The sequence below is a fragment of the Cornus florida genome, unplaced genomic scaffold (assembly GCF_030987335.1).
Source record: "Cornus florida cultivar Cherokee Brave unplaced genomic scaffold, ASM3098733v1 CherokeeBrave_3.0.0_Hap2_Chr11, whole genome shotgun sequence".
Lineage (NCBI taxonomy): Eukaryota > Viridiplantae > Streptophyta > Magnoliopsida > Cornales > Cornaceae > Cornus > Cornus florida.
Genome location: NW_026775581.1, coordinates 91,515,011 through 91,567,534, shown reverse-complemented (window position 1 = coordinate 91,567,534; position 52,524 = coordinate 91,515,011). Strand labels below are relative to the sequence as shown.

The following is a 52,524-nucleotide window of genomic DNA, read 5'->3' as shown; positions in this document are numbered from 1 at the left end:
GATACGCAGATACACCATAGACACCTCACAATATCTATCTAGTCCATACATATAAATATATCCACACTAAGGGACATTCACTAGTCTATAATAGGGGTCTCAACCTGAATAGAAGGCAACATGCGAATACGCACCCAAAGGTGGGCATGAGTACCTAGACCTAACAGGGTACACCTCAACCTATTATAACCAGCTACGCATCCACTGCATATACGCACCCTAACCAACGAGTCTGAGACTCAAGCTCAACTCGTGGTACCATAACCATATATATAAAGTCCGTCCAAATCTAGGGTAAGCAGTTCAACTATTTATTAAACTGACCTACAATAAACCAACTAGTTAGTCACTCCACTTATTCAGTTGATATGACTTAACTACCATCCGTTAATCCAGGAAGTCATCCAACTTGGTTACAGCTGATCTGACTTAGCCACAATTAGGATTCGATATCTTTCAATCCATTCCATTAATCCATTAGGTTAGGTTTATGCGTTTTGAGCTAAACCGTCCCTAGTAAGTCACCGTCCCATACCGGTACATACCATCCTCCATATCCATGTAAATTACAACATATATAACAGTTCAATAATTTACAAACCAAAAACTACCATCCAAACAATTGCAGAAAACTATTTAAAGCTTCAGTAATTTAAATCCAAGCATTTAACCATATAGTTGCAGTAAACAATTTAATAATTCAGCAACTAGCCTCCTAAGCATGCATAGATCAAAATTAATAATTAAATGACCTTATCATGCACTTGAATGCATTCTAAAACAAGTTTTATAAACACATTATGTTCCATCAAATTGCTGAGTTTTAATTCAACAATTTATTCAACTTTCATTTGTTAAGTGCCTTAATTTTTACACTGTTTGTCCCGACAACTTAGAATTAAACTTTACTCAATTTAGGGTCTTAATAACACTCAAAATTCATTCCTTGATCCCTCTGTAAAGTTCCAAATTCATTCAAACAGTCTCCATGCTCCAACAGTGAACATAGTATGTAGAAAATTAAAAAAATCGTAAAATAAATTAAAAATACCAAGGGAGCCTGCTCCAGAATTTGGAGCAGGCTCTTTTCCAGCCTAGAGCCAGCTCTAGGACTCCCTAGAGCCGGCTCCACTTTGTTGTGGGAGCCGGCTCCCACTTCCATGGAGCCGACTCTCACTTCCTCTGAGGGCCTTCGTCCCTGGTGCTTCGTTTCAGTCCGTCCGCTCCTTCTCTGATCAAATCCAACCACTCTGTTGGTCTCTAAAACTAATCTTAGGACTCGTAATTTAGTCTAGAAGCATTCCCCAAGATTGTTTACAATAGTTTTGCAAACAATTACAGAGTTTAATCAAGCCATTTAAACTAGCATAGTTGCAGGACAATACTGAAACTAAATTGCGACATCAGTTTTATCCCAACCCCTCTGTTCTTCCTCCAATTTTAAATTTGAAGTCTTAAATTACATCTAGTATCCAATCAGACCTCGGTTGATTTCAGTAAGATTCAAAATAAAAATTAAAACAGTGGGACGTTATGCCAAAACAGAGTCAAGAAAACATACGCGCTATAATTATTTTGTAAATAAATTTTGCACAGATAAAACGATCAAGCAAATCATATATCAAACATGCATGGTTCAGTTTAAGGCCAATTAATCTCCTAGAGACTGCCTAGGTGCACAGAACATAAGCCAAAGGGAAGGAGAAAGAGAAGAACTTGCCTGTACAGTTTTATAAACAGAACCTTGACGCCGTTGTTCTAAGCTTTCCGGCAACCACTGACTACCTTCTAGCCTCCTTTGGTTCTGATCTAATCCACCAAACACCTCCTTTGGTCCTCTCTGTTATTCTCCTTGACAGACCGTTACGACGCTCTGTTCTCTCAACTTCTCTCTTTACTGTATACGGGAATATGGTGAATAGGGTTTTAGAAACCCTCGGCAGACGTATACCCATATATTTATAGAGTTATACCCAAACCCTACATTAATTAGAGCCCTAACTAAATCCTAACCGGCCCATAGAACTTAATTAAATCCTGTGTCGGCTAAAGAAACTAAACCCTCAATTTTGAAAAATCGTTAATTAAAATACTTCCTAAATTACTTCCTAAATTAAAACCTTTAATAATCAATTAAATAAATAGAATGCAATTTAAACAAAGAAATAGATACCAATTAAATACACGTCACACAGGTAAACAATTAAATAAAATAATTAAACCAAATAATCATGTAAAAATACAATAAAAATAATAAATAAATGCCGAGACTATCCTTTTAAAATTAGGGGTATTACATAATCTTATTCAAGGGAGCATGTCAGTGGCGGAATACGAGAATAAGTTCACCTCACTCTCCCGTTTTGCTCCAGAAGTGGTGAGAGATGAAGCTAACAAGACTCGGAAGTTTGTCTCGGGTCTTAATGATCGAATAAGGCCGTTGATCACGGCACAGTTTATTAAGGTTTACTCTGAAGCAGTGGAAAGGGCTTTGATGCTGGAGGCTGATAATAGAGAGAATGATGCAAGAAGAGAGCAATTGAAGCAAAAGAGGGGTGCAGGGCCATCCTCAGAGGGATCTTCTTGGAAAAGGAATAGGGGCAGTCCATCTCAGTTTCAGGGGCAACAGTCTACAAGATCTGTTCCTACCACTCCTATGCCAGCTGGATCTAACAGAGGTGCAGTTGTTTGTTATCAGTGTCAGTAGCCCGGACATTACAAGTCCAGTTGTCCGATGAGATCGTCTTCAGTTTCGTTAGCTCCGAAGGCTTGTTATGGGTGTGGCCAGCAGGGTCACTTGATTCGTGATTGTCCGAGTCAAAGAGCAGGCACCATTAGTGGTAGAGGGTCACAGCAGAGGCCGTCACAATCGGCTACAGTTCAGTCAGGTTTCAGACCACCACCACCACAGCCTATTATGTCTTCACAGGGTTCACGATCAGTTAGGAGGGATACTCCTACTATGTCAGTGCAGCAGTCAGGTGTTCAGGTTGGTAGTCCTCAGGCACAGGTACCACAGGGGCGTGTTTTTGCACTGGCACAGACCGATGCATCTTCTGGACCGTCAGTTCTTCGAGGTATATTTCCAGTGTTTGGTTGTTGGGCCTGTGTTTTGTTTGACTCTGGTGCATCTCATTCTTTCATTTCATCATCATTTGCACTTGCATCGGGGTTAGAAGTTAGTTTCTTGGAACGGGCGTTGAGTGTTGATACGCCAGTTGGGGTTTCAGTGTCTTTGAGCCGAATTGTGCGGGAGTGTCCCATTGTGATAGTCGGGCGGACTTTCGTGTTTGACCTTATCCTCCTGGAGATGACTAGCTTTGATGTCATTCTCGGGATGGATTGGTTGGCTTCATTTCATGCCACGATCGACAGTTACAGAGGAAGAGTTACAGTTTGCACTCCCGAGGGAGACTGTTTCTTTTTCGTGGGAGATCGGAGTGGTTCCCACATTTCATCGTTTCATGGAGTTCGTGGATGGAGTCGTGGTGATTACTTCTTGGCTAGTCTTATAGCCGAAGAGGATGATGTTGTGGAAAAAGAGTATCCTGCAGTTGTTCGGGATTTTTTGGATGTGTTTCCAGAGGATTTGACAAAGTTGCCTCCACATCGAAAAGTGGAGTTCTCTATTGAATTGATGCCAGGTACCGCGCCGATTTTTATGGCACCGTATCGTATGGCACCAGTTGAATTGGAAGAATTAAAGAGGCAACTTGATGATTTGAGGATGAAAGGTTTCATCCGACCGAGTGTGTCACCGTGGGGCGCACCGGTCTTGTTTGCTAAGAAGAAAGATGGTTTGTTGAGGTTGTGCATTGATTATCGGAAGTTGAATCATGCCACCATCAAGAACAAGTATCCTTTGCCAAGGATAGATGATTTATTTGATCAGTTGAGGGGAGCCAGTTGTTTCTCGAAGATTGACTTGAGGTCTGGCTATTATCAGTTGCGGGTTAGGGATGAGGATATCCCGAAGACAGCATTTCGTACCCAGTATGGACACTATGAGTTCCTTGTTATGCCTTTTGGCTTGACTAATGCGCCAGCGGCATTCATGGACTTAATGAACCGCGTCTTTCATGATTACTTGGACCAGTTTGTGGTAGTTTTCGTGGATGACATTCTTGTGTACTCACGGACTCGGGAAGATCACGAGGTCCATTTGAGTATTGTTTTACAGATTTTGCGGGAGCACCGATTGTATGCCAAATACGAGAAATGTGAGTTTTGGCTACAGGAGGTGAAGTTTTTGGGGCATGTTGTTTCAGAAGGTGGAGTATCAGTTAATCCATCAAAGGTTGAAGCAGTTTTGACTTGGGAGCGACCCAAGAATGTGTTTGAGATCCGCAGTTTCCTTGGTTTAGCGGGTTACTATCGGAGATTTGTGAAGGATTTCTCCCGTTTGGCAGCTCCTATGACCCGTTTGACCCGGAAAGGGGTCAAGTTTGTCTGGAATGAGGCCTGTGATTCATCTTTTCAGGAGTTGAAGACGAGATTGACTACAGCTCCAGTGTTGGTGATACCTGAGCGTGGCTTGGGTTATGTGATCTATTGTGATGCTTCACGTGACGGGTTGGGATGTGTGTTGATGCAGGATGGTATTCACGAGTACAACTACCCTACTCATGACCTGGAGTTAGCGGCAGTTGTATTTGCCTTGAAGTGTTGGAGACATTACTTGTATGGTGAGAGATTCGAGGTATTTTCAGATCACAAAAGTCTCAAGTACCTTTTTTCCCAAAAGGACTTGAACAACAGACAGAGACGATGGGTTGAGTACTTGGAAGATTACAACTTTGATTTGCAGTATCATCCGGGCAAGGCAAATGTTGTAGCTGATGCCTTAAGCCGGAAATCTCGTGGAACTTTGGCCAGTTTAGCTATTTGGAAGTGGAAGATGCTTGAAAACCTGGCAGAGATGGGATTACAGTGTTTTGATGACGATGTTGACAGTGAGCCAGCATTCTTGTTCAGTCTTGTGACTCAGCCTACTCTTGTTGTACGAGTGATTGAGTCACAGAGACAGGACCCGGACTTAGATGCCATCCACGCTTTGATCTCTAGTGGTGAGACAGTGAAAGATTGGGCCTTGCATGCAGATGGGGGTCTACGGTTCAAGGGTTTGTTGGTGGTTCCCACAGTATGTCGTGAGGATGTCCTATGGGAGTTTCACACTTCCCATTTTGCAGTTCATCCAGGTGGTACTAAAATGTATTACAATTTGAGACGTCAGTATTGGTGGAGCGGGATGAAGAATGATGTTGCACAGTTTGTGGCTAGATGCCTTACTTGTCAGCAAGTGAAGGCCGAGCATCAGAGGCCAGCAGGTTTGTTGCAACCATTACCTGTAGCGCAATGGAAATGGGAGCATATTGCTATGGATTTTGTGACAGGTTTTCCAAGGTCAAGGAGGGGCAATGAGGCCGTATAGGTCATCATTGACAGATTGACCAAGACAGCTCACTTTTTGCCTATTAAGGCAACAGATGATGCAGAGAAGCTTGGTGTTCTTTATGTGAAGGAGATTGTAAGGTTACACGGAGTTCCTGTAACCATTGTGTCAGATAGGGATGCCAAGTTCACTTCGAAGTTCTGGGAAGGACTTCAAGCAGCGTTTGGTTCAGCGTTGCATCTTAGTACGGCATTCTATCCACAGACAGACAGTCAGTCGGAGCGTACTATCCAGATTTTGGAGGATATGCTTCGGGCATGTGTACTTGATTTAAGAGGTAGTTGGTAGGATCACCTTCCACTTATTGAGTTTGCCTACAACAACAGTTATCAGGCGAGTATCCAGATGGCTCCATTTGAGGCGTTGTATGGTAGACCTTGTAGGTTTCCTGTTTGTTGGACTGAGGTAGGTGAGACAGCCGCCTTAGGACCCGACATTGTACTCGAGACTACTGAGAAGATTAAGTTGATAAGACAGAGGTTACTTACATCTTAGAGCCGACAGAAGAGCTATGCGGATAAGCGGAGACGATCGTTATCCTTTGAGGTGGGCCACCACGTTTTTCTACGGGTTTCTCCATGGAAGGGATTGATGAGATTTGGGAAGAGTGGCAAGTTATCGCCACGATTTATTGGACCATTCGAGATTTTGGATCGGGTAGGAGAGGTTGCCTACAGACTTGCTTTACCACCACAGATGGACAGAGTTCACAATGTCTTTCATGTATCGATGTTACGAAAGTACGAGCCGGATCCATCTCACATTTTGAGTTGGGTTGATGTGGATATTGATGAGGATGTTTCCTACGAAGAAAGACCAGTTCAGATCCTTGACACTCAGCAGAGGGTGTTGAGGAACAAGACGATACCAATGGTGAAAGTCCTTTGGAGACACCACGGAGTCGAGGAGGCTACTTGGGAGCTTGAACAGGAGGTTCGGTCCAAGTACCCAGCGTTGTTTTCTTCCTCAGGTATGTCTTGATTTCGAGGACGAAATCTTTTTAAAGTTGGGGAGAATGTGATGTCTGTGTAAGTATATGTGTATTGTGTGATGTATATTGAGTAAAAGAAAAAGAGAAAACAAATTAAAATTTTGGTGGGACCCACCACCACACCCAAAAAGGGTTTGAGACCACAATTGGTCTCCATTTTTCTTCTCTCCCGCTGGCCCCTCCTTCTGTCTCTATTTCTTGATTGTTCTTTTTCTTTTTGAACTCAAACTTCATTCTTAGATTACTCCTCCACCTTTTGTCGGATTGAGGTGCCGTTTGAGGCAAAACGAAGCTCGTGTCAAGCTCTACACATCCATACAAGCAATTTTAGATTTTGTACCCCTTTGGATTTCGAATCTTGAGACCCATTTTCTAGGGTTTTGGTGCAATCTTGAGGTAGGGGCATCTTAATCCACTCTCTTCTTGTTCCATTGTGAGTTATGCTCTTTTGTTATGCTAGACATGCTAAATTTGAGAATTTATTTGCTTCAATGAGGTGTAAGTGATGTTTAAAAAAAATTCATGTCTTAGGGTTATGATTTGTCTATGTGAAAAACATGTATAGATGATGGCTTTGTGGTGTTTTTTGTGAATTATACCTCTTTTATGTGCTAACATGCTTTACTTGGGGATTAATTGTGTTAATGATTATTTTAATGTTGTCTAGAGAAATGTATGTTTATGCACATGTGATATATTATGTGAAAAGCTTGCCTATATGTTGAGTTTATGTCTACTATGTGTAAACTTGCTGAAAGTGATGTATGAGACCATGCTTAATTGTATTGTGCCAAAATTTCACATTGTTATGATATTGAGATTATATGTACATTCTTGGACATGTCATTGGGATGCATAAAATGAGAGAATTTGTCTTGAAATGAAAATAAGGAATTTTTGGGAGATGATAGTTTTTGTGAAATGGTTTTGATAAACCCGGTCGCTGCGGGGTTACCAACGGGCCGGAGATTAATATAGCTTAGAGGGGACTAGGGAGTCGCCCTAGTGTGGTTGAGCTAGCTGGGCTCCATAATGACGCCGCGGGATTACCAAGGGTGAGGGACACTAGCCAATCCTCCTCTCGTGTCGCGGCGGGGTTACCAAAGGGCGAGCTGTATTAACGTTTGAAAGTGATAGTTTTGAGAATGAAAATGGGGAGTGTCATTGACATGCATTGTATTTCATTGCATTGCATTGCATTGCATTGTTTATAATTAGAATTGAATTGTATGTTGTATTTGATCTCCTACGTTGTATGATCCCTATCTTCTATTGGCCTATGCTTTGCTTGAATTCACAAGGACACAAGATTTGTGTCTTAAGTGTCACCTACTGAGCATATAGCTCACCCTACTATTTATACATTTTTTTCAGGTCTTGGAAAAGAACCGGTGAACGACAACCCACCTCAAGCTTGAGCGATACTAGAAGCTCACTTCTGTGTCTTTTGTATATCTCCCATTATTTTTGCAAAGTACTAAAAGAGTGAAGGTGTCTATGTATATTTTGCAAAACTTTGTCATGTATTGTAATTAAGGCATTTGATGATATTTTGGATGTGAATTTGATAACATGTAAACCTTATTGATGAATGGGGAGAGTAATACTAGTTTGAAGTATTATTGAGGTTATTTGATTGTGTATTATCATCTACTATTGCCGTGAATTCGGAATTTGAGCCATGATAGGTTAAAAATGAATTTAAATAGGTTGTGATAGGCCTACTTTTAGTGGAGGTCATGCCGATTTTTTTTTGGTTTAAAAAGTATTAGTTTTGAGTCGTTACATCATGTTACTGGTGCCGTTGCATATGTCAAGGCTGCCCAGCCAGACTGGTCTCCTGCTGCCATTAAATTTGCCCTCATGACAACAGGTCAGAAATAAGAGTCGCTACTTCTGTTGATATCGGTACTGTTACTGGAAATGTTTATATGGAAACTATCAAATCCTGTTAATCAAAATCCAAGCAATAACCTTTTCTATTGATATCTAGAGCGACAAATTAAGAATACATTGTTCTTGACTGGTTTTCGCAACCGTCATATGTACAATGCTGCCATCAGATGAGGGAACATGTGGACCCTCATGCTAGTCTTGCCATCACTAGCACACATCTCCATTGACACTCCACTTGCGGAAGATAATCCCCTTCATTATAAGAACAAAACCAGCACACAGAAACTCTCATCTTTTACATCATATTAGTGATACTAGAACTGACTGTAATTGATTTGACTTATCTTTTTCTTTATTATCCGCTTATGTCATGGATCCGAGGAAGCACGCAGACCTTGAATTTGCTTATGGATCTGGTCACATAAACCCGGTTGCTGCAGTTGACCCTGGGCTAGTCTTTGATGCATCTGAAGCAGATTACGTTAACTTCCTCTGCAAGAAGGGCTACAACATAACCCTACTACGACTAGTCACGGGAGATGAGAGCAATTGTGATGGCATAGAGCTTGGAAGAGGATGGGATCTCAACTATCCATCATTCTCGCTCCACGTGGAAGATGGCCAGCAGATCATGGGTGTCTTTACCAGGACAGTGACCAATGTTGGCGCACCAAACTCTACTTATACAGCTAGCATGTACATACCTGCTACCATTAGTGTTACGGTGGAACCTTCCGTCCTGACGTTCTCTGCAGTTGGATAGAAGAAATCATTCAAAGTGAAGGTCAATGGGCCAACAATTGCACAGCAGCCAATCATGTCCGGTGCTATCACGTGGAAAGATGGAGTCCATGTGGTGAGAACTGCCCTTGTGGTTTTTACCGCTGCTCCCTATAATCTTGACAGCCACTCCATGCTTGAGAAGAAGTCATCTTTTGAAGGTTCTTCAGTAAATCACAAGAATGGGATCCTTGGGCACACGTAAACATCCAAGACTCACACACAACATATCAACCTTTTACTGCTTCTATTGCGTTAAAATTTCAAGGTCTTTAATGTATTTAACATAGCAATGTGACTAGGAATGGACCAAGTCACAACCGAGAAAAATGCAAGGGCGAGAAAGATGGCGTGTCAAGGTTACTGTCTCTTTGAGATCTTTTTTAAAATAATAAAACTGAATAATACCGCTCCCTCCTAAATTCCTATCGGAGGCAGGTGCTCTCTCATGCATGAAATTGTGTATGCGTGTGTCACCTCTTTCATGCATGAAATGAGCTTTACCTTATAAAACTCTATAAGTCATGGAGATAGCATGAAGACCTTGAATTCATTTGCATTTCTGCTCACACAAATCAGGTTGCCGCATTTGATCCTGGGCTAGTCTTTGATGCATTAGAGGCTAATCACATTGACATCCTCTATGTGCAGGGCTGTAACACATTCAAACTAAGACTCCTAGTGTCGCAGTGAAGCTTAACAAATAATATCCTATTATAGCATGAGGACTTTGTATAGCTAAATCAGGAGTTTCTACTCTGGCCGCATGGAATACACCTTTGCATACTTCATAAGGTCCCATATGTAACAAACTGTTCGCTGTCTAAGTCTACTAGCTCTATGATCAGCTAACCATCTGTGTCGGTCCTTGGGCCAACAGCAAACTCTTCAGGCTCTAATTTAAAAAGCATGCGGTTTACAATATAGCTGTTGAACAGCAATTATACATATTGCACTTCGGCAAATTAATTCTTCAAGAGACAAGGCCTACAGTCTAATTCTACGACTAAATTAGATTAACTGATTTCTAGTCAAACATTTCATCCTAGTCATTACATTGGCTCAAAAATATGTTCATTAATCACATGTACAGTTCATTGGTTCGACCATTCGAACCTGTGGCAATTGCAACAAAATAATTCCAAACAGACCAACTCATTAAGGGAAAACCGTAGATTCAAATTAATTTATTCATAAACAAGTTAATATGAACACAACAAACAAATACAGCAATATCACAATCATGCACGTTACCTGGAAAGAACGTACCCACGTGTAACTAGAATTAAGATTAAGAAATAGAAGCTCATTAAACAAAAATTCCATTAGAGACGGACAACATTTTTGGACTACATAGGATATTCAAATTATTTATTTGTAATCAAGTCAATATGAATACAACATTCAAATACAACAATATTGCAATCATGCATGTCATGTGGGAGGAACCAATATAGCAAAAATATCGCATCTACCCACATGAACTATAATGAAAATTAAGAAATAGCAGCTCATTTTAAAAATAAAAAAAAAAAAGAAGAAGAAAAAGAAAACAAAAAAAGAAAAATCAAACCTTTAAAGTTTCAAGCTACCGGGGTCTTCCAATTTGGCTTGAATACATATTATACCCAGTTTCAAGCTACAGGGGTCTTCCGATTTGGCTTGAATACATACTGTATGAGGGACTCCTTAATGGATAAGAGCTCGGGAAATTCCCGCTTCAGTTTGGTGGCATCAAGTTCATTGTTGCTCCTTGGAGCAATGATGACCTTTGCCTGCTCCTCAAGAGTAAAGTTCTTCCATGTGAAGTTGGGATCAATATAATCCCGGTACATCTCTAAAATCTCATTGTGGCTGACCACCCCAGGATTTGTGAAGTTCCATATCCCAGTGAGATTTCTCTTTGCCATCTCAATGGAAATGGGGAGGAGTTCATCCAATATAGTCATAGAGTTTGGTATGTCCACTACCTTCTCATATCGAGTTATCTTTGTGATGAAGTTACGGGGGTTGGATAAATCAGATGAGATTGGCATCCTGACACGCAATGTGCAGACATTTTCATAATTTTTGAGCAAATCTTCCACCTTTCAAAGATCAGTAAAAGGAACCGTCAGAACTATCAAGTACCATGAACAAAGAAAACAGTAACAGCAGCAACTGCAACAATATTCAATAGAAAACTCCAACTTTCAAGTGTTCCATCAGATTCTTTAACTTACAAGCACTGATATCAATAAAGAGAAAATACCATCAGAATTAACAACAAAGTGACTTCCACCTTTAATGTCCAAAAAATACATTCTTTATCCTACGGGCATTGAAATAGTTAGGCATCTTATTGCATATCAGCATATCATTAATTTCGAGTCGACAAGATATGGCAATGTTTTTCTTTTTCTTTTTTCAGAGACAAAGGTATTTGTCAGATGGCAATCTCATAGAATGAACTGAGATGATTACATATTTAGTACCATTTTTTTCATTCTATCCATCATGTACTGGATAAACAAACATTGCGAAAAGAGTAAACCCTGACCCCACCGCCTCACTTTTAGATACCATAACAGCTACCACAATGCTACAAAGACCTTGGTGATGTTGTGGATAAACATGACTCAGCTGCTACGCACTTGTCCCAGAAGACAACTCACCATTTTGATGCAAAGGCAGAAAGCATATTCATTTAGGAAAAAGAAATAATTTTTCACAGGAGTCCAACATTTAATTTATCTAAAAGTTAAACACTCCAAGGTTAAATCACAAACTTGAAAAAGTTTCCTAATTTGTTCCAAAACTAAGCATATAGGTGCTGATTTGGTCATAGGTTTACAGCCATGGTTCCAACAGTGTCTCCCTAACTCTCATAGATACTACGGTTACTACCTAGTCACTGGAATATCAAATTTTATTGTGTACCCAGATAGATATACAAGAGATAGATAAGAAGTAATTTGTTATGTACTCTAACGTCAACTCATTTTTTTGAACAATTAATAATCAAACAACCTTGCAAAGGAAAGTACAAAAAATTAATGAATATCCCCAGTTAAGGAAAGTTGTAGAGCCATAAACCTCTGAATAAATGAAGTCAAGGCAATTAGCTTAGTTAAGATGAGATAGTAGCCTGCTCAAAATTCTCACACTAAATAAGAAGCTTCAAAATAAAATTAAGCTCAGCCTGTATCCAAGTATCAATTCCAGCTACAAATGGCAATTTAACCCATTTAGAAAGGTACCTGCTCCTATTGAGATGGGTTTGGGTAATATTTAATTCGGATGGGAGCTGTTTCGCAGAGCCAAAAATCCATCTATCCAAACCCATCCATATTAGTCAAAATATTCAATAATTAATGAATCATCCTATTATTAGAATTCTTATCTTTTCATTCTTTTCGCATGGTCATTTAGATTTCGAATTAGAAAATTAACAGCTTCATGCATATAATTATTAAAAATCTGTTAATACTTAGATTTTTCAACAAAAAAAAAATCCCAAAATTTGTAGGATTAATTTGTTTTTTTTTATTTTTTTATTTTTCAAAAATGCGTAACGGTACAATCCATATCCACCCAACCAAGAGTAGTTGAGACGGGTTTGGGAAGGAGTTTTCCTTCATCAGCACAATTTCATACACATGAATCAAGATCACAGATCCAACACACACCACACCCAAAGCAGTTAAAACCAAAGCACAACACATCTAAACTCCGGAACTCTGCATTAACAAGAACAAGAAGCAAAAAACATAGATCTTTATTAACAATTAAACATCATAAATCATTCAAAATTGACCTCTAATGAGAATTAAGTATCAAAGCAGTTAAAACCAATCATAAAACATCTAAAATTCTGTACTCTGCATTAACAAGAACAACAAGCATTAACATAGATCTTTATTAAGCATTAAACATCATAATCATTCAAATGACCTCTAATGAGAATTATACATCAAAGCAGTTAAGACCAAATCATAACACATCTAAAATCCCGCCCGTACTCTGCATTAACAAATAAACATAGATCTTTATTAAGCATTAAACATCATAAATCATTGAAAATTGACAAAGCAGTTAAAACCAAATCATAACAATCCCGTACTCTGCATTAACACGAACAAGAAGCATAAACATAGATCTTTATTAAGAATTAAACATCATAATAAATGACTTAAAATTGATCCCTAATGAGAATTAAACATCCAACATTTACGATAATCTGAGATAGAGTGACTCACCATGGCCTTGGTCTTGGAATAGAAAGATCCGATGAAATTGGGTGTGTCCTCCTCCTTGAACCCGACGCCCGAACCGAGGAGATGATCCGAATCATACTCGAATATACAGCCAGTGGCATAGTTGATCAAGATCAAGCTTTTGTCTCTGCACACATCGGCTAGGGTTAGCGTTCCGGCCACATTGGTCCGTATGGTCTCGACCTTATGCGATTCGCACCAGTCGACGTTGGGACGGCCGGTGACCCCGGCGGCGTTGAAGACGTGGCTGGGCTTGACGGCGGCGAGGTCAGCTTCGAGTGAGGCGCGATTCTCGAGCCGGCCAGAGCCATAAGCGTAGTCGATGCCTTGGGATTCGCAGAGCTTGCCGAGATTGCCACCGATCCAGCCGGTCCGGCCGTAGATCAGGAACTTGAGAGGCTTGTCTGACTTTGCTGGGAAACCCATAGTAATCGAGAGAGAAAGCAGAGAGAGACTAACTGGTAGTGACTTTAGTGAGTGAGCAAGAAAGATTGGATCTGAATATGTTATATATGTACACAGAGAGAGGGGGAGAGAGTGTGTGTGAGAGAGCTTTTCCTGGTATGTGGGGAGGATGTAAGTTGGTTTAGGTGCTAGCGACAGTGATGTGTCGGTAATATATCAGCACAGATTTTAAATGAATGATAAGAAATGGCCACCATATATACACACCTTTCTTTTTTTTCTTTTTTTTTTTTTGTCAATTAATGGCGTAAAATTCTCTTCAATTTTTTTAAAAAAATAACATGTAAATTTCTTATAATTTAGGATGTGTTTTGTAATTAACTTTAATGGCCAATTTAGTAATTGCAAAGTTACACTCTTACACACTCCACAATCTACTTGTACTTTTGTTTGTAAATTAAGTATGTCATTTTATTTATTATATTTATTAAAAATATGATGTAAAAGAGTATAAAACAGATTGCAAATTTCACATCCCAATTAATGAAGAATGCCAGGAGGAATAAATTAAAGGGAAAATTACATATAAATGGAGTCAAAGTTCCATATTTACTTAGAAACTGAGTCAAAGTTCCATATTTCTCTAAAATGGATTGCTGAGGTGGTACATGATTTTTTACCGTTTAAAAAATGGTGGTGCCTAAAATGCCCTACCCTAACAAAAAAGTAGTACCTTCAGTTCAAAAAAATAATACCTTCAGTTCAAAAAAGTAATACCTTCGGAGAAAAAGTAGTACCTTCACGGGTGTTTAAAAAACATGGTACCTGGACGCCAAAAAGTAGTACCTTCAGTTCAAAAACGTAGTACCTTCGAAGAAAAAGTAGTACTTTCGCGGAAGGGTATTTTAGGCACCGCAATTTCTAAACAGTAAAAAACCATGTGCCACCTCAGCAATCCATTTTAGAGAAATATGAAACTTTGACTCAGCCTCTAAGTAAATATGGAACTTTAACTCCATTTATATGTAATTTTCCCTAAATTAAATACAAACCTTTTCGTACCATTAATAAAAGCGAATTGACTCATATCACAATCTCATAATTATAATTACAACTTCAATTTTAAATCTTTTGCTTGACAGTGCTTCACTAAATATTAATGATCATTCTTTAACATATTTGGATTTAAATTTTGAATCTCAATTCAAAAACAAATCGAATATATAGATTTTTTGAAAAATCCGTATTGGATTTAGATTTGTCATAAAACGATTTTGAATGAGATAGACTCGTATCAAATAATATTTATACCGCATAGATCTTATTTAAATTATATAAATTAAAATGGATCATTTGTACAATTCAGATTTAAATCCTGATATGGACCATAAAATTAAAAAGTAAATATTCACTTGAATCTGCTCCAAATTCAACCAATTTCAAGCTCAATAGACATGCCTAATATATTATTATTTGAAACTTTAAGATTACATATTAATTATTATTTAGTTGTTAAAGATTCAGATTTAAATCCTGATATGGACCATAAAATTAAAAAATGAATAGTCACTTGAATCTGCTCCAAATTCAACCCATTTCAAGCTCGAAAGACATGCTTAATATATTATTATTTGAAACTTTGGGATCAAATATTAATTATTACTTAATTGTTAAAAAAGATTAAGGTAATTGACATAACAGCTCAATCTAATACAATCATAGTTCCGGTCCGTTCATAACCCTTTTTCAATGGTCTGATACCATTACAGACCTCTATGAACCGATCGAATCGATCAGTTTACAATAATATTGGTCCGAGTCACTTATATCACGACTGCGAACGAATGCGAACCCATAATATGTAAATATTATAGTTTATGCATTCAAGTCGAGCTTGTAATATTAGCATTTTAGATATAACTCAAGCTTTCTTACATCCTCATGCTTGTAAGTTCAAGCTTCACTATAGCTCCAAAAGACGACTCCAAAACTTGGTCCGAGCTCCTCAACTGAAATTTTAATTTTGCGATTCAATCTCAGAAAACAGTTAAGGGGTAGAAGTAGACAAAGTTATAGAGATTCATTCCAGCTAGTGCTCCAAACACATGTTATGAACTGAACTCCAAATGAATTCATATGATTCACAGGAAGTCTGAACAAATAAAACTTTAACCAACTTCTACCCAAAAACAATTTAAAATAAAATCTTACCAACTAGAAACCGGACCGTGAAAAAGAAAATATACATGTAGCGTGACGGGTACATGAGACACTAGTTCAACCAGAATTTGAGCAGAAGTTTGTGATGATTGAATCTGTTGAATTTTTATGTATAAGAGAAGCCTGATAAGAGGAGGCAGGTGGCCACTAAGACAAAGGGGCGATCAAATGGTGAGATTAATTGGAATGCGGGTTGTATATGCACCAACAACGCTTCCACCCACATCTGGAAATGTTTCACAACCAGGAAGAGGCTTTACCTTGCCAGTTCGATCGACTTCAACTGGGTACTTGAGAAGGTGACCCTTCATTTCAGTAATTTCATCAGCAGCATATTGATTCCAGTTCAGCTCACTCAGCGATCTTACTCTACTCATACATTCGAGACTATCAGGTTGCTCAAAACATTCCTCTAGAAAACCAATGTGCTCTGCCCATAGTGACATTCTATACCCATAGATCTGCAATCAGATGCACACAGCAGCCAGTCACATATTTATATTCAAATCAATATAACAAATTGTCAAGACTGCTAAGACATAGTATATAAGATGCTGAAAAGCTTAAACACAAGTCAACTTTTTCAGAATGTGCCATAAGCATGACTCCGAAAACACGAGTCTTGAGTTGTGTGACTCAATATTACCCTCAAACATCGATTAATCTCAATAGTGACCACTCAAATATATCCCGCTAGGCCTCACCATAATATATTTGGTCAAATGGTGGAAAAAAGCAAATTTGTAGTTGAATTGCATGTCAATACATATTTAGACACATGCTTCCTACAAAAAGGCCTTCATATCTTTTAATCTCGACAATGCATACTGTTTTCAATGTTCATGAGAGCTAACAACATAAAAATGCAACTTTATTTGCAATTACATAGACCATGTCATGCTTTTGAACTTTTGCTAACCATCAATCCGTTTTTTTTTTTCCTAGTTGGTACTCACACACACTTGTCTCTTATGAGACTTAACCCCGGACGTCCCTTGATAACAAACGTTGAACCTGAAGTGATTTTATTTTATGATTGATACATCTAATATTGCATTCATGTGCCAGTAAAAACTCACTAATATTCAAAATAACTAAACAGAATTTCACCTGATCAAAGATTACCTGTCCATGGGGAGTAGAGCCTTTGCTCGCCCAAGTATTCCGAGGTTGATAGGCACCCATCGCAATTTCAGTGTCCCTGGTGCCTTCTAAGGAACGTTGATTGATGTTTGCAGACCCCAATATAACATACTCATCATCCACTATCATTCCTTTTGAATGGACATAAATCATGAAGCGTCGATTTTTCTTAGCAAGTTCCTGGATAGAACACACGATTAAAGATAATTGATTGGAAAATTGGGAATCATAACCATTTGGGGAGAACTGAAATGGTAGTTACAGGGGTAACAGAAATGTACTTGGGGAGTTTCTGAGGGAAAAGGATTTCCCTCATCTGTAGTGTCTGAGAAATGTACTTGGGGAGTTTCTGAGGGAATAGGACTTCCTTCATCTGAAGCGTCTTGAGCCTCACGATTGCCAAGGCAGAAGAAATTTAAATAGTCTTGAGGTTCATAATTGTTTTCAAGTCCTACCTCTCGTAAAGCCTTGTAAATTACTTCATACATCATTTGCATAGTATTATGCTGCATAAATTAACAATATCACCAGGTTCATGAAATAAGCAAAAAACCCATAAAAATTGCCATTTGTCCCAAAAGTTTTTGCAGACTTGACTTGCAACTATTCTGAATGACACATATAGCTTAAAAACTAGTTTCGATACCTTTATTATTACCTGAATTTTATTCAACCCAAAGATTGCTTGAATTATAGTGTTATATCATTTAATTCCCTTTCCCTTCCTCGAAATTGATGGTGCACTCCTTTTGATTAAAAAGAGCATTGAATTGTCTCTAATTAACCAATTTCGTCTCAACAGAATTATGGGTCATGCATATTTGATTGTTCCATTGTGTTTACATGAGCATATGGAGGTATGGGATACAAATCCATCATCTGTAAGTGTTAAGAGATTAGTTAATGATATATTAGGATTTCCCTTTGATCTGATTTTCTGGTTGATCCAATACATCATTAGCTAATCTCTTAACAATAAGGAATGGGGCCATTAGTATAGTGGGAGTCATTACCGGAATTGACATAAAATCATTTTATAGAAACATAAAATGACAGCATTTAAATCTCAACCATCACTTTTAATGATGGCTCCAATACTGATGTAGCTTAGGATCTTGTTTTACTTTTTAATTGTTTGATTAGTATTTTTATACTATATATATATATATATATATATATATTGTTTGACAAATCAATGAAGATGTATTTTTGCCTTATGATGTGTGGTGTGAACCATCAACATCATAACTTAGATGGTATATGGACACATAATACTTTAGAGTACAAGTCCCTATTGGATGTAGGGTCAAGGCACATAAATTAATCGATCTAAATGTTGCATTTTATTTTAAGTTATAGTACTTAAACAGAGGTACGCTCTCTCCATAAAAATTGTAGTAATACCTTCTAGGAGATTATCTACCAAGGCACATAAATTAATCAATCTAAATGTCGCATTTTATTCTAAGTTTTAGTACTTAAACAGCGATACTATCTCTATCTATCTATCTATACATATATATATATATATATTTCCATAAAATTTATGGTAATACCTTCTATGAGATTATCTATTTTAACACATTTGCGGATGGTTTCACCATTGTATTTTGAAAGAAGAGGGTGATCTCCATAAAAATTGTGGTAATACCTTCTAACACGTTTGCGGACAGTTTTGCCAGTGTATTTTGAAAAAAGAGGGTACAGGCCGGTTTTCTTTCTCCTTTCTTCTTATCCTTCTCTTTATTCTATTATTTGCCATTTCTTTCTTTTGCATACATGTTTCAGACTTGTACCTAATTTTTGTTTAACCAAAATATTGCTTTATTTGTGGCATTCTTTCATTTAATTTTGATAATATTGAAAATTTGATTTACAGAAATGATAGAATTAGAAATGATGACATTCAGGAAATGGTTGGAGTAGCACAAATTGGAGATAAAATGGGAGAAAATCAGTTAAAATGATTTGGACGGGTGCAAAGAAGACCTTTAAGTGCGCCGGTTAGAAAAAGTGACATAATTTACATTGAGGGTAATAGTAATACTAGGGGAAGAGGAAAAACAAAGTTAATGTCGGTAGAGTTAGTAAAGAAAGATATGATAGCATGTGAATTGACTGAAGCTAATGCCTTACATAGAGCGGAATGGAAACATGGGATTCATGTAGCCGACCAAAAGTAATTGGGAAAAAGGCTTGGTCGTTGTTGAACTCATTGGTGGTGGTGGTGAAATTTCTATGTACAGTTATGTGCTACCTTGAGTTGATTGTTAAGAATTTCATGTTTAAATGAATATTTACTATTTTGGCTTGCCAACAATTCAGCACTACTCCGTTGCAAAGTTAGTTTTATCTCTATCAAAGCATTGTGTGTGGGTAATTGTGTGTTCGTCTAGGAATTAACTGCTCAATTCACCTGCATAAAAATTCTCCAAGAAGGGTTAAGAAAACCTATACAAATCCGTGGTTGCATAAAAAATTCTCTGGTGACCTCATTCTCGATGATTACAAAAATGATATGTGAAAGATGATGGGGAAATTCAATTTTCTGGGGAATTCTAAATACTCCTTTAGCCATGCTTATGGGGATGATTAAACATAAACATTTGCAAAATCCTAAATTATTACAACATAAGAACTTGAGTTACATCTTTTTAAGATTAATTAATTATATAACTCTGTCATTATAACTGTGTAATTTGTTTTCACATAAAGCAATCTAAAAGGTAGTTAAAGTTTACCTGCCAAAAGAGAATTTGTTGAGTAACAAGACTTGTAGGAACACCCTCTGGCCACATTGGGATGACAATATATGCTGAAAACCTCTCATTTGCTCTAATTTTGTTAGCAATTTTGAGAGCAATTTCCATTGGAATTAAATTGTTTGCACCTGCATATTCAAACAAGTATTATAATCATCAATCAGATACACAGACTTCGAGAGAGAAAAACTTAGATTTTTAGGTCAGAACATGTAAAAAGAGGACAGGAAGGAGTTCCTCACCTAAGTCTTTGTAATCAGTCCAGTTATATGATGACCCAATGAAGTATTGGTTTTCAATATAAATGAAATGTTGGGCAGCACGAATTGCCTTTACATATGCTGTATGTATACTCATGTCTATCAGTACATTCTTCCCACATACTAGGTTCTGTTACAAATAAACAATGCACAGAGATATTAGCTAATTAACCATCTCATAGACAAAAACAATTTTACAAGCATAAAGAAAGTGGTAATAATAATTTTTTTTTTATTTACAAAAAACTAAAACTAAAAATGTTTTGCTCACCTTGTTTGTTGCCTCTTTTGGGTCTTCTGGAAGGCCCTTAACAGAGTTGGAATCAATTGAACGAAAAACCTATCATTGTGAGGAAATTAGTCAAGAAAAAATAGAGTAATAAAAGTAAGACGAGTATTGAATTAGAACATCTACTATAATAGATTTTTAAAAACTAACATACCTGGACATGCCAAGCCTCAGGATCATCCTCTCCCAGGAAGGGCACATCAGCCATTCCTATGATATCAGAAATTTTATCAATTCTAAGTAATGAATCATCATATGATACTTTCATTTTATTTATTCCATGAGGTTCTGAAGCCCTGAACCAACGTTCCTCAAAGTTGGTGAGGATATCATATGCTGCTGGACCATCAATTCGGCAGTGTAAATCATGCCACGCTTCTCTGGGACATCCAACAGCAGGCCCCTGTTCAAGTAGCAACACAAGTTTGACGAAAAGAAAAATGAACGAAAAATACTTTAATGCTCTTGGAATATCGATGAAATTGTATCACCGATTAAATGTTGACATGTAGTGACAGAACTCACCGAAATAAATGTGTTTTTACTTCTATGACAAAATATAATTGGTTTATGACATCGGTAATATGGTATCACTATCACTGGTGCATTGAAGTCTTTTTTGGAGTAAACGAATATTTTCACATCTACTGAATTGTCCTTTTTTTTTTTTTTTACACCCAGTTTTGCTCCTATGGAGACTTGAACCCTCAACCTTTTGAAAGGTAGGAAGGTGAGGAAGTACCATTAGGTTACAACCCTTGGTTACCAAAGTGGTTGAGGCATAAGATTTCATGTAGTTCTTTCTTGACTTTTTCGTATGCCAAAAACATTGGTAAACACCCAGCTTCCTTTAATCTCATGTGCAAAGGCTTAAATTACTGAATCTTTCAACTGCAGTCTCACAGGCACAGCGCATTAAAATACAATCAAATAGTACGTCTTTGTTATCAACGTAGATTTGATTCATAAAATTCTATGTGCTTGGTTTCATGCACGTGACAATCGAAACTCATATAAAATATAAAACCAACTATTTCTAACAAGTTATAATTAAAACAACATAACTAATTTTTTATTATATCATGTGCCATGAACCTCCCGCTCGCTTCTTATGTTTACTACGTCTTTGTTATCAACTTATATCGACCACTTAATTATCAAGATTGTTTGCTAAGTGATTGACCAGTAGTATATCGTTTCAAGTGTTGCCGGAATCAGAAATATTTTGGAGTATATATCATCAGTCCATTTCAAATGAAAATTATTTGCTTTATTTTTATGTGGAAGTTTGCACAGACATGTCTTGGATATGTTGTGTAATGTTTCCGATTTTTATCATTTTCCATTTTCTGGAATTTTCTGATTTTTCAAGGGTATTTTTGTCTTTTCTCGTTTTGCGTGCCGGATGTGTTCAGAGTGTTGGTTGGAGCATTTCCTTGAGTTCAAGACTCTTGGAAATGCATTGGTTGCCATTTCGGCATTTTTTTGTTTTTCGGGCAGGGAGGTCCCAGGTGGAACCTGCTACCGGAATTGTTGAGCACGGAGATTATTTTTTTTTCGGGTTCATTGCATTTCATACATCATTATTTTGTGCTCATTTACTTGGTGACATATTTAAATTAGTGGTTGTATTATGTTTAATGTAGATATATGTATATGTATTAATGGTAAAGAGTGATATTTTAATGTGGGACCCACTAGTTATTTCTTTAGCCACATATAATGACCATAAGTCATCAGATGGATCATTTTTCATCTCACCCACGCAGAAACTCTCTCACTCGTCCCAGCAGTTCTCTTTTTTTCTTTTTCTTTTTTTTTTTCTTTTTTTTTTTTTCCAACCATTAAGCTTAGATATCTCTTTATCCTTTGAGATTTCAACTTTGCCATAGAAAGCAAAGTTGACGAGCGTAGCGAGGGTTTCATATTGATCGGAGCAAAGCACCATTTGGAGCAACTTTGGATTTTGAATTTTGGGAGAATTTGGGCTGATTTGGGTTTTTCTTTAAATTGTGAGGTAAGGGTCTCTCTAACGCATCAAGTTTTGCCCTTTTATTGAGCAAATTATATTTCTTTTTAATTATATTTTGAGAACTGTAAACTTTGGTATGAAATTGTTATTCTATGACTAGGCTTAAGTGTTAAATGTGACTTGTTGCATATATATATATATATATATATATATATAGATTGTGGCAAAAGGCTTGTATGATTATGTTTATTTGGAGATTATGTTGATGAACAAATGATAATATGACAGTGGTGTGGATGATTATATGTTGAACATGTTGATATGTGGTTCTTGTAAGAAATTGTTTTGCTTAAATTAATTTAGTGGATAATATTATTGTTGTATTGAATTCTAAAAATATGCCATGATCCTAGATTCCTAATTGACTTTTATGGAATGTCTTGTTATATTTGCTGAAATGGAAATGTCATGTTAAAGTTTTCATTATTAAATTGATGAGCTTGATAGTTGAGAATATGAAAAGCATTGCATTGCATGTCATGGCATGAAAAGAGGATTTTGAAGAGAATTTGGGAGAAAAAAGGAAATTTTACAAAAGGAAAGTTTTATTTGAAAAGGGAAGTTTTTTTTTTAAAAAAAATGAAATGGATTTCGCAAGTCCAGGGCTAGCTTAACCTAGAGGGAGCGCAGTCCGTTGTAGGGCGTGAAAAAGTTGATACTAGGCCCTTTAACGGTTGCCGGATTTGGAACTAGGGATAACTATCAATCTCACCTTGGTAAAGTCAATTAGTGGGTTTTCAAAAGTGAAAGTTGGGTCGGTATAGACCAGATATGGGATGGGTGCATCACATTTCATATCATGCACATCATTTTGTAAAATTGTGTTATGTGTTAAGATTGTTGCCTATTAAGTGGTAAATGTTGTACAGACTTCCATTGTATGACCCCGGTTTCTTTTCTACCCCTTTTTATGTTACGTGGCTTAAAGGAGTCCAAAACTGACGTCTTAGGCGACTTCTACTAAGCCTTGTGCTCACCCCTTATTTTTTTAACATTTTTTAGGACACAGGAAGGAAGTGGCGGACGACGTTCCACCACAAGCTTAGTTTGAATTAGAAGACCATTTTGTTAGTTTTTTTTTTTTGCAAAGTTTTACGTTGTAATGATATAATTATGCTCTGTATAACTTTGTGTTTTGGAACCTTGTAATTATAATGATGAGCATGGAGTAACTTTTGTAAAATGTCTCAGCATATGTTAGGACTCTTGACCATGTTTTTGGGACTGTAATTATGATGCATTTGGATTAGATGGTAGGTGGCTGTTGCACCATGAAATGAACTATGTTGAGGTATAATGAATGGATGAATGGAATGTTGGAATGTGTTATATTGCAGTGCTTTGGGACAAGGTAGATAAATTTTCAGGCCATAAGTGAGGCCATTCATTTCATATGCATTAAGCAAGTTGTAGAAGGACTCCTTTCTGCAGAGGTCATGCCGAATTTTTGGGTCGTTACATGTTGCTCCACTAAGTTATCCCATAATTTGGTAAGTTCTCACATTAAAGGGTAGAAGTTCTATCTCTTCCTCTTCTAGAAAATATTTTATAAATTATACGAAGAAGCATGACACTTCAACGAAGGTGGGTTGGACATTGACACTTCAAAGACACTCCTAAACATGTGTCCAATGCTGCATGAACGTGCCCATAATTTAAAAATAAGTTTTATTATGTCGAACACTTAGTTGACACTTCCCAGCCACACTCAACACAAGTCTAATATAACACAAACACATGAAGAGCAACCAAATCCGACAATTCTAAAACAATATGAATACACCTTAAAATGTCCAACCTTTTTCTCTTTAAGAAAAATTAACATTATACAGATGGTTACCACAAGAATGCAATGAAAATTTTTCATAGAGGACAAAATATAATTGTAATGACAAAGTAGAAGATTAGTTGCACATAATATAATATTCTTTTACATGCATAGCTTTATTTTCTAAATTATGTAACTTTCTACATAGAAATTCAAATATATATATATATATATATATATATATATATATTTGAATTTCTATAACTGTGTAGGGATAAATAAAAAAAATTAAATTTATACATAGTCGTATGCCAGTATCCTACTTTTTAGGAATTAATGTGTCTAGCATATCCGTGTTATCTTGTGTCCATGTTGCATGTCCATGTTTGTGTTATTTAGGCCACTTTAAGTCTTACAAATATAGAAAGTAGCATTTCAGTGTGCTTCTCTAACATATTTGATTTCCTTAATGTGTTGTACGATATTCTGAAATCAATGTTATTGCCACTAATTAATATTGGGAATATTCTAGATGTGGCCAGACTGACCAGTATGGTTTATTAACCATGCTGACAATTAGTAATTAAGTAACATACTGCAGACACAATTGCATGTAGTGCACTCGTCTTCCATTTTTACACTGTACATGTGCCTAATGTCACACCCCGCTACCAAGAGGCTATGCCACGCAGGCGCCACGCAGACGCCCAGCAGACGATGACATGGAGCCTGCATGGACTAGAGCTTTCTAGACTTCCCTACACAAGTATGGAACTTTCTGGAATTCTCTAGATTAGTGTGGAGTTGTCAAGCCTTTTCTAGACTTGTCTAGAGTTGTATAGAATTCTCTAGAACTCTCTAGACTTGTCTTGTACATAGTAGATAGTTCTAGAGTTGTGTATATATTTCTGGAGGATTCTAGACACTAAATCTAGGCCACACATTTGTACACATCTAGAATGTTCTTGTAAGGCCAAAGGCCTATAAATAGGAGGTGAGAGTTCATTTGCTCCTCACCAAGCAACCAAGTTGTAATCTCTCCTCTCAAGCAATACAAGTTCTATACATTTCCAAACTCTCTTGCTCACTTGCCTAACCTCTTCCTGCACACCCAAGTAAGCCAAACACTTGTCTAGCTTTAGTCTTCACTAAGCTAGCACACTCGATAGGCTAACTTAGCGCTTCAAGGGGGCTTGAAAGTGTCTAAGGCCGCACGGTAGCTTGAAAAGGTTCAAGTCCGTGACACTAAGATCACTATTCTCAAAAGGCACTAGTCCGATATCAGTTAGGCAACGGGTATCAAAAAGTTATGTGCTAACTACCAGTTCTTTTAGGTTTTCATGGAGATACTCATTGCCCCCGCTCCAACGCACTTCAAATAGTATTACTACCACTAAGCTTGAGTTGGGCTGTCTAATTGTAATAGTTCTAATGACCCATCTCAGGCCTTTTCATTTACATTGTACATGATTATTCTTTATAATATTGCTTGAAAATCCACCAAAAAAAAAAAAGGTGGGGTTCTATTAAGTTAAACAGACCACAGACGTTGATATTAAATATTATGATGAAAACCAGTCCCACTTTTCCCCTAGGGTGCTTGAACCTTCAATCTCCTACTTTTAAAGGTGAGGAAGTACCACTAGGTTACAGCCATTTGTATTGACTATTTTTCAAAAAGCAATAATTATGCAACTAATATTATAGGCAATTATCAGGTAAGCAGAATGTAAATTTTCAAATATTTGCAAATCATTTGTACATACCACAGGGAGTATGTCCTCTGCGGGTCTCATAATTAGCATAATCATGCAATATACTGATGAAGCTTATTAGATACATCAGAACTAGAAAAAAAGAGAAGAATAACAATACCAACCAAAAAAAAAAAAAAGAAGAAGAGGAGAGAGAGAGAGAGAGAAATCGAAGAAAACTCAACAGTGGCAAAGAATTAATGTTGATAAAATGATTACCGTGAAATTAGGATTATGGCACTCATCTTTGTGCACAGTTTGTAATGTGCTTAAAATAGGGTGTTTTGGAGTATCATATCGACCCATGCATAGATCGAGACCCCCAACAAATGCGATGATCTTTCTCTTGCCATGACCTGCATCAGCATCGACAATCACAGTTTTCTGATGATGGCTGTAGATCGTTCCTACTACCTGATATCCAAAAAACGACTGGAAAGGCTCATAGCAGATACTAAATCTGGAAAAGTTATACCATCAAGGAATGTAAAGCTTTAGGGAAAACAAGATTAGTGCAGCTAACACGCTACCAATGTCCAAACAAGTTTTGTTTTAGTAAATTCCAAATTTTTATTCAATCTGGCATCTCTGTAACCAACTGTAAATCATGCAATTAAATGAAGTATAGCTCTCTTCACTACTGCAAATTGAAAAAGGAACCGCAAAACAGCATACAATAAGATGAGTCAAACTCTGCGCACTAAAACAGCTTATGGTAAGACATCAAATTAGTTTAACTAAACTTCACTCAACATAGATAAGACATTTGTTCTTTTTACCTGCTTTCTGCGAATGCTATGTCCATTTCCAGCAGATCGGGGGCAAAGTAGCACTTTCACTAAAGACTGTTTGAAAAAACGACGGGTCTCCTCATCATGGGTGTCCATATACCCAACCTACATATTTTAAAGTGATAAATACCAATAAAAAACTTGGTACCTAATTAAAGATTGAGCAACATAGAAGTACGTAGAAAGTTGATGCAGAAATGACATTTAAGGAATAGGGCTCCCCAACAAGTATAAATTAAAGTTAACAAAACTAAGAAAGCATTAAAAATGAAACACCACAATATATAGACAGCATTGTAAAGCCTCAAAGGGCAATTACCAAGTCTTCTTTCGGTTAAAATGGGGAGCTGAGAGCTGGGGTGGACTGCCTGAACTGGCTAGCCTCAGAGCTCAGACCCAAATCCAATATTCACGGTCAACACTTCCCTTATTATTATTTTGGTAGCCTGGTAGAAAGAGAGACTTTTGACAGTCCAATTAGATTCTAAAGCCTATCTCTAAGTTTTCATTACATCAAACATTTGCTTTAAAGACAAAGTCTGTAACCCCATTGTTGGGGGCCACAAATTCAACTTATTCAGGTATGAGTTCTAAATATTGAGTCATTCCTTTGTCTAAATTTACAATTTAATAACAATGGTGGTCAAATTTTGAATGAAAGATTATTGAAGGATGAAAATTCAGCAGACAGCCATAAAAAGCAGCAAGAAAGAGAACACGCCATCTATTTCAAAATATACTGCTAATATTACTAAACAGATGTATAACCCAGAATACACTACTAATTTACCAAACAAATGTGTAAATTGTGAATAAAAAAATTAAACCAATAGTTTCTTACCTTTTTGTAACCCAAAATATTCATAGAAGTAGGATCAGACCATAAAAGGAGCAGCACTTTCACACCTTCCTTTGATTTGGTTTCAAGAAGGTCTCCTAAATTGCAATCTATTGTAGTGTCATTACCCTGGACAAGTCTAACTTTATGGTTCACAGACCAGCCTGTGATGTATATCAAATGGCGGGCCTGACTTATTGCATCAGAGATGTCGCGCCAACAATCACCATGCTCGTACTGAATGCCATGTTCAAGCTTCAAATTCGGAAGGCAATTACCATCAGGGACATGGGCATCTTGATAAAGTGTAACCGTTCCACCTCTCCTAAGCGGGAAATAGGCATCTGGCACTTCATGATATGTAGGACCTGAACTCACCCCAACATGGTCCAATGCCACTTTATCAATTGGAGTGTATTTGATTGATACAGTTAAGACAGATTCAGGGTCACATGGCCTCCCACTCCAATTATAAATTGGGAAGCTACCTTCAACTTTTGTGCCTGAAATTATTTGCTCCACCGGAACCCCAACAGCGCCAATCATTAAACAACCCAAAGGCATTTTGTTTTTAAGAACGAAGTGCACTTCTGCAGCATAATGCGCAACAGGAAGACAGAAGTGCTGCATCCAAGCCGGGTTCTTATTGTCACTGATGACAAAAGTTCTCCCAATAACAGCATCTGATACTGAAATTTTAACATATGGATCAGTTGTTATGACATATTTTTCAACAAGGCCGATTAATCGGGAAAACATCCTCCCCCATTTCACGTGAGACATGTCACCTTTAGGAAGGTTCTTAGCCCCCTCGACCCATATATCTAAATTCCCATGTAATAGTAAAACATTCAGAGACCCGTTCGAGGTCTGAAATGGCACATGCTGTACACTTTGAGCGTTCTGCGAGCTTTGGGATGAGAATTGAGCCATAACAGAACACACAATACTCCTCAACACTTGTTGAATTTTGTAAACACACTTATGTGTGAAACTATATCAAACAAGTAGAAAGCAACCAAGAGATTGCTCAGAAAATAACCATAATAGATTTCAAATCAAACTATGAAAGATACCCAGTTTCTGTAGACACTGGATTGAGTTTGGGTAGCTCGTAGGAGGCTGACAAATGATCGAATAGCTGGTGGGTGTACAAGACGACCCAACTGAGTAAGCTAAATTGATAACAATTCTCTAGGATGTCAATGGGTATAATTTTATCTGATAGGTTTGAATAAATAAAAGAATTTGGGAATGGAAAAATTAGAAAATGCGGGAATAAAGAATGAAGATTCCTAATGAGGAGGGAGATGAATGTGAATGATAATGAATTGAAAATTTTCCATTCATAGAGAACCAAAGTCGAACAGTTCATTTTTGTTGTCTATTAACTACAGAGAGACCTTGGCAAGTCGTCGATGAGAGAGAGAGACCTGTCAATTCGTCTCTCGTCGACCTGTTTGAAATATGGTGTATATAAACCGAGGAGAGTCTTTTTAAAATGCCATTCAACCCTGTTTCTGTTGTCGTTTTGATCTGTTTGAAGTTTGAATGGATTAGTTAATACAGAGTTTCTGAATAAAAAATTATGGATTAGGTAATACCTTTCCACTTCACTTTACACGTTAGAATATCAATTTTCTAGCATCTAAAAAAATGGATTAGGTGACCTGTACCTTCCTTCCACTTGGCTTTACACGTTAGAATATCAATTTGCCAGCATTTACTAAGAACAAACAACAAATATCTAATTTTAAACTCTAAATTAGTTGTTGGCATGTGAATAAAGTCCTCTTATAGTTATTTGTTTATTTTAATTAATTTTATTGATGAGAAAAAAGAGAATTTTCTTGCTCCAATTGTTTCCTCCAATTTTAATTTTAAAGCTTTTGGAACATAACATAAATACACCTAATATTTCACAATTTCTATTTCAAATTTTAATAAACACAGTGTTGTGAATATTGTTAAATATTTTAATGATACGGACTAAATTAAGGATTTCCTTCATCTGAAGTGTCTTCCCTGTCTTGAGCCTCACGATTGCCAAGGCAGAAGAAATTCAAATAGTCTTGAGGTTCATATTTGTTTTCAAGCCCTACCTCTTGTAAAGCTGTGTAAATTACTTCATACATCATTTGCATTGTATTATGCTGCATAAAAAATTAACAATATCAGCAGGTTCATAAAATGCTGCAAAAAAACCCATAAAAATTGCCATATTGTCATGAAAGTATTTGCACAGAGACTTGAATTGAGACTATTTTGAAGGACACAAATATAACTTTAAAACTAGTTTAGATACATTTATATTGTACCTGACTCTTTCAACCCCAAAAGTGCCTGAATTATTGTGTTCTTTCATTTTTTAAAATTTTGAAATTTTATGTTGAGTATGAGCTGGCTCTGGAGCCGATTGTGAAGAGATTCAAGTACATAAAAATTAATAATTAAATATTTCACTCATAATACCAAAGGTTTTGTGTCTTGGTATCTTCTCTTTCTTTCAAAATAGATGGTGATGGTTCGACTTTCTAAAGGAGAAAGTGGTTGTGTGATGGTGTGTATGAATTTCTTGCCAATAATAATAATAATAAAAAAAAACTCTCATAATACCAACCAACCGTTAGATATCGAAAATATTAACATTTTAAAATTATTCGGGGTTGGGTTACTTGAGAGTCCAGATCTGATCTGATATAGGTATCGTAAAATAGTTCCCAAAAGAGTTGAATATAGTTGTCACATGCTAGCACAATCATTTAGCTATAAGTCATATGAAGAGGCATAAATGCAGAGTCATGGTTTGGGCATGACTTATAGCGGCCAAACAAAGATTGGAGTCTCTTTGAAAAGCCGTTAAATTTGAATATTGCTGGATTGGACGTTGAACAGTTGCTCCTAATATGAATCCGCTCCTAGATTGATTCGTGAATTTTGAGTCTCTGTCAAATTGCTGAATATATTGAACCAAAACATCAATTGTACATTCCAATTTATTAGCTGATATTATTTCTCTCTAAATTCCTAAATTTGTGGCTGATTTTGCATTTCAAAATTACTTAAGCTTGCTCGCAGCCAAAATGATGAAAGCGAAAGATTAAAGTGAGACAGTAAACAAACCTAACTACTGAATATTATTTTGTTCAAAATGGCAAACAATAACGGTGGTGGTGTGAACACCCAAAGTAGAACTTCAATTTTTTTCAATTGAGTACAGAAAGCAGTGAAGAAGGCCTAGTATTAGACATGGTGATAGAATTAAACACGTTATGAATTTATACTGAATTCCAAATACGACAAAAGTCACCTTCAAAATGAATTCATTATTCATTGCAAGTCTAAACCAAATAAAACTATATAACCAAACCTTTTACTCAAACATAATAATAATAATAATAATAATAATAATAATAATAATAAAATCTTATCAACTAGAAACTGTTAAAATCTTATCAACTAGAAACTGTTGGGATTTATATTCCCTGGCATAGCAAATTCTTATTTGGATTATAGTGACATATGTTCTTGACGTTTCTGAAATATTTATACTTTATACAATTGGTGAATTCAATGTATTATGTTTCGATTCATTATAGAATTGATAGTGTCCACTTGATTACAAGAGATATTTATATATGTATGTGATGGCGATCAATACATGAATATAAATAGTAATCATAAATTATTCATAGTTGGTAATTATGGATGGACTCATAATTAATTAAGACTTGAACTGGATCCGCGTTAGGTTGAGATATATTGCGAGAGCCGTCGTATACAATTGCTCCCTATCATCGTCATGGCATTTGACTCTTAAGCATTAAAAAAATATAAACTCTTTTATTAATTAATAATTACTTTGATTTATTCGGCGGATACTTTGAGATCCTTAGGCCGACACTTTGGGTAGTTATGTAATTAATAGTTTGAGGGTTATATTTTCAATATTTGCATCATTGCTCATTGCATTTACTTTGTATTGATTATGGTTAATCACAAAGTAAATTCGAAGGCCTTCGTGTGCTTTTAGACAAAATGATTTATTATATATTTATTTATTTAAATTGTTATTTTTATCAAACAAATGTTTTATTGTGATCGAGCCAGATATAATCAATGGTACCAAAATAAATATATTAATTAAGTAGTCGGATTGATAGTTTTATTTATCCGATAACTAATTATGCATAGAGTAGTCAAAGTGTAACATTGACTTAGAGGTTATTTATTATTTAATTGGAGTTCAATTAATTTCTTTTAGTGGAGTAGAAATTAATTTATGAATTAATTGAATTGGGTCCATGGACCGGGCCAATTATTAATTCATTGTAGCCAATAAAATAATAAGCTCAAAGGATTCTCACTCATAACCCAACTTAATATTGGAATCCTATTAGATTTGAGACATGTGAATTAGAGATTGAAAATGATTTATTGTTTCTTTTTCTTTATCTTTATGTTGCCTATATATATACATGATCTATGTATATTTTAGGGTGATTTTTGGAAGAATGAAAAATGAATATATTTTCTCTCTCTAAAAAATTAGGGTTACTGTTCTCATCTAATGGAGGCTCCCACAAGCCTAGTTTTCCAAGGTCATTCATGGAGGCTTATGAGTGATTCCTAAAGACAAAACAATTACCAAGAAGATGGAGATCCAAGGAGAAGACATCTTGCTAAGGGATCTATAATAAGTGAGAACATTCACTTTAGAGGAAAGATTTAAAGGTTTACTCAGACCTTTGATGTAAGTATTCAATCTGTTAATTGAATGATACATCATGTTTTATTTTTGCATAAAACTTGTCTCTATGTGATGAATCAAGATATGTGAATAAAAATCCCTCGAAAAGTTTTTAAAACTAGCACGCTTCCTAACAGTGGTATCAGAGCATGATTTGATTTATTACTAGAGATCATGTTTTAATCAAAATTCATCATTCATGGATCCAATTTTGATATGCATATATTTATTTATTGATGTATGGTGATGTATGAATTAATATATTGATATATATTGATACATGATGATGTATGTATAATTGTGAATGGATGATGATGTGTGTTTGAACCATGGATGAAGCTTATAGGTTATTGAATGTAATTTTATCTTTAGATTAATTAAGGCTTTGGTTTAGCCGTTTGAAAGTTCAATGATGTAATTTAATTTTTTTCCATTGTATTTCAAATTGTAAATTTATTTAAAGCCATGTAATCTTCATCAAAGGATGCTATGAAGCTTCAAGAAGGTCCAAAAGCGTTAAATTAGGCTTCAGGAATTTTCTGGGATTTTTTAGAAATTTTTCAGAATTTTTCTGGAATTTTTAGGGCCTAAATAATATTTTCTGGGAATTTTTATTAATTTTCTGGAATTTATCGACAATTTTCCGGTAACCGGAGTGTCGCCGGCGGCGAGGGCAGTGCCAAAAAGGAGGTCGGTTGATCCCATGCTTTGCGGTACACCATATAATGGTGCAATCGGAATATTAGCCACACGATGGAGATCCAGATCAGGTGCAGCGCAGCAGAGAAACACTCCGGCGCATGCGCCGGAGCACGCGCAGGACCTTAGTACCTTACTGGCGCGTGTTCTGGCAAGGTTTCTATTTCCAAGCGCGTGTGCACGCCCGTCCACACGTGTGCCACCCGCGGCAGTGCCTTCTAGGCGCGTGGCAGCGCATGGAGGTGCGTGGGGGCGCGTGCCACGGGCCACTTGATCACCCCAGCGCGTGTCAGCGCGTGTGGTGTCCCCGGGTGAGTTCTAAGCGTCGTTTTGCTTCTCCTATCGCGTATAAGCTCTTTACAAGTGTTTACAAGCCGTTGGTGGACGCCCGTACAACAAGAATAACATTTAAATGTTAAAAGTTAAATCCATTAGCCATTTTATTTATTTTATCTGTCATTTATTTATTTATGTGATGTATGAAATGCATAGAATAGATAATCGTTAATTATTATTTATGCATTGGATCTATGATATTTATTTAAATGACTTGATTTATATTAATTAAATTATGAAAATTAATTAGATTAAAAAACTAATAATTTGAAGGCATATCATGGGAAACAAAAAAAAAAATTTGTAAATTATTTTTAAAAGTGTGTCTCAAATTAAATATTAGTGAATCATTTAAAAGTCCAAATTTTTTCTAAATTTAATTGGATTAAAATCAAGGCGTTTTGCATGCATTATATCATGTAAATGAATAACTTGAAAACACTAATTATGAATGATTAAAAATTGAGTGGGAGCGGGGATTTTTATACATTACCACATGGCCTTCGTTATTAAAACCATTGTAATTAGATCTTCAAAAATAAGGCCCCACGCATGATTTGAATAGTCTTAATATTACAAAAATGATTGTCTCATGAAAATAAAAATATTAAATGTTCATTGTAATTAGATCTTTAAAAATAAGGCCCTGCGTATGATTTAAAGAGTCTAGATTATAATGACAAGATATTTAATATTTTATTTTTTATTAGAGCTTTAATAACGTTATACACTCAATCTAAAATCAATAGTGTTAGCTCCCCAACGGAGTGGTCTACACTAGGTGATTTTAGAAAGGCTAAACAAAATCGGGAATCATTTCATATGATAAACAAAGCATTGTCTTAAGAGATATGGAAATGATGGGATTTGCCCGCCAATGGCAATAATGAACTTTGCTAACCGAATAAGTTATTGGCGTATTGGTTATCCGATTTTTCATGTAGTGGTTAAGGGACCCACATATTATTTTAATGGAAGTGCTTGCCTAATAGCAAACGAATCTCAACAATAGTAATAATGAACTCCTCCATCAGGATAAGTTATTGACTTATTGATTGTGTGATTTATTATGCTACAGAGTTGAGGGACTCACATTAATTAAAAGGGATTGTTCACCAATAATGATAATGAAATCTTATTCTATTGAGATTTATTATACTATATGATTGACAAACTCATTTTTATTTTTAAATATGCATAATAGTATTAATAATTCACCTTGCGTATTGTATGAATGCATTTATATTCAGATTTATTATGTCTAATCCATTTTATCTATTTGTTATTATATTCAATGTAATTCGACCTTATTGATGCGGATTGGATAAAGAACTTAGATATTTTATTCACAATGTAAGGGTACAAAATGTATTTACTACTCCTATACCTAATCCTTTTACTTTAAGATACCCAAGAGAATATTAATGCTTTTAATAAGTGAAATAAGGCAAATGATTTAGTTCGGTGCTATATTCTAGAATTTATCTTGAATACGTTCCAAAGCTATTATTTACATTATTTTCTTCAAGCATTATGTTAAATATCAATGAGATGTTTTGGTGAGATTAGATAGTGTTTATGCCTTAGTACTGTGTCAGACTTGATTACCATTGAGATAGCCTAATGAACTCCAGTAAGAGATCGGATTTTGTAAAAATGATTATTTAAAAATTGAATTGGAGGTCAATAGGGCTGACTTGAATGGTAAGTTTCAAGTTGACATGATTATTGCCTTATTACCAAATTCGTTCGACTCTTTTAGAGTGAACTAAATAAGGAATCAGTTTGAGTTCACACTCGATGATATTATTATAGAATTGGTAACAAATGAATGGATAATCAAAAGTGTATGGGTGTTCCTATCAATCTAACCTAGTCTATACCATCTTCTAGGCCCAAGTGGAAGGGCAAAGGAAAGAAGAATGATGATAGTAGGACTAGGCTAGCATAAAACATGGGTATCCAAAAGGTTAAAGGGAATAAGGCAGTGTATGTTGAGGGGCGAAGGAAACTGTTTCTTTTGCCGCTAACTGAGACACTAAAGGACGAACTGTCTAAGCAATGACGTGGCATAGGAAAATGTATATTTAATCATTGAGCCATGTTATGTGGTTGTATCTATTAATTTCTGATGGATAGATTCTGGAGCCACTAAACATATTTGCAATTCGTTGCAAGGATTTCAGGAATCCAGAAGCCTCGATGATACGGATATATATTTGTACTTGACCTGATGTCAAGGTTGTAGCTAAGTTAGTAGGAGTATTACATCTGAAATTAGAGAGTATGAGGATATTAGTATTAGAGAACTATCTTTATGCACGGATGTTTAACGCAATTTAATTCTTATTTCACTTTTGGTTTATAAAAACTGCGGTGTTGTTTTGTAAAACTACTTTTATAAAATTAATTAGATGTGCGATTACTTCTGGTGCATTGAAAGATAGTCAATATGCTATAACCACAAGCTCTTAATATTTGCAGGATGTAGAAACTAATGTTGCATATTCTAGATTGAATGTTAAGAGAAAATTTGTTATTCCTGACTCATTGTATTTTTAGTGTCTATTTTTGGGTTGTAATCAATCAAAATGAGATTCAAAGATTAGTCAAAAAAGGTTTATTACCTAATGAGGCAGGGGAGCCTAAACCAACTTGTAAATCATGTATTGAATGATAGATAACCCTAAGGGCTTTAATCAACCAAATGAAATAGATATAAAGAACAATTGGAGTCGGTACACACAGACACGTGTGGTCTTATGAACATCCAAGCAAGATTACTCATGTTTTGGATAAATTTACCTAATGCGACACGAGTCTTAAATTTTGGTATATTCCGAAAGTGTAAAGACTGATGTGGAGCACAAATTAGGTAAACTTATCAAAACACTTCGATCTGATCGTGGATATGAGTATTTCTTGGGATAGTGCAAAAACTATATGGTCAATGAGGGTGTTGTGTACCAGTTTTCCGCAATTGACGCTACATGGATTTAGGTGTCAAATAGGAATAACAGAATTCCGTTTAACATGGTTAGGTCTATGATCTGTTATGCTACATTATCTCTTTCATTTTAGAGTTGAGCTTTGACGATATCAATGCACATTATGAATTGCATTCCATCTTAGTCTGTATCAAAGATATTTTTTGAGCTGTGTTTTTGACTAAATCTTAGTTTGAAACACATGCACTTATAAGACTTGCACATGTGCGCTTGATATGGACAAGTAAGTTGAAAGCAGATCATATGCATGATAGATTTGATAACTACTCTAAAGGCACTAGGATGGATTGTTTTATGATCTCAATGATAAAAGTTGATTGTTTAAACTTACTGTTTATCTATAGGATGATTATATTATGAATTACATACTTAGTAGCATAATGTTAGAGAATATGGTATGAGTACCAGATGTACTACATGTGAAGACACTTATTATAGAGATTGAGAATAATATATGAATTCCCTATTGATGCGTCAGCATCATCTAATACACAAATTCCTGCATCGGTACATTATTGTAGTGGGAGGATTATCATCCAATTCGGCAAAATCATGTTTTAGGTGAGATCGTTATGGACATCCCTGTTAAACATGAGTTGGACCCAGTAAGCTACACGGAAGCGTGAACCAATATGGATACAGATCGTTTTGGCGAGTTACTATGAAATCAGAGTTGGAATCTATGTGTTCTAATAAAATCTGGGATCTTGTAGAACTTTCTAGTAGGGTGATACCTGTGGAAGGCAAGTTAATTTACAAAAGGATACCAGAAGATTTCTTAGTAATTAAATCATGAGTGTATAAGGGAATGTCATTATTTTTCCTAATTCTATATATTGATGACATCCTACTCATTTATAATGACGTGGAAGTTTTGTCATCAATAAAGAGGTAGTTGTTCAATTACTTTTAAGTGGAGGATCTTCAAGATGTAAGCTATATTGCTAGGATCAAGCTTTTGCAAGATCAGGTTAAAAGGAAAATAGGCTTATCTTAATAATCCTACATTGATAAAGTTTTGACCAGGTTTGGTATGCAAAACTCAAAGAATGAGTCTTGCTTGATTGACATAGATTGCTTTCTCCAGTAGGTAGTTTTATAAAACTAACAGAAGAGATTGAGCAAATGAGACTGGAACTATATGCTTTGGCATATGGGAATCTCATTTATGCCATGGTCTATACCAAACAGGACATTCGCTACATAGTAGGGATAGTCAGTAGATATCAGTCCAATCCCGGACTTGATAACTGGTCTGTTGTGAAAAATATCATTAAGTACCTTAGGGGAACCAATGATCTCATACTCATTTATGGATGTGATGATATGGTACTAGTCAGGTATGCTAATTCTGATTTTCAATCAGAAGTAGATACTACGAGGTTCATGACTCAGTGTATATTCTCTCAATGGAAGGGAAATCAGTTAGTAAATTGTTAAGCAGATTTCAACTGCTGACTCAAACCTACAGGGGAAGTACATTACAGCCTTAAAGGCGGCAAATGGAAACTTTTTGGTTTGATCTCACTAATTTAGAGGTTGTGGAGCATACTAGCTTGCCTATCTAGCTATATTGTGACAATAGTGCAGAAGTAATCCAAAACAATGACCTAAGGTTCCATAGAGGAACAAGGTACACTGAGAGGAAGTATCATGTTCTACATGATATTGTCCGGTAAGAAAATGTACTCGTGGCTAAAACATTGCATTGGAACATAACTTTGTTGATCCATTAACAAAGGTGTCATTGATTAATAATTTTGGTCGTCATCTAGATAACATTGGAGTTACATGCAATTTGAATTGACTATGAGGGCAAGTGGGAGCTGTTGGGATTTATATGCCTTGGCATAGCAAATTCTTATTTGGATTATAGTGATATATGTTCCTGACGTTTCTGAAATATTTATGCTTTATACAATTGGTGAATTCAATGTATTATGTTTCGATTCATTATAGAATTGATAGTGTCCACTAGATTACAAGAGATATTTATATATGTATGTGATGACGATCAATACATGAATATAAATAGTAATCATAAATTGTTCATAGTCGGTAATTATAAATGGACTCATAATTAATTAAGACTTGAACTAGATCTGCGTTAGGTTGAGATATATTGCGAGAGCCGTCGTATGCAATTGCTCCCTATTACCGTTATGACATTTAACTCTTAAGCATGAGAAAAGTATAAAATCTTTTATTAATTAATAATTACTTTGATTTGTTCGACGGATACTTCGGGATCCTTAGACTAACATTTTGGGTAGTTATGTAATTAATAGTTAGAGGGTTATATTTTCAATATTTGTATCATTGCTACTTGTATTTATTTTGTATTGATAATGGTTGATCACAAAGTAAATTCGAAGGCCTTCGTGTGTTTTTAGACAAAATGATTTATTATATATTTATTTATTTAAATTGTTATTTTTGTCAAACAAATGTTTTATTGTGATCGAACCAGATATAATCAATGGTACCAGAATAAATATATTAATTAAGTAGTCGGATCGATGGCTTTATTTATCCGATAACTAATTATGCATAGAGGGGTCAAAGTGCAACATTGACTTAGAGGTTATTGATGAGCGCTAAAAAGTGTGTATTTAAACCCTTTAAGCTTAGGCATTATAGTACCTTTATCTATCTTACTTTACCGTTTTAGATTGATTTCGTATTATTTCCATTTTCAGGCACTTATCCCAAAAATAAGCTAAGTCAGCCAAATAAGAGCAAAAATGAAACAATTCTGGGATGAATCAAAGAAATGAGCCAAGTGGAAGCAAAAGGAAAAAAAATGTGGAAATCAATATCTTCGATCGATCTCAGATCAAAGTTCGATCGATCCAACATGATCGATCTCAGTACTTCAAGATGGATCAGAGCCATGATGACATTTTCAGGGACCTCAAAAGTTCGATCGATCCAACATCATTCTTCGATCGATCGAACTGCCTTGTCCTTACCCAAATGATTGATCTTTTCTAGTTATACTACCCTACCAACCACTTTTGTCCTTTTCCTAAAAATATTTTCAAAATATCTCAGATTTGTCTTTATCCAAAAAGTGCCACCAATGAAGATCGATCCAGCCTAAGTTCGATAGATCTCAGCCATGCTCGATCGATCCAAGTCCAAGGTTCGATCGATCGAACTGCCTTGTCCTTATCCAAATGATTGATCTTATCTAGTTGTACCACCCTACCAACCACTTTTGTCCTTTTCCCAAAAATATCTTCAAAATATATCAGATTTGTCTTTATCCAAAAAGTGCCACCAATGAAGATCGATCCAGCCTAAGTTCGATAGATCTCAGCCATGTTCGATCGATCCAAGTCCAAGGTTCGATCGATCGAACTTCCTCTAGTGCGAAAAAGTTAAATTTCCAGCTCATTGAAAGTTGTCCTTTATCCAATCATTGGGGAATATTTTGTGCACGACCCTAGCTCATTTTGTGTGTCATTTTGACCTACCTATATAAGGATAATGATTACTTTTTACATGAGAGCACCTCATATCATATCATCTCATATACCTTGTAAGAACTCTTGGAAAGCAAGCTTAGAGGAGGAAGAGGCTAGAAACACCATTGGAGACTCTTTATCAACCAAGGAGCAAATCTCTACCATGGAGTTAGCCCTTGAGGGTTGGAGAAGCACCACCATGAGTGGCTAGACATCATCTTGGTGTTAGAGTTAGCCCCAAGCATACTTTCTACATCTTGATTTTGTGTATTATTAAGGAATTAGTATTGTAATACATGTTTTGGCACTTTTATATATATAGATCTTGTTTATTCAATGATTTATGTGGTTTAATGCTTCTAATTGATCATTTCATTCTATCCATATGTCTATGTATGCTAGAATAGATGTTCATGTGTTTGTTTCTATTTCTTGTGTTATTAATGCATGTCTATGTATATTAATGCCATAGATCTAGAGATTATGAAAACATTATGCTTAAAGGAATGCTCTTGTAATTTTCTAGATGGTTCATGGTCATTTCTTGATGGATTGTGCCTCTCCCTTAGTTTATTAGTTTAATTCATGTCATTAGCTTAATTGTAGTGTAGTGGTAGCATAGTTGTTAGATGGGAGGACAATCCATGCTTGTTGTTTGATGTTCCATACTTTTGAATGCAAGTAGCATATGTCTCTAACCTTGTAGTGTATTTGGCTTGTGAGTTTAATGAAAGGATTGATGACTTGTTAGACATATTGTGCTTTTCACATACTATTTAGACAATATATACTTAATTGCTAGATATATTGTGCTTTTCACATGTTGATTAGACAATGTATGCTTAATTAGTCACCCTTACAAATTGAATCAACCAAACACACATACACATATCAATATTACAACACACATTTCCCTCATTAGTCACTAGTAAAGGGTGTAAGAAAGCATTGTTTGGTGGTGACCTTTAAACCCCAAGAACTCTCTCTCTTACTTACTCCTTATTGCATTAAATTATTTAGTTTAATTTGCTCTCTAGTTTAATCAACCAACGAACCATTTGTTTGATCACTCGACCTACTAACCCTAATTGTGATTCCACAAGCTAGTATGACTCCAATCCCTTGGGACGATCCCTACTCACCCTAATTATATTTTTAGTGAAGGTAGTAGTGGCTTCTATAAATGTAAAACTTGGCCCTCACCTTAATGCATACTTTCTAAGCTTGTGGTAGGAGGACAGTGAACCGCCACTAGTTTTTGGCGCCATTGCCGGGGATTAGACAACGTCGTATTTGTGGAATTCATTAGGAATTAGTACTCTTTTGATCGTGTCTTTACTTTTTTTTTTTTTCTTTTGATTACTTATTGTGTTTGTTCATATTTGACAAGGAGCATTGAGCTAGGAGGCAAGCAAAGGAGCATTCAAGAAAAGGAGCTAAGCAAGCATGGAAAAATGCCAAAAATTTTAAAAATTGCTAAGCTAAGTTATAAATTTGGAGTTGAAGTGCTATAGGACCTTTGTGAGCTTTTTCTTACTCAATCCCTTAGTTAAATCGTCAGCCCGCGTGGATGCTTGTTTTTAATTTCTTAGATAAATCGTGAACCCGCGTGGAGGCAATCTTAATTGTTCTTTGTATCATTGTTATTAAAGCATAGGAGTATGGGTTAAATGTTTGTGGAGGAAGTGTCATTGAATTGTTGTGAAGTCGAAGTGTTTGTTCATTCATTGTGTTTATGTGTTTTTACATTGTGCATGCATGGTCGTAGATCACTAAGACTAACTCTTGTCCCTCTTGATTTGCATTTTGAATCTATAGTTAGAAATCGTAGGGGAAGAGGAAGTTCTAGTTCTACCCAATCCATTACATCAATGGAAGACAATAATGAAGAGCATGTAGAGTACCTTGGTCACATAGACCAACAAGGTATCCTTCATCCAAATGTGCACCATGAGAACATTCAAGCACCATTAGACATGCCTAGGCCATTCATTCACCAACCACAACAACAAGGCCAAGTTCCATTTGGAATGCCAAGGCCAATGTATGCTCCACAACATCCCATCATTCAAGGAAATTAAAATCAAGGTGCCCATGTTGCACCTCAAATTGCTAATCCTCCACTTGCTTTAAGAGATCACTATGTGCCTAATGAATATAATGCACCCACATGTATTCAATTGCCACCATTTAGAGCACATCACTATGAAATTAAGCCACAAACCATTCAAATGCTTTCTAACTATCATGGACTTCCAAGTGAAGAACCTTACAAGCATTTGGATGAGTTTTTAGAAGTATGTTCTACCGTAAAATATACGGACATGCCGGAAGAGGTCTTAAGACTCAAAATTTTTCCATTCACCTTAAAAAACAAGGCAAAGTATTGGTTTAACAATCTTAGGCCTTTTTCAATCACTTCTTGGGCAGAAATGCAACAAGAGTTCTTGAAGAGGTACTATCCGGTTTCTAAGACCAATGCCATGAGAACCTCAATTCGAGAATTTTCACATGGGGATGGAGAAACATTTCATGAGGCATGGGAACGCTTCAATGAATTGCTTAGGAAGTATCCACATCATGACATGCCTAAATGGCAATTAGTTCAATATTTCTTTGAGAGCTTATCGGACAATTACAAAGGCATGGTTAATGCTTCCATGGGTGGCTCATACATTGATAGGCATGAGGATGACGTGTGGCGTCTTTATGAGAGCATGAGTGAAAATTCTTTACATAGAACATTATCATCCAAGAATGGTAGAAATTCACAAGGTAGGAAGAGTGTTGGCTTACATCAATTTGACCATTCAAATGAAATAGCCACCGAAATGAAGTCCTTATCTCAAAGGTTTGATCAATTCTTGATTAACCAAAACTCGGCGAACCTAGTATCTTCCTTCCCTAACCATTCTCATCGTGCATCAAATGAAATATGTATGACTTGTTCTAGTGTTCTTCATTCTACTTCTCATTGTCCTCACGGACAAGTGCAAAATGAACCTAATGAACAAGTCAATGCAGCTTTTGTGAACCAAGGGAACAATCCTTATGGTACTCATTATAATCCAAGTTGGAGAAATCATCTGAATTTCTCTTGGAAAAACCAAGGAGAGTGCTCAAACCCTTCCCAAGGCGGTTTTCAAGGGAAGTACATTCCACTTCCACTTCAACTTCAAAACCAAGGATCCCAAGGTTATAGACCTTATCAATCACAAGGGAATCAATTTACTAACTCTCATTTTCCCAACCAATCTTATTCCCAAGGAAATGCTAGAAGTCTTGCCTTTGAAGAAAAAGTTTTGAATGCTTTGAGCACTTTAGAGGCTAATACTCAATTGCTTCATTCTCACTCTCAATCCATTGCGAAGCTAGAAACCCAAGTAGGGCAAATAACAAGCACTCTTAATGCTAGAGAGAAGGGAAAGATGCCTATGAATGGCCCACCTAAGCAACAATGTGTTGTGGAAACCCATTCCTCATCAGAAGGCCACACCATTGAACATGTTAATGCGATGACTACCATGCGGAGTGGTAGGATTGTGGACAATCAAATTGAAATGTCCAATAAAAAGAGTAAACCGGTGCAACCTCAAGATGTCATCCGTCTCGTTTCACATCCCATTCCTCATTCATTGCATATACATGATCTTGTGAATGAGAAAACTTCAAAATGTGATTTGAAGAATGATTTTGAAAATGATTTAAAGAAAGATTTGCCGAAAAATGAATTTGAAAAGGTTTTGTTGAAAAATGATTTGAAACAAAGTGATTTAAAAAATTCTTGTGTTGAGGACTTTTCAAAAGGAAATGCTGAAAAAGTGTTTGAACCAAAAGTTCCATTTCCGGATGCCTTAAAAGGATCCATTTCAAAAGACAAGGAAAAGGCAAAAACCAATGAAATCATGGAAATGTTTAGGCAAGTGAAAGTCTATCTTCCACTTTTGGATGCAATCAAGTAAATTCCGGCTTATGCTAAATTCTTGAAAGACTTGTGCACCCAAAAGCGGAAGAACAAGAGCCAGCACCAAGAAAAGTGGTTTTGACCGAGCAAGTAAGCTCAATTTTGCAACATAACACTTTACCAAAGTTTAAGGACCCCGGTTCACCTACTACTTCATGCATTATTGGTGATCATATCATTAATCGGGCGCTTCTTGACTTAGGAGCAAGTGTTAACCTTCTTCCATACTCGGTTTATATCAAATTGGGCCTAGGTGAATTGAAACCGACGTCGGTAGTTTTACAACTTGCCGACTGATCCATCAAGAAGCCTAGGGGTATAATTGAGGATGTATTGATTAAGATTGACAAATTCTTCTTCTCCGTTGATTTCCTTGTTATTGACACGGAACCGGTCCCCAATCCTAAAAGCCAAATTCCCGTTATCGTTGGCCGTCCTTTTTTGGCAACCGCTAATGCCAACATCAATTGTAGGATGGGGATAATGAGGATCTCATTTGGCCACATGAAGGTGAAGTTGAATATCTTTAATCCCACACCCAATTCATTTGACAAATATAAATGATAGGTTAATGTTGTAGATGAATGTCATGATCTTCAATGTCAAGGAAGTGAGCTTCTGTGTAAGGCCAAAACTTCAAAGGATCATTTTCAACCTTGCATTCTCAAAGTGTTGTTTCAAATTCTTACCTTGAAAGGGCTTGGAAGCCCAAAGGTTGTGATTGTATTGACAAGGGATCCAAAGTTTCTTTTGGGCTTAATCCAACAAGTTCTTCAAAGAACCATTTGTTGGGTGGAGTTCAAAGCATCTATCACCCCAACAAGGAGGGGATGCATTACAAGATCTTTGATTTGGGCTAAAAGAGCCCAATGTCTTGTTAGAAACGTTAAAGACTAGCACGACATTCGTAGGGTGTCAAAACCCTATTCCTCCCTCATTTCTATCTTAAATTTCATTTCTTGCGAAGTCTAGATACTTGTTTTTGGTTCATATGCATTGCTAGGAACTGTGATAAGGATTGCATGAGCTTTCATGTTGGAATTGAGCATTTTGCATAAGTTCGATCGATCTCAAATGAGAGTTCGATCGATCAAACTTCCATTTGCATCCAACACTTAGAAAAATTTTCTACCTGCATCCACCTGCATCCAAATCACCTATCTGTCCTATCGTTCGAACTTATTCTCAGATTGATCAGAAGACCTTAGATCGATCCAACTTCAAAGTTCAATCGATCTTGAGATTCAACATTTAGAAAATTTTGAGCCTGCATCAACCTGCATATTTCAGCTCTCTATCTCATCGATTGAAAACATTTCAAGATCGATCTGAAGTTCTTCGATCGATCCAACTTCAAAGTTCGATCGATCTAAAAGTTCCAACACTTAACCAAATTTCTGAACCAAAAACCTGCATATTTTTGCTTTCTGTCTGATCGATCGAACATTTTGTTCAGATCGATCTCAGTTTTTCAATTCTATATTTTGACCTTTGTTTGACTTTATTTGCCTTTTTAATTTTAACAAAAATTTAAAAATATTTTTATTTTATTTTATTTTATTTTATTTTCCAAAAATCACACAAAGATTTTATTTTCTTTATTTTATTTTATTCTAACGCTAAAAAAAAAAAAAGAAAAGGGATTTTACTTTATTTATTTCAAAAATCCAAAAATATTTTTATTTTTCAAAAATCCAAAATATTTTCTATTTTTCAATTTTAATTTTTAATTTTAGTTTTTAATTTTTCAAAAAATTTCAAAAATTCCAAAAACACTTTAAAGAGAGATCATCAAAGTTCGATCGATCTGAAAACTCAGTTCAATCAATCGAACTAATCGGGAAAAGTTTTTAAAAATAGATCTGAAGGGTCTCAAGATCGATTTGTTAGATAAATCCAACCCTCCAAACCCTCGTCCCTCATCCTTCATCGCCGCTGCACTCACCCATCTTCATTATCTTCTCCGGCGAATCTCCGGCGAGATCCAAGCTTTGATTCTCTATCTCTCCTCTCGGATTCTCATCTCCATCTTCATCTCATTTTCTCTCACGACTAGAGGTAAGATCCGAGCCACGTCTCATAATTTCAAGCCTCCACTTATTCAATACATGTTTTAAATGTTGAATCCATGATACTTTGTTGATGATATCCTCCATTGATAAGCTTGAAGCATGTTTGTATATAAATATGTATATATGGTTATATATTTTTTAATTTTGAATTGATTTTTGGGAGTATGGGCCATGCTAAGTGAATACGATTGATTGAATTGTTGTGTTGATAGGCACACGACCATCTGTGACCTTTCAGTTCTCACCTTCGCACAGTTCGATCGATCGAACTTATATCTCAGATCGATCTTGAGAGATCGATCGAACTCATATCTCAGATCGATCAAAGTTTTGAGATCGATCTCAAACCTTTTTATGATCGATCGAACTTCATAGATCTCATATACACTTTATTCATCATGTATTATGTTCATGCTATCTCATTTATGCCCAATGCCTGTGATATTCCACATTGGATGCATTTCATACTTACATTGTTTAGTATGTTTCATATCCTGTCACTTGCATAGATTCATATCATCTATCTGTTTTGTCTATCTTATTTGACATGCATGTCTCTATGTTGTGCTTTCAATTCTTTATTTTAGCATTGACTCCCCTTGCAAGTTTTTAAATTATTTTTCAGGTTATGACTAAGCGCAAGACTGTTGCCAAGAGGCAACACGGGCCTCAGAGACATATCAGACCGAGGATAGAGGAGCCAGCAGAGCCCTCTCATGCACAAGAGGAGCCTTTACAGCCTATTCCACCTCAGTCACCTGCTCATGCGGCTGAGGATGATCATATTCCATCCACTTCTGCAGCTCAGCCTGCGTTTACACCATTACCATCTCCATCACATGCTGGAGCTGAGCATTTACTATTACCATCTCCACCACACCAGCCAGCTCCACCAGCTCAAGAGCGTGATAGGCCCGCGCCTAGATATACGCATATGGCAGTGGACCATGAGTCGGTGTTCGACATAGATTTCTTCTCTAGATCGGTGCTGACCCGATCAGCTTACCATGACATTATCCAGAGGGGCCTTGTAGCTATTCTTGCCCCAATTATAGAGCCAGTCTACCCGTGGCTGGTACGGATGTTCTTCCAGAACCTCCGACCGTCCTCGCGTACTATAGCAGAGCTGGTCACTACTATAGATGGCCATCAGATTACTAACACTGTGAACTCGCTAGCCCGCTCAAGCGATTGTCCACACAGATGCCCTCTGGAGCTACATGAGCTATATCTGAGGCTATACAGGCCTTCTTACGCTGACATGGCAGTATTTCTTACAGGTCACTATACCGATGGTGAGACTTTCGCCACCCGCACCTTTCTTCCACACGACTTATGGTTCTTTGATTCCGTTCTTTTTCAGAATATATACATGGCCGGGCATAAGATTCAGCGGCGAGGAGACTATTTGACAGCTCTCTACGCATTTTATACTGGCCACTAGGTATTTATCCCCGCACTCATCTGGAGCGTGATGAGGAAGCTCTTTGACGAATATATCAGTAAGGAGAAGCCCGGAAGGGCTAAGTCTCTCCCTTTTGGCCACCTCATCACCCAGATATTGATCGACCAGTGCTACCCTTTCCATCCTTGGGAGCACCTTAAGAGAGGTTCCTGTCACTTCTTGAAGAAGGACTGGGACAAGAGCTACAATGCTATCATCACTAGACTGCAGGACCACGCAGTAGTGGATGTAGAGGAGCTCGAGGCTGAGGAGGCAGAGGCAGCAACAGCAGATCCTGCAGCGGACGATGTACCAGTAGGTCCAACTACCCAGCACATAGACATTGATTTAGAGCGACCTGCAGATGACCCAGAGCAGCACTCTCCAGCTAGGTCGCCAGTACACGAGGAGGAGCAGACTCAGGATTTTTCTTCTGATTCATCTATACCTGAGGCTCCTAGTCAGACCCCCGGCTTTGGAGAGCGTCTTCAGGCTCTTGAGGATGCAGTAGTTGTTATCAGAGCTGATACTGCTGCTATTCGAGCCGATGCTGTTGCCCATCGAGCTGATTTTGCTACATTCCGCACGGATGTCATGACTGCATTCTGAGACTTATCTTGCGATATCCGCGGAGCTCGCCCTACCCGTCCTGCCTCGTCCACATGAGATTTTTAGTTTTTTTATCTTTTTATACTACACCTCTGTGCTCTATACTTCATTGTTGTCACTATATATTATTTGCAGTCGGTCTGTCAGCTTTGATCTTTTGATGTATCCAGTACTCTATTTTCTTTATATATGTTTTTGTTATGGATGTCATCTGTTATATTCTTATCTCTGTATGTTTGACTCCATCAGGTACATTACAGTGACTTCAGTGAGAGAGTGCTACCCGATTTTCAGGACCACCCTTATACCCATCTCACTACTTTATTTCATTTACACTTGCATGTCCACTGTGTACTGATTATTCCTTTTTGTTATCTGATGAGTTTATCCGAGTGCCAAATTTCAGGACCACAGTTAATCCCAAGTTTTTTTTTTGGGGGGGGGGGGGGGGGGAGCATGCCACCCAATTTGGATACTTCAGTCCCGATCATTCTATACCTTAATTGCACCGGTATACTCTTTCCTTTTGTTCTCTTTGCACATTGAGGACATTGTGCCGTTTAAGTTTGGGGGTAACGGTGTACTTTACAGTGTTAGCTTTAAACTTCAAAATTTTAAGCATGACTTGTGTATTTGAGAGATTTTCTATGATTGGTCCATATCTAGTTATGATTTTGATCTTTTGAGGATTATATTGCTTAAAATTTAAAATTGCTTGGCTTGAGAGTCCAATACTCCTTCTATGCCTTATGGATGCCATTTAGGAGTAAATTTTTCGAAAGATTGATATCTTGCTTGCATTTGTGGTCCACTTGATTTTGTAATTGTTTTGAGATTCACTTTAGGATTCTACACTAGCATAGGCGCACACTAGCATTCATTTGTGGGGTACATGCTTTGTTGATTATTGAATTGGTTATATCCCAACTGGACTAGTAGTGCATTGAAAACTTTTATTCTTGATAAAGGTGGATAATAACCCATTTTCACTAAGTAGCCGGGATTCTAGCCTCATTAAGCATTGAACTTCTCGCACCAAAAGGTGGAGGGCCCAAACTCTAGGTTAATAATTATTTATTCAAAAAAAAAAGAAAAAAAAAAGAAAAGGAAAAATTGCAAAAACAATAAAAAAAGTGAGGACTTCTCCCAAAAAGTGAGAAGTGAGAAATGATTAGATGGAGGTTGTTTTAATTTGTAACCTAGTTGATTTGAGATTGTAAGTTCGTAAGGGTGTTTGAATGCCTAATGCCCTAAAGCCGTCTGGTTTGGGAGTCATTGACCTAACGCTCGACCTCATGAATCGCTAGAAAGCTTAATAGATCAACACATTGCACCATGCTTCCATCTTTGATCCTATAAAATAATAATAATAATAATAATAATAATAATAAAAAATAATAATATATGAGTGAAAAGAATAAGCGCACCTAGAACAATAAAGCTTTAATAAAATGTCCACTTTTTGTCTTGATGATCGGTACTAGATTTGTGTGTTAGTTTGAGGGTAAGGATGTGATTAATTCTTTAGTTAGCTAAGATAGCAACACATTTGATGCTGATCCACTCAAAAAGGATTCTAGAGTTGTTTTGATTTGCATGATAATTTTCTTGATGTGTAGAGGACCATACTTGCTTACTTGATGTTGAGATTTTAGGAGATTGCTCGGAAATGTTTGAAATATTGCATACTTGAGGTAGTTTTCTCCCAATGCTTGTTTGTAATATTGGTGCCTCTTTTGTGAGAATGAGCTTAATGTTTATGGGTATCATTTCTGGAAACCCTCACGAGACTTCACTCGTCCACTAGGGTTAACCTAGAGGTTTAAAAGGCTTGTTGCATATGCTAAGTGCAATCGTGTTCCCTACGAAAGTGGCATTATCAATTTATTGCTTTCTAGTTATAGTTGTTTAGTTGTTCATTTCATTTCTTTACTTCGTAGTTCATTACTAGGGACTAGCAATATTTAAGTTTGGGGGTGTGATGAGCGCTGAAAAGTGCGTATTTAAACCCCTTAAGCTTAGACATTATAGTATCTTTATCTATCTTACTTTACCGTTTTAGATTGATTTCGTATTATTTCCATTTTTAGGCACTTATCCCGAAAATAAGCTAACTCAGCCAAATAAGAGCAGAAATGAAGCAATTCTGGGATGAATAAAAGAAATGAGCTAAGTGGAAGCAAAAGGAAGAAAAAGGTGGAATTCAACATCTTCGATCGATCTCAGATCAAAGTTCGATCGATCCAACATGATCTATCTCAGCACTTCACGATGGATCAGAGCCATGATGACATTTTCAGAGACCTCAAAAGTTCGATTGATCCAACATCATTTTTCGATCGATCGAACTGCCTTGTCCTTATCCAAATGATTGATCTTATCTAGTTGTACCACCCTACCAACCACTTTTGTCTTTTTCCCAAAAATATCTTCAAAATATCTCAGATTTGTCTTTATCCAAAAAGCGCCACCAATGAAGATCAATCCAGCCTAAGTCCGATAGATCTCAGCCATGTTCGATCGATTCAAATCCAAGGTTCAATTGATCAAACTTCCTCTAGTGCAAAAAAGTTAAATTTCCAGCTCATTGAAAGTTGTCCTTCATCAAATCATTGGGGAATATTTTGTGCATGACCCCAGCTCATTTTGTGTGTCACTTTGACCTACCTATATAACGATAAGGATTACTTTTTACATGAGAGCACCTTATATCATATCATCTCATATACCTTTTAAGAACTCTTGGAGAGCAAGCTTAGAGGAGGAGGAGGCTAGAGACACTATTGGAGACTCTTCATCAACCAAGGAGCAAATCTCTACTATGGAGTTAGCCCTTGAGGGTTGGAGAAGCACCACCATGAGTGGCTAGACATCATCTTGGTGCTAGAGTTAGCCCCAAACATGCTTTCTACATCTTGATTTTGTGTATTATTAAGGGATTAGTGTTGTAATACATGTTTTGGCACTTTTATATATATAGATCTTGTTTATTCAATGATTTATATAGTTTAATGCTTCCAATTGATCATTTCATTCTATCCATATGTCTATGTATGCTAGAATAGATGTTCATGTATTTGTTTCTATTTCTTGTGTTATTAATGCATGTCTATATGTATTAATGCCATAGATCTAGAGATTGTCAAAACATTATGTTTAAAGAAATGCTCTTGTGATTTTCTAGATGGTTCATGCTCATTTCTTGATGGATTGTGCCTCTCCCTTAGTTTATTAGTTTAATTCATGTCATTAACTTAATTGTAGTGTAGTGGTAGCATAGTTGTTAGATGGGAGGACAATCCATACTTGTTGTTCGATGTTCCATACTTTTGAATGCAAGTAGCATATGTCTCTAACCTTGTGGTGTATTTGGCTTGTGAGCTTAATGAAAGGATTAATGACTTGCTAGACATATTGTGCTTTTCACATGCTATTTAGACAATATATACTTAATTGCTAGATATATTGTGCTTTTCATATGTTGATTAGACAATGTATGGTTAATTGGTCACCCTTACTAATTGAATCAACCAAACACACACACACATCAATATTGCAACACACATTTCCCTCATTAGTCACTAGTTAAGGGTGTAAAAAAGCATTACTTGGTGGTGACCTCTAAACCCTAATAACTCTCTCTCTCTTACTTACTCCTTATTGCATTAAATTATTTAGTTTAATTTCCTCTCTAATTTAATCAACCAATCAACCATTTGTTTGATCACTTGACCTACATTTATAGAAGCCACTACTACCTTCACTAAAAATATAGTTAGGGTGAGTAGGGATCGTCCCAAGGGATTGGAGTTGATTAGACAATGTATGCTTAATTGGTCACCCTTCCTAATTGAATCAACCAAACACACACACACATCAATATTGCAACACACATTTCCCTCATTAGTCACTAGTTAAGGGTGTAAAAAAGCATTGCTTGGTGGTGACCTCTAAACCCCAATAACTCTCTCTCTCTTACTTACTCCTTATTGCATTAAATTATTTAGTTTAATTTCCTCTCTAATTTAATCAACCAATCAACCATTTGTTTGATCACTTGACCTACTAACCCTAATTGTGATTTCACAAGCTAATACGACTCTAATCCCTTGGGACGATCCCTACTCACCCTAACTATATTTTTAGTGAAGGTAGTAGTGGCTTCTATAAATGTAAAACTTGGCCCTCACCTTAATGCATACTCTCTAAGCTTGTAGTACGAGGACGACGAACCGCCACCAGTTATTTATTATTTAATTGGAGTTCAATTAATTTCTTTTAGTAGAGTAGAAATTAATTTATGAATTAATTGAATTGGGTTCATGGACCGGGCCAATTATTAATTCATTGTAGCCAATAAAATAATAAGCCTAAAGGATTCTCACTCATAGCCCAACTTGATATTAGAATCCTATTAGATTTGAGACATGTGAATTAGAGATTGAGAATGATTTATTATTTCATTTTCTTTATCTTTATGTTGCGTATATATATACATGGTCTATGTATATTTTAGGGTGACTTTAGGAAGAAGG

General features: G+C 36.4%; 2 protein-coding genes, 1 long non-coding RNA gene and 1 pseudogene across 3 annotated transcripts; 1 reads left to right on the top strand and 3 right to left on the bottom strand.

The window, feature by feature from the left end:
- Positions 1–6,304: 6,304 nt before the first annotated feature.
- On the top strand, positions 6,305–8,062 carry LOC132282856 (uncharacterized). Its single transcript, XR_009471904.1, has 2 exons — positions 6,305–6,876; positions 7,818–8,062. It is a non-coding gene; the product is annotated as an uncharacterized LOC132282856 (long non-coding RNA).
- A 2,356-nt stretch (positions 8,063–10,418) lies between these two features.
- Positions 10,419–13,977, bottom strand: LOC132282855 (bifunctional dTDP-4-dehydrorhamnose 3,5-epimerase/dTDP-4-dehydrorhamnose reductase). Its single transcript, XM_059784667.1, has 2 exons — positions 13,358–13,977; positions 10,419–11,206 (listed from the first exon to the last, which is right to left on the bottom strand). The coding sequence occupies exons 1-2, from the start codon at positions 13,799–13,801 to the stop codon at positions 10,754–10,756; spliced, it is 897 nt and encodes a 298-aa protein (XP_059640650.1). The 5' UTR covers positions 13,802–13,977; the 3' UTR covers positions 10,419–10,753.
- Positions 13,978–15,888: 1,911 nt separating this feature from the next.
- LOC132284924 (phospholipase D beta 1-like) lies at positions 15,889–29,255 on the bottom strand. The gene is made up of 10 exons (XM_059787066.1): positions 27,641–29,255; positions 26,788–26,904; positions 26,228–26,422; positions 20,609–20,857; positions 20,437–20,505; positions 20,148–20,295; positions 19,885–20,033; positions 17,425–17,649; positions 17,126–17,323; positions 15,889–16,461 (listed from the first exon to the last, which is right to left on the bottom strand). The coding sequence occupies exons 1-10, from the start codon at positions 28,568–28,570 to the stop codon at positions 16,165–16,167; spliced, it is 2,577 nt and encodes an 858-aa protein (XP_059643049.1). The 5' UTR covers positions 28,571–29,255; the 3' UTR covers positions 15,889–16,164.
- A 13,133-nt stretch (positions 29,256–42,388) lies between these two features.
- On the bottom strand, positions 42,389–42,487 carry LOC132287453 (small nucleolar RNA R71; annotated as a pseudogene).
- Between the last annotated feature and the right edge of the window lie 10,037 nt (positions 42,488–52,524).

Coding starts and splice junctions, on each gene's coding strand:
- LOC132282855 (XM_059784667.1), bottom strand. CDS start 13,801: ATGGGTTTCCCAGCAAAGTCAGACAAGCCTCTCAAGTTCCTGATCTAC. Junction 11,207..13,357: donor ATTCCAAGACCAAGGCCATG/GTGAGTCACTCT, acceptor GATCTTTGAAAG/GTGGAAGATTTGCTCAAAAA.
- LOC132284924 (XM_059787066.1), bottom strand. CDS start 28,570: ATGGCTCAATTCTCATCCCAAAGCTCGCAGAACGCTCAAAGTGTACAG. Junction 20,506..20,608: donor CTGAGGCTTGGCATGTCCAG/GTATGTTAGTTT, acceptor TCACAATGATAG/GTTTTTCGTTCAATTGATTC. Junction 20,034..20,147: donor GACTGATTACAAAGACTTAG/GTGAGGAACTCC, acceptor TTGAATATGCAG/GTGCAAACAATTTAATTCCA.